A 72089-nucleotide genomic window follows, 5' to 3' on the forward strand; every position below is an offset into this window, starting at 1 on the left:
TGCGGATCACCTGTCTAGATTGAGGTATGATGATGGTAAAGTGTCTACACCGATCAATGATTCATTTCCGGATGATCACTTACTTGCACTTGCCAGTCAGTCACCATGGTTCGCAGATTTTTCTAACTACATTGTAGGGGGTATTCTTCCGGGCGATCTTACATATCAACAGAAGAAGAAATTCCTACATGATGTTCGGTTCTATTTTTGGGATGACCCTTATTTGTTTCGTGAGACTGCTGAAGGGTTGTACAAGCGTTGTGTTTCGGAATGGGAAGTCTAAGGTATTATCAGTAGGTGTCATTCTTCACCTTATGGTGGTCACCATGGACCGGCAAGACAAACGCTAAGTTGTCACAATGTGGTTTTTACTGGCCTACTATGTTCAAGGATGCACGGGATTTTATTATGGCTTGTGATGCGTGCCAGAGGGCTGACACTATTTCGAGGAGGTATGAGATGCCACAGAACGGGATCCTTGAGGTTAAGGTTTTCGATGTATGGGGAATCGACTACATGGGACCATTCCCATCGTCCAAGGGTAACTTGTATATCCTTTTTGTTGTAGATTATGTGTCCAAGTGGGTGGAAGCCGTTGCCTCACCTACTAATGATGCTAAGACGGTCATTTCCCTGTTCAAGAAGGTCATTTTTCCTAGATTCGGGGTTCCGCGCGCTTTGATTGGTGATGGAGGGTCACACCTCCATGAGAAGCATCTGGATGCGCTCCTGCGCAAGTATGGGGTTTATCACCGCACCGGGCTAGCCTACCACCCTCAGACGAGTGGTCAAGTTGAGGTCTCCAACCGGGAGATCAAATCTATCCTTGAGAAGGTGGTGGCGAAGTCTAGGAAGGATTGGAGCGATAAGCTAGATGATACTCTATGGGCATACAGAACCGCCTTTAAGACACCTATTGGTACCTCCCCGTATCGGTTGGTGTATGGCAAGGCGTGTCACTTACCAGTAGAAATGGAGTACAAGGCTTATTGGGCAATCAAACAGCTCAACATGGATGCAAAGTTAGCCGGTGAGAAGCGGTTACTTCAATTGGGTGAGCTCGATGAATTCCGACTACAAGCTTATGATAGTGCTCGGATTTATAAGGAAAAGACGAAGAATTGGCACGACAATCACATTTTTCATAGAGAGTTCGCGGTGGGCGACAAGGTTCTACTATTCAACTCTAGGCTTAAGTTATTTCCTGGAAAACTTAAGTCTAGGTGGTTTGAGCCGTTCACCGTGACTATGGTAAGCAAGTTTGGGTCTGTTGAAGTAGAGAATGACAATGGCGAACGATTTAAAGTCAACGGGCAACGTCTGAAGTTGTACCATGATGGGGCTGCTGTAGGAGTGGTTGAGGTCCATCACCTCGATCCCTCCGCCTCATAAACTGCATATTCAAGGTAACAAGGTCGAGCGGGACCTAGAAATAAACCAGCGCTTTGCGGGAGGCAACCCGTATTTAATTGCTTTCGGTAGTTTAGTTTCATTTCGTGTGTTTTGTAGCTTTTCCTTTTCTTGTGAGTGGTGAGGAGAGAGTATTTTTACGGTTTTCGGGTGTTTGATGATGTACAGGTTTAGCTCCTAAGCGCGAAAAGATAGAAAAATTCGTGAGGAGAAAAGTCGCAAATGGCCCGCCAGGCGAAGGCCGCCCGACCGGGCGCGAGGAGAAACAAAGAAAATTTTTGCTCTCCGCCCGTCGGGCAATCCTACGCCCGACGGGCGGCCAGATTAAGGCCAGTTTCAAGGAATCGCCCGCCGCCCGGCGGGCGGGAGTTGCCCGACCAGGCGCGTGCGGAAAGAAGCAGAAATGTCGCCCTCCGCCCGACGGACGGACCTGTGCCCGTCGGGCGGCTTACGAGTCGCAGGCCCGTCGGGCGGGCGATGGCCCGGCGGGCGAGGGAAGAAAAAATCAGATTAAACCAACGGGCTTTCCTCTTTTCTCTTCACTTCACCTCTCACTCATCTTCTTCATTCTCTCACAAACTCCATTAACCTTCAAACCCTAACAACTTGAAATCTCCATATCTCCCTCATCTCTTACTCAAATTCATAAATCCACACACCAAAATCATCCTCATCACACCCTCTTCAACCTCCACCAAGTAATTTTCACCCTTTCTCACTCCCCACAAAAACCCTAATTTTCACCAAAATCTCAAAAACTCAAAACTCTTCAACAATGGGTTCTAGGCCAAAGAGGACTTGCACATGAGCAACAAGGAGACAAGAGGAGGCTTCCACAAGCCGTCCACCACCACCACCTCAGTTTGCACCGGATTCGGCTTTCCCGAACATGATTCTTGCTAGTGAGGAACAACAAACGCGCCTTGCACACTTCAAGTTTCGGAAGGTAGTCCCTACTCGATTTATTTGTCAGAAAAATTTGAATGATATGGGTATTGAGAGGGATGTTAGGAGATTATTTCATGGGGTGGGCATGAAACATATGTTTTCCATGGTTAGGTTGACATTCAGGGATCTTACTCTTGAATTTCTTAGCTCATTCAATGTTAAAAAGAATGGTTACAAGGATGTCACTAGATTTCTTTTCGATTGTTGAATAATGATTATGATATTTCTATAAAGGACTTTGGTGTTATTTTTGGTTTGTCTGTGGAGTATAATAGGTTTCCCGGAGAGGGGCATCTCAATAGTTCTGTGTGGGGGAAGTTGACTGGGGATTTCAACCCTAGTAGCATGCAACATTTGCACGCCTCTAGTGTGCAACACCCCGTCCCTTTTGTTTGGTTTCGTTTTATGGCTTTTACTATTTTTGGGAGGGACCAAAAGGAGAATGTGAGGAGCACAAAATTGGAGGTGCTCGGAAGGTATTTGTTGGATAATAATGAAGGTTATAGGATGAATTTGGCACATCACTTGGCCATGCAGTTGCTTACTACTGCCACCCACCGCTACTCGACCGATATTGCTTTAGGGGGTCTGGTCACCCACATTGCCATAGCGGTGGCGAACTTTGCCGAGAGTGCCCATGCTGCAGTCCGGGGTAATAATTTGTTGGATATCGCGTACTTTGGGAGCCTTTACAGGGTGCACTCTGAGTACGGGGAACTTCTTCCCGGTCAGATGTCATGGATGTTCCAGAGGAACGCTCTCTTTACTCTCCCGGACACTACCGGGCTCACCAGTTTTGTGAGGGGTCAGCCCCATTATATATATGTAGGTGAGCAGGCACCACCCTTACCCCAGCCCCAGCCACAACCCGAGGCCGCGCCTTGTACCTATTTCCGTAAGGGTGGGCGCAGAGAGAGGGAGGTGGGACAGAGAGGTAGTCCGGCTCCACAGGGGGAGCAAGGGTCTTTAGAGGAGTTGAGGGCCATTCATGAGAGGTTGGGTCGCCTTGAGCTGGGTTTCCATGAGTTCGCGACTGATCACCAGAGGACCATGTTCCCATTCTATGATCAGTATGTCAGGCAGGGCTACATTGCTCCAGATGCTCAGCACCCTTCTTGGTTTACCTATCCCACGGAGGGATACGGAGCTCCCGGTTCTATGGGCACCTTCACACCTACCCACTACGGTGGGTATGGAGCGGGTACCAGCGGCTATGGTGGTCAAGGTGGTGATGGTGCAGATGAGGGTGATGGCCAAGGCCATCAGTGATGCGGTTGATGATGATGATGGTTCGGTACCCCTTGAGCCAATGAGGACGTTGCCTGATTTGGTTTGGGGGGGTTTCACATTACCTGTACATATTAGGTATGTTTTTCCTTTTATTTCAGCATTTACTTATTGTTGTGTGTTTATTGCTTTCTAGAGTAGTTTATTGCTTTGAAAAAAAAATACAAAAATACGTTCCAATGAATACAATATCATGCTTCCCTGTGCCCCTTGATCGAAAGTTGTTTTGATTCTTGGTATTTGGTGATGAGCAATGTAAATGTGTTAGCCATGATTTGATATCCGACTGCTTTGATGCCTTAACATGAGTCAACTCTGACTAACTATTTGTGGACTTGATGCTCGGCTAGTTGATTTGGTTAGGAATGTGTGATAGCTTCCTGGTGTGTCATTGATTTTGAGTATTGATTTGCAACTATTAGTAGTGTTTTATGACTCATATACATGCACATTGTGGAGGACGAAGGCATTTTTTCTATTTCGGTAGCCTTCAGATGAAATTAGATACACTTGTTCCCTTCTTTTCTACCCATGTTGTTGCTTGTGCCCTTTATTCGGTGACTAGCCACATTACAAGCCCGCGAAAACCCCATTGGTTACTAGTCCCAAGCCTAGCTTGGGGAAGCTAATAGTAGTGAGGTGAGGGAGTTGTAGTGTGCTACATTTTGAGCACAAAGTGATTGTTGAAAATGGAGTTCGTCTTATCATGTTTGTTGTTGAAAATAAGTTGAAAATGAAAGAGATGAAAGAACAAAACAAATGAGAAGGTTTCTGAAAGAAAAGAAAAAAAAAGAGAAAAAAATCTATTACTCTCAGAAAAAGTTCAAAGTGTTGTTTCAATCAAGTTTTGCAATTTCGTATCCTTATGAGTGATTGTTTTCTCTTTAATTGTGAAAAAGGCAAGAAAGTATGGTGTTGGTGTTCGTTGTTTCATCATGTGTTGAGCGAGAGAGTTGTGGTCATTATTTTGTTTGATCGTGGTTGTATTTAGGATTCATGCTCCCCAAAGCCAAGGCTTTAAGCTCACATTTTACCCAAATTTACCGCACCCTTACCTAAGCCTAACATTACAAGCTTTGAAGACCTTCCGACCTTTGTGCATAGAGTCGTACTTATGTGAAAACAGTTGTTTGTCAATGCAAGTTATGACATGACACATTCTGAGTCGACTATTAGGTTGAGTGTATGTTTTTCTGGACACACGAGTGTTGTGAGTTTGGGAGGGCATTGTTCACTTATATGTTGGGAGGAGAACGAACGGGTACATCTTTTATCTGCCACATAAATGAGTGACGAGTGTGTGAGCACTACTCTTGAATTCCATTGTGCATTTGTGGTGCGCTTTGCGTGACGATTGTTAAGGTGGATTAGCGATTGGATGGACTTGATTGGTTAAAATTGATGCATGCTCGTTGGATTTTGCCTTGGATTATGTTTTCATTTTGAAATATGTTGGGGGTGAAGTTGGTCTTGTGTTCATCGATGATTTCCTTGCTTAGGGACAAGCAAGGATCTAGCTTGGGGGAGTTTGATATGCATGTTTTATATAGTATTCTACACCCGTCCCTTAGTACTTTTTATGTGTTAAATGGGCTCTTAGGAGCCATTTTTAGTACTAATCTGTGTATTTGAGTGTGCCTTGAGTTTCAGGACTACTTAGTGAGAAATTGGTCTTTTTAGACCCGTTTCATGATGATTTAGGCCACTACACGATCCCGAGGGGATTCGGGACGACTATTGTCGACTTACGGGAGCCTTAGATGTTCATGATTGGGCCCCGGAAGTTAGACTCGGTGTTGCGGACGAAGGGCGGTTCATTTATCCTTCCGCCCGGTTGATCTCCCCTCGCCCACCGGGCGAGCAAGCAGAAGGAACCAACAGTCTGCAGGCGCCCACCATCAGCAGCAACATCAAAATTGTAATCTCGCCCGACGGGCGAGAGGCGCCCGACCGGGCGCGTGCAGATGGTTTCAGCTTAGTCTCCCTCCGCCCGGCGGGCAGACCTGCGCCCGTCGGGCGGATTTCGAGCTGGTCGCCCGTCGGGCGGTTGGCTACCCGACCGGGCGACGACAACCCTGGGCGCTTTTTCGCTGATTTTCTTCCGGGTTTTCCTTATGTTTATGGGCAAACTATAAATACTAGGCTTAGTTATTTTAGTTGTACATCTTATTTTAGTATTGAAACCCTTAGTTTTATTTTTCTTAGTTAATTTTCTCTCTAGATTTATGCAAACACTTAGTTTTCAATTTCAATAAAAATTCAAGCTTTCTATTTCTCTTGTTCTTCAATTAAGGTATTGTTCTTTATTTCAATTCTTTGTTTAGCTTTAATTATGTTTTCAATCATGTTAATTGCTTTGTTTATTGTTAATATGCTTGAGTAGTCTATTTTCTAGGGTTTGGGGATCCATGAATGATATGAAGGGATATTGAATAATTGTGATTGTTGGCATTGTAATTAATTCTTATTGATTGGTTTATTCCACTATACAATTAGATTTGCGCAGGTTTAATTGTGGTAGTTATGCAATATCAAATTAAGATTCGAGAGATGCAATTTGATGTTTAGGCTCGTGTCAATAAGTGAAATTAGAGTTAATACGTAGCGAGAGCCCGTTAATTCTAAGTCTATGATTAGTATCGATTCGAGAGAGCATGCTAGCCTAATTAATTACTTTGTTGTTTATCGTGATTGTTCATTGTCCTGGATTGTTATTTGTTGGTGAACCTATGCCCTAGATTCCTTAATATATTGATTCATATTCGTTTAATATTCGTTCGTAGTCTTAGTATACAAATCATCAACCAACTCTTGTTCCCAATAGTCTAGATTAATTAATTGATAGTAGAAAGAACGCATGTTTCCCTGTGGATTCGATCCTGACTTCCCTTGCTACCTAGTTAGTGGATTTAGGTTATTTTTGATTAGGTGATACGACTTAAGCCTGTCAAATTTTGGCGCCGTTGCCGGGGAAACGGTTTTATTTTCTGTTGTTGATTGCTTATCCTAGATTATTGTTTGTTAATACTCAAGGAACTCACGTTCCTTGAGACCGGATCTCACATTGTTTTGTAGTCTTTGTCTATGCCCAGGACCGTAGGTACTAGTAATCTTACTCCATTCGATCCTGAGCCCGAAAGAACCTTTCGTAGACGAAGAACTTTCATTGCACAGTGTGGGAATTACTCTGATTCTGATCATAATATTGGCGATCTTTTTCCTTTAGATACAGATTCAGTTTCAGAGATAGAGATGGGTGACGAAACTCCACTACCGCCACCTACCCCACGGCTTACAGACTATTCTAAGCCAAGTCTGTCCGTGCTACCAAAGGCAATCATGCCTTCTATTGTAGCTGAGACCTTCAAGATTGAGCCTGCATTGATTAACATGATTGAGAGACGCCAGTACGGTGGGGAACCGGGTGAAGATCCGAATCTTCATATACAGTCCTTCATCCAATATTGTTCCACCATCAAGCAAAAGGGATTGACTCCGAAGCAGACTATGGAGATACTTTTCCCGTTCTCTTTGAGTGGGAAAGCTAAGTTGTGGATTAATGGGTTGAATCGGGCGGCTTTGAAAATCACTAATTGGGAGTCCTTGGCTCTTGATTTTTATGTTAAATATTTTCCACCTGAGAAAACGGCTCGTCTGAGGGGTCAGATATTAGGTATCTCACAACAAGCAGATGAGAGTTTGTTCGAGGTCTGGGAGAGATTCAAGGAATTGCAGAGAGAGTGCCCGCACTATGGTTTGGATGATTGGTTCTTAATTTAGTAGTTTTATAATGGTCTGGGTAATGAGTCTAGGTGTTTGTTAGATTCAGCTGCCAGTGGGAGATTCATGCAACTTGAGGTGCCTAGAGATATGGAGGTGATTGAGGAGATAGCCATTCACAATGCCCAGTATGGGAATCCTAGAGGTTTATCTAATAGGGGTGGTAAGCATGATTTAAATTCTATTGAACAATTAACTACCCAATTGACTGCTTTACACTATAAGTTTGATAATATGCAAGCAGTCAATGCTCAATCTGCCCAACCTGTTAGTGTAGCTGCTATGAGTGCCCAACCTGCTACTGTTTGTGAAAGTTGTGGAATGTCTGGTCATTATGCACAGGAATGTAGGTGCTCTGTTGAACAATGCAACGCATTTCAATCCTACAAACAAAATAACCCATTCTCCAACTCTTACAATGAGGGCTACAAAAACAACCCTCTACTATCCTACAGGAGCAACAATATCCAGAACCCTCACCAAGTCCAACATCCACCACAACAACCATACCAACCCCCACATCAACAATCCTACCAACCACGGAACAACTACAACCAACAGTCTAGTGGACCACCTAGGTTCCCTAGACAACACACCTCACCTCCACCACCACAACCTCAAGCCACACAGCCTGACCCTATGCTAGTAGAGATGAGAAACATGATGCTACAAATGCAAAAATCTCTAAGTGAAAAGGAAGCAAAGATCGATGCTTTTACTGCTCACAACAAGATCATTGATACACAGTTGGCACAGATGGCTACTACTATTGCAGGGAGGCCACCAGGCCAATTTCCTTCACAGCCCGAAAATAGGGAAACTGCAAATGCAATTACATTGAGGAGTGGTAGGGGTTATGATGGTCCTTCTATGCCAGTTGAGGTTGATTCTGGGGTGTCAGCTAGTGGTCTGGTTAGTGAGGAAGTCCCAGAGATAGTCATGGATGGTAAGGAAGCTGAAAAGGTAGTCAATGAAAATGAGGCTACAACTGAGGTTAAGAAGGGGACAGATATTCAAGTACCACCCATTGTACTCCCCTTCCCAAACCGGCAACTCAAGAATAAGCTAGACAAGCAGTTTGGCAGATTCTTGGAAGTGGTAAAAAATTTGCAGGTAACGGTTCCTTTTACTGAATTAATTTTACAGGTTCCTGCTTATGCTAAATTCATGAAAGATATTTTGACCAGGAAACGTGCTTTTTGTGAGGTAGAGACTGTAGCTTTCACTGAGGAATGTAGTGCCTATTTGCAAAACAAGTCTCCACCTAAACTTAAAGACCCCGGGAGTTTTTCCATCCCTTGTAACATTGGCACTGTATTTATTGATAAAGCTTTATGTGATTTAGGTGCTAGTGTGTCTGTCATGCCTTTGTCTGTCTGTACTAAACTGAATATGGGTGAGCTTAAGGTTACTAATATCACTCTGCAAATGGCCGACCGTTCTGTCAAATACCCCTTAGGTGTTTTAGAGGACGTCCCTGTTAGAGTAGGTAAATTCTATATACCTATAGACTTTGTGGTACTAGACATGCAAGAGGATTCTCAAATTCTCATTATCTTAGGTAGACCATTCCTTCACACGGCAGGGGCAGTCATTAATGTTAAAAGTGGAAAATTGACTTTGTCTGTTGGGGATGATGATAAGGTGACTTTTAATCTGAACAGTGCCTTAAAAAGCCCCATGCTAGAGGAAGAACAATGATATCGGGTTAATATGGTTGATTATATTACGCGTGATAACGTCTCCCAAGTTCTCGAAAGAGATCCTTTGGAGGCAGTGCTTTGTTGTGAGTATTCTGCAGGTGATAGCAGTTCTTGGAGTGCAGAAGTGGATGCTCTAGAGTTGGCTCTTGTTGGTGAAGGGTCCGAACCAGAGAGCACCAAATTGAAGAGGTTAGTTCGGCCGGTTTTTCCTGTTAAAGAGGTAAAGAAACCCGAACTTAAGCCTCTTCCTGCTAACCTTAAATATGCGTTTTTATATGATGAACAATTGTGCCCTGTTATCGTCAGTACTGCACTTGATGCGAACCAGTTATCCCAGCTTCTTATTGTGTTGAAAAAGCACATAAAGGCCATTGGGTACAGTATTGATGATTTAAAGGGTATAAGCCCTGACTTTTGTATGCATAGGATACATCTAGATAAAAATCATAAACCATGCATCCAACCCCAGCGTCGTTTGAACCCTGTCATGCAAGATGTAGTAAAAGCTGAAGTTATGAAATTGCTTGATGCGGGTATTGTTTATGCTGTGTCTGATTCTAAGTGGGTGAGTCCTGTTCAGGTAGTGCCTAAGAAAGGGGGGACAACTGTGGTTAGAAATGAAAAAAATGAGTTGATACCAACTAGAGTAGTCACAGGTTGGCGCGTGTGCATTGATTATAGGCGTCTGAATGTTGCTACTAAAAAGGACCACTTTCCCCTTCCCTTCATTGATCAAATGTTAGAAAGGCTAGCCTGTCACAAGTTTTTCTATTATCTGGATGGCTATTCTGGTTTCTTTCAAATTCCCATACATCCAGATGACCAGGAAAAGACCACCTTCACCTGTCCCTATGGTACCTTTGGATATCGTAGGATGCCCTTTGGTCTGTGTAATGCACCCGCTACTTTTCAACGTTGCATGATGAGCATCTTTTCTGAGTTTATTGAGTCTATCATGGAAGTGTTTATGGATGATTTTAGTGTCTATGGTACTTCTTTTGATTCTTGCTTGCTAAATCTGACTAAAGTGCTGAAAAGATGTGAAGAGTGTAATTTAGTCCTAAATTGGGAAAAGTGTCATTTCATGGTTACTGAAGGGGTGATCATGGGACATTTAATATCTGATAAGGGCATTCAGGTGGATCGAGCTAAGGTCCAAGTGATTGAACAATTGCCCCCTCCAGTTAATGTGAAGGGTGTTAGAAGTTTTCTTGGTCATGCGGGATTTTATCGCCGCTTTATCAAGGATTTTTCTAAAATTGTTAAACCACTACCTAGCTCCTCCTCAAGGATGCCCCGTTTGTGTTTACTGATGCTTTCTTGAGGCCTTTGACAATATTAAACAGGCACTGATTTCGGCTCCCATCATTCGTTCTCCCGAATGGGACCTTCCGTTCGAGATAATGTGTGATGCAAGTGATTATGCAGTTGGGGCAGTATTGGGTCAGAGAAAGGAAAAGGTTTTGCATGCCATCTACTATGCAAGTAAGACCTTAGATGAAGCTCAAGTTAATTATGCTACTACTAAGAAGGAGCTTCTAGCCATAGTCTATGCCTTGGACAAGTTTCGCACCTATCTGATTGGGTCCAAGGTGATAGTCTATACTGACCATGCGGCTCTTAAGTACCTGCTCTCAAAGAAAGAAGCCAAGCCCAGGCTTATTCAATGGATACTACTGCTGCAGGAGTTTGATCTGGAGATTCGCGATAAAAAAGGGGCTGAGAATGTTGTTGCGGATCACCTGTCTAGATTGAGGTATGATGATGGTAAAGTGTCTACACCGATCGATGATTCATTTCCGGATGATCACTTACTTGCACTTGCCAGCCAGTCACCATGGTTCGCAGATTTTTCTAACTACATTGTAGGGGGTATTCTTCCGGGCGATCTTACATATCAACAGAAGAAGAAATTCCTACATGATGTTCGGTTCTATTTTTGGGATGACCCTTATTTGTTTCGTGAGACTGCTGAAGGGTTGTACAAGCGTTGTGCTTCGGAATGGGAATTCTAAGGTATTATCAGTAGGTGTCATTCTTCACCTTATGGTGGTCACCATGGACCGGCAAGGCAAACGCTAAGTTGTCACAATGTGGTTTTTACTAGCCTACTGTGTTCAAGGATGCACGGGATTTTATTATGGCTTGTGATGCGTGCCAGAGGGCCGACACTATTTCGAGGAGGTATGAGATGCCACAGAACGGGATCCTTGAGGTTAAGGTTTTCGATGTATGGGGAATCGACTACATGGGACCATTCCCATCGTCCAAGGGTAACTTGTATATCCTTGTTGTTGTAGATTATGTGTCCAAGTGGGTGGAAGCCGTTGCCTCACCTACTAATGATGCTAAGACGGTCATTTCCCTGTTCAAGAAGGTCATTTTTCCTAGATTCGGGGTTCCGCGCGCTTTGATTAGTGATGGAGGGTCACACTTCCATGAGAAGCATCTGGATGCGCTCCTGCGCAAGTATGGGGTTTATCACCGCACCGGGCTAGCCTACCACCCTCAGACGAGTGGTCAAGTTGAGGTCTCCAACCGGGAGATCAAATCTATCCTTGAGAAGGTGGTGGCAAAGTCTAGGAAGGATTGGAGCGATAAGCTAGATGATACTCTATGGGCATACAGAACCGCCTTTAAGACACCTATTGGTACCTCCCCGTATCGGTTGGTGTATGGCAAGGCGTGTCACTTACCAGTAGAAATGGAGTACAAGGCTTATTGGGCAATCAAACAGCTCAACATGGATGTAAAGTTAGCCGGTGAGAAGCGGTTACTTCAATTGGGTGAGCTCGATGAATTCCGACTACAAGCTTATGATAGTGCTCGGATTTATAAGGAAAAGACCAAAAAGTGGCACGACAATCACATTTTGCATAGAGAGTTCGCGGTGGGCGACAAGGTTCTACTATTCAACTCTAGGCTTAAGTTATTTCCTGGAAAACATAAGTCTAGGTGGTTTGAGCCGTTCACCGTGACTATGGTAAGCAAGTTTGGGTCTGTTGAAGTAGAGAATGACAATGGCGAACGATTTAAAGTCAACGGGCAACGTCTGAAGTTGTACCTGTTAGGTTATGATACATATGACATTACATAGATCATGCGGAAACAACCATTAATCCAGGACAACATATTATTTACACATAATCATATAGCATAATTTAGATGCATACTCTTTGTTGCGTGCCCTCCCTAGCTGCGCCCGAACCGAACAAGAACAAGTCTTTAGGACTCCAAGTGTCGTCCCTCCGTAGATAGTCCACAGCACGTCCGGATCCGCCTTAAGATTGACCAACTAGAATCGCCCTTAAGGTACTAGAAAATTTCGGCAATTTGAGCAAGATGTGTGTTTGAATTTTCTCTCAAAAACTCACTTTGAATACTTTGAAAACTTGTTATAAATTGTGAGCCCTAGCCTCATATTTATAGGGGTATGGAAAGGGAATCGAAATCCTATTCAGATACAAATTAATTAAACCTAGAATCCTACAAGAACTCTAATTTAATTAATTTATCAAATAGAATTAGGAATTTAATCATTAACCGAACTCTGCATGTTTTAGGAAACGTGCACGAACACAAACACTTGCACACACACGCACGGCTGCCACGATGGGCCCCATGCGTGCGCGCGAGCAGCAGCCCACACAGCGCCCGCGCGCGCTGCGCGCTGCGCGTGCTGTGCGCGCTGTGCGCGCTGCGCAGCCTGCTGGGCCTGGCCTTGCGCTGGGCCTGGCGTGGCTGTTTGTGCGGCGCGCTTGGCTTGCTGGGCGATGGCCTGGCTTCGTGCTGGGCCTCGTCCGGCAGGCCTCGTCCGATGCTTATTCGTACGATGCGCTTCTGATTAAATTTTCCGATTCCGGAATTCATTTCCGATACGAACAATATTTAACATTTCCGATTCCGGAATTAATTTCCGTTTCGAACAAATATTTAATATTTCCGTTTCCGGAATTATTTTCCGATTCCGGTAATATTTCCGATTCTGACAATATTTCCGTTTCCGGCAATATTTCCGATTCTGGTAATATTTCCATTTCCGATAATATTTTCCGATACGTACCATGTTTCCGTTTCCGGCAACATCTACGACTTGGATAATATTTATATTTCCGATACGATCCATATTTCCGTTTCCGGCAATATCATCGTTTCCGGAGTATTCATTTCTTGCCTGTGACGATCTTAGCTCCCACTGAAACCAAGATCCGTCGGTTCCGAATATTCATAGATGGAGTATTTAATGCCATTAAATACTTGATCCGTTTACGTACTATTTGTGTGACCCTACGGGTTCAGTCAAGAGTAAGCTGTGGATTAATATCATTAATTCCACTTGAACTGAAGCGGCCTCTAGCTAGGCATTCAGCTCACTTGATCTCACTGAATTATTAACTTGTTAATTAATACTGAACCGCATTTATTAGACTTAACATAGAATGCATACTTGGACCAAGGGCATTATTTCCTTCAGTCTCCCACTTGTCCTTAGGGACAAGTGTGCATTTCCTAATTCCTTTGTCGCTCGATGCTTGCTCTTGAACATAAGGTAAGAGTTGTCATCCTTATTACGTCCAGAGGTGTTCCTCGGTTTCAGAGTTCAACTGATCAAATAAACAGATAATCATAGCCTATGATTCATCCGAGCACGGCCATGCATTTCACAGTTTCTAGCTCTCCGAGTGGCCTTGTACAACTTTTAAGCATCTCATCCCGATTTATGGGAGGACAATCCCAATCTTGCGATCTTGAGATTAGACTTCGTTTGATAGGTGATTACCTGAGCGTTGCCTTTATAGCCTCCTTTTACGGTGCGACGGTTGGTCAACGTCAAAGCAACCAGTTCTCAAACAAGTAATCTCAAATCACTTAGGTATTGAGGATTTAGTGTCTAATAATTTAATGAAATTTACTTATGACAGACTTTCATCTCTTACAGTAAAGTTTCATAGGTCTTGTCCGATACTAGTCTTCCCAAAGTAAGTATCTATGCAAATGATTATGACATTGCCATGTCCACATAGTTCAAGAAACAGAACTACTAGTCATCTTGCATTCTAATCGTCTAACGTTTTCTATGCGTCCAATTTTATAGAAAACTCCGATTAGGGACCATTTTCAACCTTTGACATTCAAGTTCACTTGATAGACATTTCTTAGTCACAGGACTGGTCCTGACAGTCTATCTTGAATATATCGTCAAATTGAAGGGACTCATCATTTAATAAACCACAAATTAAATGGAAAAATGAATTCATTTCATTTATTGTGAATGATTAACCAATAATGTTTTACAAAGATTTAAACTCTAAAATTTTAAAACATTAAACAGAGACATCAAAGCCATTCTCCAATATGCTTGATTCCCATAGCTGCAGGGTGCGAGTTGTGCTTCGCCTGCGGCAGAGGTTTAGTTAATGGATCTGATATGTTGTCATCAGTTCCAATTTTGCTTATCTCGACTTCTTTTCTTTCAACGAACTCTCGTAGAAGGTGAAATCTACGAAGTACATGCTTGACTCTCTGGTGGTGTCTAGGCTCTTTTGCCTGTGCAATAGCTCCGTTATTATCACAATACAGGGCTATTGGTCCTTTAATGGAGGGGACTACACCAAGTTCTCCTATGAACTTCCTTAGCCATATAGCTTCCTTTGCTGCTTCATGTGCAGCAATGTACTCCGCTTCAGTTGTAGAATCCGCAATGGTGCTTTGCTTAGCACTTTTCCAGCTTACTGCTCCTCCGTTGAGGCAGAAGACAAACCTAGACTGTGATCTAAAATCATCTTTGTCGGTTTGGAAACTTGCGTCCGTATAGCCTTTAACAATTAATTCATCATCTCCACCATAGACCAGGAAGTCATCTTTGTGCCTTTTCAGGTACTTCAGAATATTCTTGGCAGCAGTCCAATGTGCCTCTCCTGGGTCTGACTGGTATCTGCTCGTAGCACTGAGTGCGTACGCAACATCCGGGCGTGTACATATCATAGCATACATTATTGAACCAATCAATGATGCATATGGAATCCCATTCATTCGTCTACGCTCATCAAGTGTTTTTGGGCACTGAGTCTTGCTTAGAGTCATTCCATGAGACATGGGTAGGTAGCCTCGCTTGGAGTCCGCCATCTTGAACCTATCAAGCACCTTATTGATATAAGTGCTTTGACTAAGTCCAATCATCTTTTTAGATCTATCTCTGTAAATCTTGATGCCCAATATGTACTGTGCTTCTCCTAGATCCTTCATCGAAAAACATTTCCCAAGCCAAATCTTGACAGAGTTCAACATAGGAATGTCATTTCCGATAAGCAATATGTCGTCGACATATAATACTAGGAAAGCAATTTTGCTCCCACTGACCTTCTTGTATACACAAGATTCGTCTGCGTTCTTGATGAAACCAAAGTCACTGACTGCTTCATCAAAACGTATATTCCAGCTCCTGGATGCCTGCTTCAATCCGTAGATTGACTTCTTTAGCTTGCATACCTTTTTAGCATTCTTTGGATCCTCAAAACCTTCAGGCTGTGTCATAAACACAGTTTCTGTTAAAACGCCGTTTAAGAAAGCAGTTTTGACATCCATCTGCCATATTTCGTAATCGTAATATGCAGCGATTGCTAACATTATTCGAATAGACTTTAGCATTGCAACTGGTGAAAAGGTTTCATCGTAATCCACACCGTGGACTTGCCTGTAACCTTTTGCGACCAATCTAGCTTTGAAAACTTCAAGTTTCCCATCCTTGTCCTTTTTCAGTTTGAAAACCCATTTGCTTCCAATGGCTTGGTAGCCATCTGGCAAATCGACCAAATCCCATACTTGGTTTTCAGACATGGAGTCTAATTCAGATTGCATGGCTTCTTGCCACTGCTTGGAGCTAGGGCTCGTCATAGCTTGCTTGTAAGTCGCAGGTTCATCACTTTCAAGTAATAGAACGTCATAGCTCTCGTTCGTCAAAATACCTAAGTACCTTTCCGGTTGAGATCTATATCTTTGCGATCTACGCGGGGTAACATTTCTAGATTGACCATGATTCTCACCAGATTCTTCTAAAGATCTCTGAGTTTCATCCTGAATGTCATCTTGAGCATTCTCTAGAGTTTGTTGTTCGACTCGAATTTCTTCGAGGTCTACTTTTCTCCCACTTGTCATTTTGGAAATGTGATCCTTCTCCAAAAAGACACCATCTCGAGCAACAAACACTTTGTTCTCAGATGTATTGTAGAAGTAATACCCCTTTGTTTCCTTTGGATAGCCCACAAGGATACATTTGTCAGATTTTGGATGAAGTTTGTCTGAAATTAATCGTTTGACGTATATTTCACATCCCCAAATCTTAAGAAAAGACACATTTGGAGGCTTTCCAAACCATAATTCGTATGGAGTCTTTTCGACAGCTTTAGACGGAGCTCTATTTATAGTGAGTGCAGCTGTATTTAGTGCATGTCCCCAAAATTCTAATGGAAGTTCGGCCTGACCCATCATTGACCTGACCATGTCTAGCAAGGTTCTGTTCCTCCGTTCTGACACACCGTTCCATTGTGGTGTTCCAGGAGGAGTCAATTCTGATAGAATTCCACATTCTTTCAGATGGTCATCAAATTCATAGCTCAGATATTCACCGCCTCTATCAGACCGCAGTGCCTTAATCTTCTTGCCTAATTGATTCTCTACTTCACTCTGAAATTCCTTGAATTTGTCAAAGGATTCAGACTTATGCTTCATTAGGTAGACGTAACCATACCTACTGAAGTCATCAGTGAAAGTGATAAAGTAGCTGAAACCACCTCTAGCATTTGTACTCATTGGTCCACATACATCTGTATGGATTAAACCCAATAGTTCATTTGCTCTTTCTCCAACTTTAGAGAAAGGTTGCTTTGTCATTTTGCCAAGTAAACATGATTCGCATTTACCATAATCCTCTAAGTCAAATGGCTCTAGAATTCCTTCCTTTTGAAGTCTTTCTAAGCGTTTCAAGTTTATATGGCCTAATCGACAATGCCACAGATAGGTGAGATCTGAATCATCCTTTTTGGCCTTTTTGGTATTTATGTTATATACTTGTTTGTCGTGATCTAATAAATAAAGTCCATTGACTAATCTAGCAGATCCATAAAACATCTCTTTAAAATAAAACGAACAACTATTGTCTTTTATTATAAAGGAAAATCCCTTAGCATCTAAGCAAGAAACTGAAATGATGTTTTTAGTAAGACTTGGAACATGGAAACATTCTTCCAGTTCCAAAACTAGCCCGGAGGGCAACGACAAATAGTAAGTTCCTACGGCTAATGCAGCAATCCGTGCTCCATTTCCCACTCGTAGGTCGACTTCACCCTTGCTTAACTTTCTACTTCTTCTTTGTCCCTGTGGATTGGAACATAAGTGTGAGCCACAACCTGTATCTAATACCCAAGAAGTTGAATTAGCAAGTATACAGTCTATAACGAAAATACCTGAAGATGGAACGACTGTTCCGTTCTTCTGATCTTCCTTTAGCTTCAAGCAATCTCTCTTCCAATGCCCCTTCTTCTTGCAGTAGAAGCATTCGGATTCAGAAGTGGGTTGACTGACCTTTCTCTTTGCAGATTTGGCGCCAGTTTGCTTAGTTGGGCTGGCCTTGTTGCCACCTTTCTTAGCATTCCTCTTCTTTCCAGATTTCTTGAACTTGCCCCCACGCACCATAAGCACATCCTGCTTATCACTTTTGAGCGTCTTTTCAGCGGTCTTCAGCATACCGTGAAGCTCAGTGAGCGTTTTGTCCAGACTATTCATACTGTAGTTCAGTTTGAACTGATCATACCCGCTATGAAGAGAATGGAGGATGGTGTCTATAGCCATTTCCTGAGAAAATTGCTGATCCAGCCGACTCATATTCTCAATGAGTCCAATCATTTTGAGAACATGTGGACTTACGGGCTCGCCTTTCTTAAGCTTGGTCTCAAGAATTTGCCTATGAGTCTCGAATCTTTCGACTCGAGCCAGATCTTGGAACATGTTCTTCAACTCACTGATGATTGTGAAAGCATCTGAGTTGATGAATGTTTTCTGCAGATCCGCACTCATGGTGGCGAGCATTAGACATTTCACATCCTTGTTGGCATCAATCCAACGATTGAGGGCTGCCTGAGTGACCCCGTCGCCTGCAGCTTCGGGCATCGCCTCATCTAGGACATACTCCTTTTCTTCCTGCATAAGAACTATTTGCAAGTTCCTTTGCCAGTCAAGGAAGTTTTTCCCGTTCAACTTCTCCTTTTCGAGAATTGATCGAATGTTGAATGAATTGTTGTTTGCCATATTAAAAACTACAATTGAAAAGAATAAACAAATAAATAACCATTCACAGTTTCTCTTAATAAACTTAAATTCTAGCATACATGCATAATTCAATGTTTATTAAGCATTTTATTCAAATTATGTGTTCCGGCAGGTGTGAATAAAATGATTCCAAGATCCTAAAATCATTGAAGAACTAAGCACAGTTTGTCGACTTAATCCTAGAACATCTTAGGTAAGCAAAAGCCTTTTGCTAATAGTCTAGAAACTATTCTTGGTTGATAGGTACGTCTAAGAACTTATTAGGTAAACCTATCGAATTTGCCACGACATAAAAGGACTCCTTACTTATATCGTTGAGTTTCACCAAAACTAACATGTACTCACAATTATTTGTGTACCTTGCCCCTTTAGGACCAATAAGTAACACCTCGCTGAGCGAAAACTATTACTAGATTGATGTAAAGGATATCCAAGCAAGTGTATATTTTGGCATGGCACCTTTTAACTCAATTTTTAAGTTTGGAACTTAAGGCTCTTACTATGTTGGTTAGATTTTAAGTGAACTAAAATCCTTAATCATGCAACATAATCAAGCTTTTGATCTCATGCATTTTAAGACATATTTAAAGGCAATAAATAACTTAAAACATGCATAAGATATTTGTGATCTAGTATGGCCCGACTTCATCTTGAAGCTTTGACTTCAAAGTCCGTCTTGAAAATCTCCGTGGGAGGCACTATTTTCTTCAAATAGGATAAGCTATAACTAATTACAACTATTTGATGGTTCGCAGACCATATTTGAATTGAAAAATAACTTTGGTACTTTAGACCAATTACATTCAAATTAATGGTACGCAGACCATATTTTCTATCCTATTTGGGCCATACTAGTCACTTCATAACCTGCAAAACAGTACATATACAATATATACCATTCACCCATTCATTATCATGAATGGCCCACATAGCTGGTTAGTAAAACACATTATGCATCACGTAAACATTTGCAGCAATTAATCAAGGGCACCAATAATCTACCAATTATTCAGTCCTTATTAATTCTAATCAAGTTGTTTTAACCTTAAGGATTTGTAGACCTAATCAAGAGTTTATGACTAAAAAGCGCTCCCACTTAAACCAATAAATTTATATGCTTTACTAATTTTAAACATAAAAATGTATTTCTAGTCTAACCGGAAACATACAAATTTAATTAAAATTTAAAGCTCATATAAATTTATAATTGAATCCAAAAAGTTTAATTTAATTTCAGTCGTATTTAAATTAATTCATGATTTTAATTTTAGTAAAATAATTAGAATAAATAAAATTTATTATAATTACAATATTCAAAATTAAAATCCAAGAAAATAATTTAAATTATTAATTTTAAAATTAATTAAAATTACGTGAACTGGAATTTTCAAATTAAACATTCAAAACGATCTTTAATCGTAACGCAAACACCCTATGCGTTGCACGCCCATGGGCCGCACGCACACAGCCATTGCTGGCCATGTGCGCGCAGCCCATGTGCTCGTCGCATAGCTGCTGCATCCCCATCGCAAGCCTCCGCACGCATTGGTGCTCGCTGCGCGCGCCAGCGCTCATCGCACGCGAGCTATCGCTCGCAGTGCGCGCGCGACATCGCTCGCTGGGCGCGCGAGCCATCGCTCGCTGGGCGCGCGACATCGCTCGCTGGGCGCGCGAGCCATCGCTCGCTGGGCGCGCGACATCGCTCGCTGGGCGCGCGAGCCATCGCTCGCTGGGCGCAGCGCTCGTGGCACGCGAGCTTGCGCTCGCTGCGCGCGAGGCTGCACGGTCTTATGCGAGGCAGCGCGCGTTGTGGCGCAGCTCGCTTGCTGCCCACACGCGACTGCCTTGGCTCGCCCTTCGCCCATGCCCATTCGTCTATTGCTCGTGGCACACGACACAAGGCAGGGCTGCTGCCTTGTGCTCGTGTACTACGCCCTTGCTCATTGCATTCGTGCCGCACGGGCGACGAGCTCCCTTGCTCGTCGTCGCATGCCCGCATTATACAACACCCCTTAAGGGTAACACGAAGCGTCCATTGCTTTGTGCGTGCAAGTTTTATGAACGAATCGCAAAAAAAATTTAAATTTTATAAAATTAATGACAAATTAATAAATATTATTAATTTCATAATTTTAGGGCGAAAAATCGAAAATTTATTATCCAATTGATTTCCGATTGTTATGGATTCAAGTCTAGGTCATAAAAATTTAAAATTTATCATAAATTTACAATTTTTATGGTGGTTTTTAATCATAGGTTTCTAATTAAATTACAATTAATTATGAAAATCAAATTAATTCTAAATTATTCTAATTTTCAACAAATTAATCATAATTACAAATTAGATTGCATAATTAACAAGACTAGGCATTCAAACTTGTTAAACATATGCAGTAGGTCAATCAAAAATTCAAGATTTATCAACAAGAATCGCAAATATTTAATTTAACATCTTAAATTTACGAAATTTTGCATTCGAAAAACTAAAACCTTCGAAAAGTCATAGTTAGGCTTCGAATTTGAGAATTCTGGGTTCGGCAGAAAAATACTAATTTTGTCAAAATTTTAGAATGCCTTTTACATGCGGAATTGACACAAAAATCACTCAATTCGGATGAGTAACGAAGAAACTGCCGAAAAACTGCGTACGTATAATTAAATAAACGCAATTTGCAATTAATTAACAATTACGAAAATTAATCACCCCTTTTAATTCTTGCAAATTTGTAATATTTAACCATGTTCATGCAATTTAGATTATGAAAATAATAAGGGGCTCGTGATACCACTGTTAGGTTATGATACATATGACATTACATAGATCATGCGAAAACAACCATTAACCCAGGACAACATATTATTTACACATAATCATATAGCATAATTTAGATGCATACTCTTTGTTGCGTGCCCTCCCTAGCTGCGCCTGAACCGAACAAGAACAAGTCTTTAGGACTCCAAGTGCCGTCCCTCCGTAGATAGTCCACAGCACGTCCGGATCCGCCTTAAGATTGACCAACTAGAATCGCCCTTAAGGTACTAGAAAATTTCGGCAATTTGAGCAAGATGTGTGTTTGAATTTTCTCTCAAAAACTCACTTTGAATACTTTGAAAACTTGTTATAAATTGTGAGCCCTAGCCTCATATTTATAGGGGTATGGAAAGGGAATCGAAATCCTATTCAGATACAAATTAATTAAACCTAGAATCCTACAAGAACTCTAATTTAATTAATTTATCAAATAGAATTAGGAATTTAATCATTAACCGAACTCTGCATGTTTTAGGAAACGTGCACGAACACAAACACTTGCACACACACGCACGGCTGCCACGATGGGCCCCATGCGTGCGCGCGAGCAGCAGCCCACACAGCGCCCGCGCGCGCTGCGCGCTGCGCGTGCTGTGCGCGCTGTGCGCGCTGCGCAGCCTGCTGGGCCTGGCCTTGCGCTGGGCCTGGCGTGGCTGTTTGTGCGGCGCGCTTGGCTTGCTGGGCGATGGCCTGGCTTCGTGCTGGGCCTCGTCCGGCAGGCCTCGTCCGATGCTTATTCGTACGATGCGCTTCCGATTAAATTTTCCGATTCCGGAATTCATTTCCGATACGAACAATATTTAACATTTTCGATTCCGGAATTAATTTCCGTTTCGAACAAATATTTAATATTTCCGTTTCCGGAATTATTTTCCGATTCCGGTAATATTTCCGATTCTGACAATATTTCCGTTTCCGGCAATATTTCCGATTCTGGTAATATTTCCATTTCCGATAATATTTTCCGATACGTACCATGTTTCCGTTTCCGGCAACATCTACGACTTGGATAATATTTATATTTCCGATACGATCCATATTTCCGTTTCCGGCAATATCATCGTTTCCGGAGTATTCATTTCTTGCCTGTGACGATCTTAGCTCCCACTGAAACCAAGATCCGTCGGTTCCGAATATTCATAGATGGAGTATTTAATGCCATTAAATACTTGATCCGTTTACGTACTATTTGTGTGACCCTACGGGTTCAGTCAAGAGTAAGCTGTGGATTAATATCATTAATTCCACTTGAACTGAAGCGGCCTCTAGCTAGGCATTCAGCTCACTTGATCTCACTGAATTATTAACTTGTTAATTAATACTGAACCGCATTTATTAGACTTAACATAGAATGCATACTTGGACCAAGGGCATTATTTCCTTCAGTACCATGATGGGGCTGCTGTAGGAGTGGTTGAGGTCCATCACCTCAATCCCTCCGCCTCATAAACTGCATATTCAAGGTAACAAGGTCGAGCGGGACCTAGAAATAAACCAGCGCTTTGCGGGAGGCAACCCGTATTTAATTGCTTTCGGTAGTTTAGTTTCATTTCGTGTGTTTTGTAGCTTTTCCTTTGCTTGTGAGTGGTGAGGAGAGAGTATTTTTACGGTTTTCGGGTGTTTGATGATGTACAGGTTTAGCTCCTAAGCGCGAAAAGATAGAAAAATTCGTGAGGAGAAAAGTCGCAAATGGCCCGCCGGGCGAAGGCCGCCCGACCGGGCGCGAGGAGAAACAAAGAAAAATTCTGCTCTCCGCCCGTCGGGCAATCCTGCGCCCGACGGGCGGCCAGATTAAGGCCAATTTCAAGGAATCGTCCGCCGCCCGGCGGGCGGGAGTTGCCCGACCGGGCGCGTGCTGAAAGAAGCAGAAATGTCGCCCTCCGCCCGACGGGCGGACCTGTGCCCGTCGGGCGGCTTACGAGCCGCAGGCCCGTCGGGCGGGCGATAGCCCGGCGGGCGAGGGGAGAAAAAATCAGATTAAACCAACGGGCTTTCCTCTTTTCTCTTCACTTCACCTCTCACTGATCTTCTTCATTCTCTCACAAACTCCATTAACCTTCAAACCCTAACAACTTGAAATCTCCATATCTCCCTCATCTCTCACTCAAATTCATCAATCCACACACCAAAATCATCCTCATCACACCCTCTTCAACCTCCACCAAGTAATTTTCACCCTTTCTCACTCCCCACAAAAACCCTAATTTTCACCAAAATCTCAAAAACTCAAAACTCTTCAACAATGGGTTCTAGGCCAAAGAGGACTTGCACGGGAGCAACAAGGAGACAAGAGGAGGCTTCCACAAGCCGTCCACCACCACCACCTCAGTTTGCACCGGATTCGGCTTTCCCGAACATGATTCTTGCTAGTGAGAAACAACAAACTCGCCTTGCACACCTCAAGCTTCGGAAGGTAGTCCCTACTCGATTTATTGTCAGAAAAATTTGAATGATATGGGTATTGAGAGGGATGTTAGGAGATTATTTCATGGGGTGGGCATGAAACATATGTTTTCCATGGTTAGGTTGACATTCAGGGATCTTACTCTTGAATTTCTTAGCTCATTCAATGTTAAAAAGAATGGATACAAGGATGTCACTAGAGTTTCTTTTCGATTGTTGAATAATGATTATGATATTTCTATAAAGGACTTTGGTGTTATTTTTGGTTTGTCTGTGGAGTATAATAGGTTTCCCGGAGAGGGGCATCTCAATAGTTCTGTGTGGGGGAAGTTGACTGGGGATTTCAACCCTAGTAGCATGCAACATTTGCACGCCTCTAGCGTGCAACACCCCGTCCCTTTTGTTTGGTTTCGTTTTATGGCTTTTACTATTTTTGGGAGGGACCAAAAGGAGAATGTGAGGAGCACAGAATCGGAGGTGCTCGGAGGGTATTTGTTGGATAATAATGAAGGTTACAGGATGAATTTGGCACATCACTTGGCCATGCAGTTGCTTACTACTGCCACCCACCGCTACTCGACCGATATTGCTTTAGGGGGTCTGGTCACCCACATTGCCATAGCGGTGGCGAACTTTGCCGAGAGTGCCCATGCTGCAGTCTGGGGTAATAATTTGTTGGATATCGCGTACTTTGGGAGCCTTTACAGGGTGCACTCTGAGTACGGGGAACTTCTTCCCGGTCAGATGTCATGGATGTTCCAGAGGAACGCTCTCTTTACTCTCCCAGACACTACCGGGCTCACCAGTTTTGTGAGGGGTCAACCCCATTATATATATGTAGGTGAGCAGCCACCACCCTTACCCCAGCCCCAGCCCCAGCCACAGCCCGAGGCCGCGCCTCGTACCTATTTTCGTAGGGGTGGGCGCAGAGAGAGGGAGGCGGGACAGAGAGGTAGTCCGGCTCCACAGGGGGAGCAAGGGTCTTCAGAGGAGTTGAGGGCCATTCATGAGAGGTTGGGTCGACTTGAGCTGGGTTTCCATGAGTTCGCGACTGATCACCAGAGGACCATGTTCCCATTCTATGATCAGTATGCCAGGCAGGGCTACATTGTTCCAGATGCTCAGCACCCTTCTTGGTTTACCTATCCCACGGAGGGATACGGAGCTCCCGGTTCTATGGGCACCTTCACACCTACCCACTACGGTTGGTATGGAGCGGGTACCAGCGGCTATGGTGGTCAAGGTGGTGATGGTGCAGATGAGGATGATGGCCAAGGCCATCAGTGATGAGGTTGATGATGATGATGGTTCGGTACCACTTGAGCCAATGAGGACATTGTCTAATTTGGTTTGGGGGGGTTTCACATTACCTGTACATATTAGGTGTGTTTTTCCTTTTATTTCAGCATTTACTTATTGTTGTGTGTTTATTTTGGTGTGTTTATTGCTTTCTAGAGTAGTTTATTGCTTTGAAAAAAAAATAAAAAAAATACAAAAATACGTTCCAATGAATACAATATCATGCTTCCCTATGCCCCTTGGTCGAAAGTTGTTTTGATTCTTGGTATTTGATGATGAGCAATGTAAATGTGTTACCCATGATTTAATATCCGACTACTTTGATGCCTTAACATGAGTCAACTCTGACTAACTATTTGTGGACTTGGTGCTCGGCTAGTTGATTTGGTTAGGAATGTGTGATAGCTTCCTGGTGTGTCATTGATTTTGAGTATTGATTTGCAACTATTAGTAGTGTCTTATGACTCATATACATGCACATTGTGGAGGACGAAGGCATTTTTTCTATTTCGGTAGCCTTTAGATGAAATTAGATACACTTGTTCCCTCCTTTTCTACCCATGTTGTTGCTTGTGCCCTTTATTCGGTGACTAGCCACATTACAAGCCCGCGAAAACCCCATTAGTTACTAGTCCCAAGCCTAGCTTGGGGAAGCTAATAGTAGTGAGGTGAGGGAGTTGTAGTGTGCTACATTTTGAGCACAAAGTGATTGTTGAAAAAGGAGTTCGTCTTATCATGTTTGTTGTTGAAAATAAGTTGAAAATGAAAGAGATGAAAGAACAAAACAAATGAGAAGGTTTCTGAAAGAAAAGGAAAAAAAAGAGTTTGAAAAAAAAACAGAGAAAAAAATCTATTACTCTCAAAAAAAGTTCAAAGTGTTGTTTCAATCAAGTTTTGCAATTTCGTATCCTTATGAGTGATTGTTTTTTCTTTAATTGTGAAAAAGGCAAGAAAGTATGGTGTTGGTGTTCGTTGTTTCATCATGTGTTGAGCGGGAGAGTTGTGGTCATTATTTTGTTTGATCGTGGTTGTATTTAGGATTCATGCTCCCCAAAGCCAAGGCTTTAAGCTCACATTTTACCCAAATTTACCGCACCCTTACCTAAGCCTAACATTACAAGCTTTGAAGACCTTCCGACCTTTGTGCATAGAGTCGTACTTATGTGAAAACAGTTGTTTGTCAATGCAAGTTATGACATGACACATTCTGAGTCGACTATTAGGTTGAGCGTATGTTTTTCTACACACACGAGTGTTGTGAGTTTGGGAGGGCATTGTTCCCTTATATGTTGGGAGGAGAGCGAACGGGTACATCTTTTATCCGCCACATAAATGAGTGAGAAGTGTGTGAGCACTAGTCTTGAATTCCATTGTGCATTTGTGGTTCGCTTTGCGTGACGATTGTTAAGGTGGATTAGCGGTTGGATGGACTTGATTGGTTAACATTGATGCATGCTCGTTGGATTTTGCCTTGGATTATGTTTTCATTTTGAAATATGTTGGGGGTGAAGTTGGTCTTGTGTTCATCGATGATTTCCTTGCTTAGGGACAAGCAAGGATCTAGCTTGGGGGAGTTTGATATGCATGTTTTATATAGTATTCTACACCCGTCCCTTAGTACTTTTTATGTGTTAAATGGGCTCTTAGGAGCCATTTTTAGTACTAATCTGTGTATTTGAGTGTGCCTTGAGTTTCAGGACTACTTAGTGAGAAATTGGTCTTTTTAGACCCGTTTCATGATGATTTAGGCCACTACACGATCCCGAGGGGATTCGGGACGACTATTGTCGACTTACGGGAGCCTTAGATGTTCATGATTGGGCCCCGGAAGTTAGACTCGGTGTTGCGGACGAAGGGCGGTTCATTTATCCTTCCGCCCGGTTGATCTCCCCTCGCCCACCGGGCGAGCAAGCAGAAGGAACCAACAGTCAGCAGGCGCCCGACGGGCGGGTCTTCGCCCGGTGCCCACCAGGCGCCCACTATCAGCAGCAACATCAAAATTGTAATCTCTCCAGACGGGCGAGAGGCGCCCGACCGGGCGCGTGCAGATGGTTTCAGCTTAGTATCCCTCCGCCCGGCGGGCAGACCTGCGCCCGTCGGGCGGATTTCGAGCTGGTCGCCCGTGGGCGGTTGGCTGCCCGACCGGGCGACGACAACCCTGGGCGCTTTTCGCGGATTTTCTTCTGGTTTTTCCTTATGTTTATGGGCAAACTATAAATACTAGGCTTAGTTATTTTAGTTGGACATCTTATTTTAGTATTGAAACCCTTAGTTTTATTTTTCGTAGTTAATTTTCTCTCTAGATTTATGCAAACACTTAGTTTTCAATTTCAATAAAAATTCAAGCTTTCTATTTCTCTTGTTCTTCAATTAAGGTATTGTTCTTTATTTCAATTCTTTGTTTAACTTTAATTATGTTTTCAATCATGCTAATTGCTTTGTTTATTGTTAATATGTTTGAGTAGTCTATTTTCTAGGGTTTGAGGATCCATGAATGATATGAAGGGATATTGAATAATTGTGATTGTTGGCATTGTAATTAATTCCTATTGATTGGTTTATTCCACTATACAATTAGATTTGCGCAGGTTTAATTGTGGTAGTTATGCAATATCAAATTAAGATTCGAGAGATGCAATTTGATGTTTAGGCTCGTGTCAATAGGTGGAATTAGAGTTAATACGTAGCGAGAGCCCGTTAATTCTAAGTCTATGATTAGAAGAGCATGCTAGCCTAATTAATTACTTTGTTGTTTATCGTGATTGTTCATTGTCCTGGATTGTTATTTGTTGGTGAACCTATGCCCTAGATTCCTTAATATATTGATTCATACTCGTTTAATATTCGTTCGTAGTCTTAGTATACAAATCATCAACCAACTCTTGTTCCCAATAGTCTAGATTAATTAATTGATAGTAGAAAGAACGCCTGTTTCCCTGTGGATTCGATCCTGACTTCCCTTGCTACCTAGTTAGTGGATTTAGGTTGTTTTTGATTAGGTGATATGACTTAAGCCTGTCACGTACCAATCAACCAAGAGTAGTTTCTAGACTATTAGCAAATGATTTGTTTATCTAAAATATTTTAGGATTGAGACAAGCCAAAATATGCTTAATTCTTTAATGATTTTGAGGATCTTGGATTCGTTTAATTCACACCTACCGGAATATTAAATTTTGAATAAAATGCTTAGTAATTTTATATTATGCATGTTTGCTTGAATTTAAATTATTAAGAGCATGTATGAATGTTTTTTTTATTCTTTTCAATTTTAGTTTTCATTATGGCAAACAATCAAAACTTTGAAGCCAAGGGAGTGGCATGTTGTCGTAAAATAATTTGAGTGCATCCCAAAAAACATCTTTATATATTTCTTCTTTTGTCGGGTAATAGATACTCGTGAATCCGAAATTATTGTTAGTTGGTTTGTGAAAGACAGTTAGATGTGCACATCTGTCAGTGACTGTCTTGCTAGTGATTTTAATATTATCTTCATTCCAAAGGATCCACATTCCCCTGCAATGATTAGAAGGATCAATTATAAGGTGTTTTAGGAATTTGAGTGCTTTCACAATTGTTTTATCATTTAATTGTATTACTAGTCATAGTTTTTAGAATGAATATCAGGTTTGAAGTGATTTTTTAAATTTACAAGTTCGGCTAAAGCTTGGTCACATTTACCACCTTGAATATTCCACGAGAAGACTTTCATATGAAAACCTTGATAAATATAAATATGCGCGTAGATCTAATGATCGGATTTGTTTTGAAAGATGTAAGCATGGAGTTTTTGAAAAGAATAGACTAATAGAGCAAAGTGGATTTATGAATCCAGTTCCGGTAAGGATTGACATCCTTAGGCAATTCATATGCAGAAATTGATTTCCGTTCGAAGAAGGACAAATGTCCTTAGATAATTCACAAGCGGAGTTTAAAATCCAAATTCTAAACCAATTATGAATCTTGTGTCGTAAAAAAGACCAGTTCAGTTTATGATAATTAAACCAATCCGACAGGCAAAAAAGAAAATAACATGCGGATTTAAATCCGATTTTGATAAGGAATGAAATCCTTAGGCAATTCATATCCAGATATTGATATCCCATTTCGAGAAGGACTAAGGTCCTTAGACAAAATAATAGCGGATTCTAAGATCTGATTCCGTACCAAATTAATATTCCAGTGTATTAAAAGAGTCCAGTTATGTTTATAATTACATAACTAACCATGAATGAAACGAAAATTACACAAATGGGCAATTAAAATGAAAAGGCCATAGATTTATGCATGTACTTGATAATGTTGAGGTGTAATGCTAATGTTGAGGTGTAATGCTTCTTAGGCAGGATAAAAACATTCCAAAATTGAATCAAGTTAGAGCATTAATACAAAGATTATAGAGATAATCATGTCAAAATTCTGGATAGATAGAGTAATAATTAGACAGAACGCTATGAGTGTAGACACATATTCCAATTTTGCCTCCGGTTCAAATCAAGAGTTGTAATTAAAACAAAGTCAATGTTAAGGATATTAAAAACCCACATGATGTCAATTGTTACTAGCAAATGAGCTAGAGTTTTATCGAATAAGAAATCAATACTAGCGCAAGAACAAATATTATTGATGGGGAAATTAGGATTGACATTTGAGTAAGACCTCCAACATTGAGTGCTAACATAATAACTTTCAAGTATCCAAATAATAAAAGTTCCATAATAGTGCATGTCAAACACACGATCACAACAAGAAAATTATATCACACGGTAATCAGACAATAGTTTCACATTTGAATATAGAAGAAACACATTTGAAACAAGAAAGTAATCAACAATTAAGCAGCTTACGAGTAACCAATATAGCCAAAAAAAAAATCATATATTCCAATAAATAGGGAAACATGGAACTTCCTGAAACATAATAGATTTGGCTAAATAAGAAAAGTGACCTAGCCAATAATATGAATATAATGCTTGACATTTGTAAGGAGGTGGGTAGACCAGACACATAACACAAAAGAAGGGAAGGGGATAAACATGAAAACATACATATAAAATATACTCCGTAACAAAAATTAGGTATAACTAGGGAATATCATGAGAGCAACAAACATGGGAAAATCGAGCAAGAAATTGGAACAAGGGGTATAATTAGAAACAAATATAAGAACTTGAAGACCAAGTATACAAAAATACCTAAAATTTAGGGGGATTTTAATCGACTCACGCGTTAGCTAAAAACGCCCGCGTATTTATGGTAAAAGGACCATTTTGTCATTTAAAAGAAATCAGCCCCTCTCTTCCCACTTCACCTCTTCCAAACCTCACCTCTTGATCGAGGGGTAAACTAGGTCGTTACTAGTCTCTCCTAATCAAACAAATTACCTAAACTAACCACTAAACACAAGTAAAGCAGCAAGTAAGGGTCGAAATCCACAAGGACGGGTGCGCTAATTTATGCTAATCAAACAACAAGCTAGGTCGGAATAGGGTTGCAAAAGTCAACTAATGCAAACCGTAGTTCCCGGCAACGACGTCATTTTGATCGAGGTAGAAACTAGGTCGTTACTAGTATCTCCTAATCAAACAAATTACCTAAACTAACCACTAAACACAAGTAAAGCGGTAAGCAAGGGTCGGAATCCACAAGGACTAAGGTGCGCTAATTTATGCTAATCGAACAACAAGCTAGGTCGAAACGAGGTTTTGGAAATTCACTAATCGAATAAAACTAATTAAACTAAACTAAGAAATCAAAAGTAAACGAGATTAGGGAATGGGTCAAAAAACAACAAATCATGGAATGGACATAAAAGAGCTAAAAACGGGGAAGATTCACAAGCACTACATGATAAGAGTTGAATTCACAAATAGCTCCAACTATCTCCCGACATGCTAGCAATTTCCCTAAGCAACAAGGATGAACTCTCGTTCTACCCTATCATACCCGGGGTAAATCAAAGTCCCAATTCAACCAAATAGTCAAGTTTAGGTCTTTAATCCCTTTCCAACCCAACTAAACTACTCCAAGCAATCATGAAACACTTAATTGATCAAGTTAAATGCAACATATATTGGAAATGCTTAAACATGTAATAATTTAATCATGAAAATCCCTAATTTCCAATAACAAACAACCAAACCAATCAATGTTGAGTTTTCACCCAAACCCTAATCCATAAACTACTCCATAATCCTAAAAATATGAAATTTAACGAAATTAACAACTAAAAACATGATTCTAAACATTAACAATAACTAATCTAAACATGGATAATTAAACTAAACATGAACAATTAAACTAAATAAAACAAAATAAATCAAGCAATAAATGAAAACAATAAATAAGGAGAGAGAGTAAGAAATTGCTCATTGATGAATTGGTTGATCCTTCAATACAAGTTGTCACCCTTGAATTTCAAAAGTCCCAAATTTTCATTGATTTTTCCCTCACTTTCTCTCCCCAAAAACTAACTAAAACCCTAAAAATTAGAGACTAAGGCAAAAATATGTACATAGTAATCAAAATTCTACCCCTAAATCCTATTTATACTATCTAATTAAAAGAAAGAAAGAAAGAAAGGAAAAAGAAAAGAAAAAGAAATTGTAAAACTAAAGAAGAGAAAAAGAAAAAGAAAAAGAAAAAGAAAAAGAGAAGGAAAAAAAATCTAAAACTCAAGTAAAACTAATTAAAACAAGATAATAAAAAGGAAAAAAAAAATAAATTTCCTCCAAAAATTAAGAGGAGTCAGACCCTTCAATCCCCCTTGTTTACCTAAGCCCCGTAGCTCCCTCAGAGCACCACCATTGGTAAGTCACTACCCTACTTACTCACAATCATACATGATCTTATCTCCCTTCCACATCATCATCCACATCACTTTCCACTATCTTGAGTCACTATTATGAGTCACCTCATTTATTTTTCTTCAATGGTGAGGTTGCCCACCACTCTCTCACCTAATTTTATCAATACCCCACCATTTATTCTCTCTCTTATGTATTACTAATTATTTTTAGTTATTGAGCTTACATAATTAATTAATAAAACTAATGACATCGTTAATTATTAATTTTTTAATTAAAGCATTTTATTATGTAAGCTATTTAATTTATTTATTTTGAATTCGAAATGAAAATTAAAATAACATAAAATTTAGATCACATAATTTATAAAACAACAAAATGCATAAACATTTAAAATACAATCTACATTAACAACGACTATGGTCTTCTTAATCTTTTCATTCGTTGCCAAAACGACCCCATATATGCTCAACCAAGTCATTTTTTAATGCAATATGGGTCTCCCTATCACGAACATTATTTTTGTTCGCCATATAACCACTTAAATTGAGCCTATCCAATCGTCCATTTCTCACGGTAAATGGTTGGTTGTTGTTACCGTTTGATGATCCAACTACATTTTGAGATTGATCATTGATAAATTCCGATGCATCGTAATGCAAATATCCATCTCGCTCATCTTCGACAATCATATTGTGCATGATAATACATGCCATTACGATTTTCCATAAAATTTCAGTCGACCAAGCTAGACCTGGTTGGCGTATTATTGCAAATCGAGCTTGTAACACTCCAAAGGCACGTTCAACGTCCTTTCGGTAACTCTCTTGCTTCTTGGTAAAAAATTTGTGCTTACCGGTTTGTGGATGTTTGATTGCTGGGATAAATGTTGCCCATTTTGGATAGATACCGTCGGTAAGATAATATCCCATATTGTATGTATTTCCGTTGACATTGAAGCTAACATCTGAAGCTCTACCCTCACAAATATCAGAGAACACCGGCGACCGCTGGAGGACATTTATATCATTACAAGAACCTGGTGTACCAAAGAAAGCATGCCATATCCACAAGTCTTGTGAAGCAACAGCCTCTAAGATTATAGTCGCTGTTTTACTTCTCCCTTGATACATTCCTTTCCATGCACGTGGACAATTTTTCCACTCCCAGTGCATGCAATCAATGCTTCCCATCATGCCAGGAAATCCACGAATATGACTTTCCCGGAGGAGTCGCTCAGTATCCGTAGTATTCGCCCTCCTCAAGTACTCCGGTCCAAATACAGAGACGACCCCTTCAACAAAGTGAGAGAGACATTCCCTTGCAGTACTTGACGCGAGTTTAAGATATTCGTCAACTGCATCGGCTGATGTACCGTATGCTAACATTCGAATTGCTGCAGTGCATTTTTGGAGGGGGGATGCACCTAGCCTTCCGGTGGCATCTGGCCTTTGTTGAAAGTAAACATTACTTTCTCTTAACTGGTTAACAATGCGTGTGAACACATTTTTACGCATGCGAAATCGTCGGCGAAACATATCGTCTGTGTACAATGGTCGGGGACTAAAGTAGTCGTTATATAGCCGTATATCAGCATCTTCTCGATCTCTTGGTACATACCACCTTTGGTACGTAGGTTCAGGAGTAAAGGGGACCTGATAAGTAGAGGTTACCAGGGGAACAACAGATGTATTGATCGCTTCCTCGATCAATTCATCTTCTTTTCGCCTTTCAGTAATTGATTCATGCCACTCTACAAAGTCGTTCACCATGTAGTCAAATAACCCTGAACTAGATGAACTAGAAGAATTTGAATCGGAGTTCATTTGTTATATTTTTTGTTGCGAGGAGGAGAATATTTTGTTGCAGAAATGATACTTATATTTGTGTGTTGAACTATGAAGTAAAACCCCCTTATATAGACCTTGTGAAATAATTCAAAGCAAATAACTATTGTTTATGATGTACGGCACAAAAGTATAACAAATGTGATTTTTGATAAGGTTTACAGATTTTCTTCATTGATAAATCAATAAATGGGGAACCAACTCCAAAAGATTAGATTTCTGATAAGGTTTGTAGATTTCTTTTGTGTGACAATTCAATGTATAGGCACACATAACTGTAAAAGATGATAATTTTCTGACAATTCAATGTATCAAATGTGACAATTCAATATATCAAATGTGACAGTTCAATGTAGCATGCAGTAAATTTTGCAGGTGTATAGAATATTTCTCATTGTGGAGTTAGTATTAATGATATTACTATTTGCAAGAAATAATTTTTAAAGTTAAGATAAATAGAGAAATTATAATAAAAACATGAACTTCATTACATTAAGAAATAACAATAAAAATTACAAAGGAAATTTAAAACAATAAAGGTAACATTACATCAATTAAAACTAATATAGATAGTTTGGCTAACTTAATTCATGTCTAAACTAGCCTAAAAGATGTGCAAATTCTTGCTTTAATTTCAGATAACTTTCTTTTTCGTCTTCAGATAGATTTGGTTTTGCAAGAAGGACACTGAATAACTTGAACCTCTTTTCCCCCTCTTTTTTCCGAGCTTTGATGGCATCTCGTTCCTTTTGATACTCGAGCATATGTTCCACTACATCAATACGCCTCTTGTCAACATCTTTGTGTTTTCCTTTTATCACATTCATCTCTGACAGGGCTTGAGTAAAAGACTCTAAATTTTGAATTTCATAACTACCAACATTTTGAATACCAGAACTAGCAACAGATTTACCTTTCCTTTTTGTTTTTTTCACCCCATCAGGACGCCGACGACGAGTACGAGTTATTGGACCTTCATCAGTTGGAGTATCAGGTTCTGATCTTTTCGAACTGCCACCACCACTAGAAGGTACTTCTAGGTCTATTGGTCTCCATTTGTCTAAGTCTCTCAACATCTCCCAACAACCAATTAAACCAAAGCATGCACCATTACACGTCCCTCTATAAATTTCATGAGCTTCAGTCATCTCATCATGAGTGTTGGTGCCACTCTTATATCTTTTTATTGCCTCACCATAACAACCAACCCATGTACTCACGTCTCTATTTATTCTTCCCCACCGACTTTTCATAGATTTCAAACTTCTAGGGCGCATGGTGGATGGATTATCTTCTCTAGCTTGATCATACAAGGCCATAATGTTTCTCCACATTATAGCCAAACTTTGATCTGTTGCCGTCTCTGGATCTTCAACTACACATTCTATCCAAGCCGAGATGAGTGCATCATCTTCTTTTGCACCCCATTTTTCTCTCGACACAATGGTGTTGCTTTCATACGGAGTTTCAACAACATCATCATCAGCATCATCATTAGCACCATCAACATCATCACCAGCTTGTTGTGAACCCCTTGGATCTTCGGGTGGGGTTAGGTTACTGCTTCTTTCTCCCCCGGGAGTTGTTGGACTGTTTTGAATTATTTGGTTTACACCATATTGTTGTGACATTGGGAACATAAAACCGGATGGATAATTTTGGGGAATTTGTGGAAAATTTTGATTTGGAAATTGATTTGGGAATTGTTGTGGGAAATTTGGGTTTGAAAATTGATTTGGGAATTGTTGTACAAATTGTTGGTTTGGATGCATTGGTTGGTTAGGCATGTTATAAAATAACATCCTTTGAGCATTTGGATTAGTAAGGTTATTTGGATCAAAAGGAAAATTAATTTGGAAATTTGGAGAATTGGAAGATCGGTAATTTGGATTATTTTGAGAGGAACCACTTTCGTAATTAGGATTATTAAGATCCATAATTACGAAATATTTTTATATGTGAATGCTATGTAAATTTGATTTAACAATGATAAAGAGAGGGTAAAATTTAAAGGATGCAAAACTATATCAATATTAGGCTCTATTTATAGATAAAATAACAAGAATCCCGTTGGTGTAATTATTTTTTTGAAAAAAATTTAAATAAGTTATCAAATGGAACGTTATAAAATTATTGGGTGAAAAAAATAGACGTTGTATTGTGTGAATATTGTTTCAGCAATGTGTACGTTGAAATGAAATAAATCCAACAAAAAGATGCTTGCAATGGACACTTGGCACATTCTGGTTGGACCGCGAACAGCGCTGACACGCGTCAGAATTTTCAGTAACTTTTTTTTTTTAAAAAAAAAATTACAGCGATTAACGGCTAGGATTTAACATGGATGTAATGTGGGTCCCGCGCATCAGGTTCCCCTTCAGAGGTGGCATCCCCTTGCTATGGTCAACTTGTGAGTCACCCTCCTCAATGGTAAGCTAACTCACAACTAGGAGAGAAGGTGTTGTGAGTTAGAAGCAACTCACCATTGATGGTGCTCTCAGGCCCACGAAAACCACACTCCAATCCCTTCGTCGTTTTTCTTTCAATTCAAATGGAGGGATGCTCCTCTCCTTTGCAGCTCCATCATCCTCCACATCATGAACGCCCATCTTCATCAATGGCCATTACCGCCGTCCGATCAACATCATCGGCCCATCATCATCGACATATCATCAAATCGCAGCCTTTCATCAACATTTCAAATCACAACCGTCGGAATTCATTAATTCCGTACAAGAAATTCGCGCTCAAATGTTCGGTCAAACCCGACAAAGGTCCGGGCGAACTCCATTGCTGTCTGGGCGAACTCTGTTCACGTTTGAGCGAACCTCTAACAATCAGGAACTCTAAATATTCGGTTCAGTCGAACTCCGTTACGGGTTCGGTCGAACCCGAATTGCTCTGTTTTCTTTGTTCTTTGTGTGATTTTTGCTGCGGGTTTGGGGGTAATTGGTGACGGTTGTTGAGGTGGTGTTGCAATGGAGCCATGAGATAATAGAGGCTTTGTTGTTACTGTGAGGGAGAAGGAGGTGGTGGAGGATAGAGTAATGTGGGAGTGTAGGATAAGGAGGGTGTGCATAGGTGGAGTAATGTGGGCAGCAGTTGGGCTTCTGTGTTGGTGAAAGGTGGACCAGGTTGGTGGTGGGAGGTGAGATGTTGAGGGCTATAGTGGTGAGAGGGGGAAAGATGCAGGTGGTGTGGTGTAGGATATGAAATAGGGTGGTGTAGGATAAGATGGAGAAGGTGATGGAGAGTAGTTGTTGTTCTTTGAGCCGTTGACTTTTCTTGACCGGCCTTTAAGCTTATATTTTGATTCTCGAACAACATGTACCTACACAAAATAAAAAAGGAAAATAGGAGAGAAACAAGAATAGGAAAGTAAAAATAAGTAAATAAAATAAATAATAATAATGACTAAATATAAAGAAAAAGAAAAGGAAATGGAAATAGAAATAGAAATAGAAATAAAAACGGAAAATTCATAACGAAAACTAAATAATTAAACTATAAAAGTTATTGAAACGAAGAAAAAGAAATAAGTTAAGAAAATAAGACCTAAAAACTAATAAAAATAGCCAATTACACTAAACTAAGCTATAAATAATTAAAACGGAAAATTAAGGAAAATAAAGATTAAAACACCAAAAATATAATAAAACCGACTCAATTAATGCCTAAATTACTACCCTATGAGTGACATACCTCTCGGTCTCTATATTTTCGACCACCATCGACCAACATAACACCTTTAAAAACTAACATATACATACATATACCTTTGCTCGAAGAGAAAATTAGATATACAAACCATTGATTAAGGAAATCCAGGAACAAAAAGGCCACCAATAACAACATTGTAAATGGTTAAATTAAATAAAAATATTTTTTTAAAAAAAAAATTGGGTTTGGCCCACAAGAATCGCGACAGGAACCATGGCCAGCCACACAAAAATTGCTGCTGAGCCATGGTGGCCGCCGCAATTATCATGCGGTTGGCCATGGTTCCAGCTGCGATTCTTGTGCGGCACCGCACATGAATTGCGGATGAAGGAGTTGGGAAGATGGAGCTCGCCGGAAATGGAGGTCCCTATTAGCTACAGCTGCTCAGTTTAAATGGAGCTCGCCGGAAATGGAGGTGATCGCAGAAGTTAGCAAGATGGTGAAGGAGAAGGGAAGATGGCAGGAGAAGGAGAAGAAGAGAAGATGGTGCTACTGGAGAAGGGGTGAAAATTTAAGGAGTAGGGTAGATTTTATAAGGGTAAATATGGCATTCTATGTAAATAACAAAGACGATTTTACACAAAATTTAAAGTAAAAAACGAGAAGAGTTTGGCTTGTATGATACGAGAGGGAGTGCCGACGAATAAGAAGTAATGGTACTTAATTAGACTTTGTTCTGTTCGACTTATTTTGACCTATTTCAGACAAAGTACATACAGATAAGTTCAGACAACTTCAGTTAAGTTCAGCTTAGTTCAGATAAGTACAGTTAAGTTCAGATAATATAAGTTCAGAAAAAAAAAATTGAGATATTTTCACACACATTAGTTTATTTCAGACAATTTTTTTTTCATATAATATAATTTCAAATAAGTTCAGTTAAATTCAAATAAATTCACATAAGTTAGAGACAAAATAAGTCGAATAGAAATGAGCTTAATCCATTTACAAGGTGTCCAAAAATAAGAAACACTGGACGCATCGTGCACAGAAAAATGTCGTGAAACAGAGACGAGAACAAGGTAGGAGTGAAAAAAAACACTCACTTTAGTATTTCACCGCCTATCTCAAAGGCCAAAGGCACTCCTCCACCATCTCTCACTCTCTCTTTCCTCACCTATTCGCCTGCTGCCATGTCCATCCCTCGGGAATTGTACCCTTCCGAAGAGGACCTTCCCTACGAAGAAGAAATCCTCCGCAACCCCTTCAGTCTCCGTCTATGGTGGCGCTACCTAGTGGCGAGAACCGCCTCTCCTTTCAAGAAGCGTGCAGTCATCTACGAAAGAGCCCTAAAAGCTTTGCCTGGAAGCTACAAACTCTGGTATGCCTATCTTCGTGAACGCCTTGAACTTGTTCGCAATCTTCCAATTACGCATTCTCAGTATGAAACCCTAAATAATACTTTTGAACGTGCTTTAGTAACGATGCATAAAATGCCAAGAGTTTGGATTATGTATTTGTTAACCCTAACTCAGCAGAAATTGGTTACTCGTACTCGTCGGACGTTCGATCGGGCGCTTTGTGCTTTGCCTGTTACTCAGCATGATCGAATTTGGGAACCCTATTTGATTTTTGTCAGTCAGAAGGGGATTCCGATCGAGACATCACTTAGGGTTTACAGGAGGTATTTGAAGTACGACCCGTCTCACATTGAGGATTTTATTGAGTTTTTGATTAATTCGGAGCGGTGGCAAGAGGGTTCGGAGAGATTAGCTGGGGTGTTGAATGATGATCAGTTCTTTTCTATTAAGGGGAAGACGAAGCACCGGCTTTGGCTTGAGTTGTGTGATTTGTTGACCAAGCATGCTACTGAGGTTTCTGGGTTGAATGTGGATGCGATAATTAGGGGCGGGATTAGGAAGTTTACAGATGAGGTGGGGAGGTTGTGGACTTCATTGGCGGATTATTATATCAGGAGGAAGTTGCCGGAGAAGGCTAGGGATGTGTTTGAGGAGGGTATGACGACAGTGGTGACTGTTAGGGATTTTAGTGTGGTTTTTGATGCATACTCGCAGTTTGAGGAGAGTATGTTGGCATATAAGATGGAGAGCTTGGATTTGAGTGATGAAGAGGGAGAGGATGGTGGGGATGGTGAAGAGGAGGATGACAAGGATATCAGAGGGGATGTTGAGCACTCTGTGGGGAAGTTTGAGAAGAAGATCTTGAAGTGTTTTTGGCTGCACGATGATAATGATGTAGATTTGCGGCTGGCTAGGTTGGAGCATTTGATGGATAGACGGCCAGAACTGGCCAATAGTGTTCTTCTTCGACAAAACCCACATAATGTGGAGCAATGGCATCGGAGAGTGAAGCTCTTTGAGGGTAACCCAACTAGGCAGATATTGACCTACACTGAGGCAGTCAGGACTGTAGACCCCATGAAGGCAGTAGGAAAGCCTCACACTTTGTGGGTAGCTTTTGCTAAGCTTTATGAGAATCACAAAGATCTTGCTAATGCTAGGGTTATCTTTGACAAAGCTGTGCAAGTCAATTATAAGGCAGTGGATCATCTTGCTAGCATTTGGTGTGAATGGGCTGAAATGGAGTTGAGGCACAAAAACTTTAAGGGAGCACTAGACTTGATGCGGCGTGCAACTGCAGTGCCCTCTGTTGAAGTTAAGCGTAGAGGTAATTACTTTTCTTTTTCTACACGTGGTAGTTTATTTTGTCCTTTTTGCCATTGCAACTTGCAGCTGGTGCAAATGATCCACTAACTTGGTTATATGGTTATTGTACTTGCCTTTTGCAAATTTTCTTGAAATGAGAAGAATTATGTGACGGGGACATTCTGATGTGGTGTGTAAAAGAAAGCATTGCTAAGATGCTAACTAGAAATGTATATGAGAGCTAGATTAAGTCACATTAATCTTTGATTGAAATGCTGTAATAGAAAATTTGGCTAAATATCTTTGCGGATAAAATTGATTTGTACTATATCTTATGGCGGCAAAGTAGTGTTTACACTTTACACATTTGTATGAATATTTTTTTGGGGGGGGGGGGGGGGGGGGGTGTGCTAAGTTCACGGAGGAGAATGAGCTGATAGCTGAATGAATTTTTTCATATTCAAGGAAAATTGGGTTTTTCCTGATCAGGGTTACCTGACTCTTGGTTCGCTTCGGTATGGGGTTCGCGAGTTGGTAGGTTTTAGGTTCACAACAGGGATTTGGAACTTCTTTTTTCGGATCTTTTTTAAAATTGTTCAAAATATCAGATATTATAAATTTTTTGTTTTAGTACTCGTACTCAAATAACATGTATTTCCTTCTCAAATAGAAGCCCCAACATATCTTTTTTCTTCTCTCGACTTCCCTGTCCTTCAATAACTAAAACTAGGGTTTTCGATTCGGCATGACAATACCAGAGATTTGGTTCGCGTACCACAACGAATTGGGTCTCCGGATAACCTGATTCGGTAACGGCGAACCGATTTGAGATTCGCAGAGATACCCGCGAATCTGGTAACGCTGTCTCTGATATTTAAATAGGTGAATAATGATGTTTGTTTTTTTCTTGGCCTATAGGATTTGCGGGGGTTACCCGCGAATCTGGTAACGCTGTCCCTGATACTTAAATAGGTGAGTTCTGATATTTATTTTTTGTTGACCTATGGGATTGTGAGCTAACTTGTACTTTTCTTTTTCAGTTGCTGCGGAGGGTTACGAGCCTGTGCAGATGAAGCTACACAAATCGTTGAAGTTATGGACATTCTATGTAGATTTGGAGGAAAGCCTTGATACTTTGGAGAGCACCCGTGCAGTGTATGAGAGCATATTAGATCTTAGAATTGCAACTCCCCAAATTATTATAAACTATGCAATGCTTCTGGAGGTATGATCTTCCCTAAATAATTCAATGACACCTTGAGTTGTTATAGTGTTCAAATTTTGATATCTTATTTTTGTGCTACAGGAGCATAAATATTTTGAAGATGCATTTAGGGTGTATGAAAGAGGCGTGAAGATCTTCAAATACCCTCATGTAAAGGAGATATGGGTTACATATTTATCCAAGTTTGTTAAGAGATATGGGAAGAGTAAGCTGGAACGAGCCAGAGAGCTCTTTGAAAATGCTGTTGAAACGGTATGTCCATGTTATTAATTCAGCACCGATTGACATTTGTTATTGAAGTGTGTTCCCTGAGCAGCTAAATTTTATATCTCTCACATTTTTATATCTCTCACATTTTTTTAATAAATGATTCTTTTGGAATACCATGAATTTTCTATTCCAAAGGCCTAGATATATTTTATCTCTTTAAGTGATTGAAATAGCCTTTGCCTAGATACATTACAGTTTGATGGTTCTCCCTCTTCTATCCGTGCTTCTAGCTCAAAACAGAAATGAGATAGATCTTGATTTTTTTTGTTTACATTTTGAAAAGAAAACATTTTAAATAAAGGGCTAGGTTCAGACTCCTATTTCTGTTTCCTAGTTTATATCCATGATGAGAAGTTCATTTGTCCATTTGTTCAGCTCTACGCTTATCTTTCGTGTTCGTTCTCATAACTTATTCATTCACTGAAACTTGATGTGTCTGACATTTTGATTTATTTCAGGCTCCCGGGGAATGTGTAAAGCCTTTATACCTGCAATATGCTAAGTTGGAGGAGGACTATGGTTTAGCAAAGCGTGCAATGAAGGTTTATGACCAAGCTACTAAAGCTGTTCCAGCTAATGAGAAGTTGAGCATGTACGAGATCTACATAGCTCGTGCAGCAGAAATGTTTGGTGTGCCAAAAACCAGGGAGATATATGAGCAGGCAATTCAATCTGGGCTTCCTGACAAAGATGTGATGGCCATGTGCTTGAAGTATGCTGAGCTTGAGAAGAGCCTCGGAGAGATTGACCGTTCGCGTACAGTTTATATATATGCCTCCCAGTTTGCAGATCCAAGATCTTTTTCAGATTTCTGGAATCAGTGGCATGAATTTGAGGTCCAACATGGAAATGAAGACACCTTCAGAGAAATGCTCCGCATCAAACGTACTGTTGTTTCTAGTTACAGCCAGGTATGTTCATCTTATTCCCCACTTTCTATGATGTTAAGATTTACTATGTAATTATTACTGGTAGACATGGTAGTAATGGTCTCTATTGTTGTCAGTTCTCTCATATTATGGTCTATATATATTTATGCCTAAGCTTTGAAAACGTAGATATTGTCTGGTATCTACCTGTTTAGTGTTTTTCATCTCATTATTCTGGTTGATAGTCTTTCTTGATCTGATACTGCTAGGTAGTTTGCGTCTTCAATTTTTTAGTGAATTTCTAAACATTGCCTTAAACAGAATTTCTTTCGGTTTTTTCATGAAATACCTATGAGTTTTGGCGTAATTCACCAAATGCCTTTGAACTTTCAATAATACATAAAATACCCCTAAAACAACATAATACCCCAGATACTATACCTGTCAAAAATCGACCCGACCCGAAAACCGACCCGAACCTGACCCGAAAATACTGGTCCTGAACAAGATTTTGTGACCCGTAACCCGATTTTATCCGAACCCGAGAAACCCGAAAAGTAATGGGTCAAAACCCAACTGAACCCGTTTTGGACCCGACCGATTGAAAATTATTATATTTATAGTAATAAATGAGATTATGAGAAAATTTAAGTATAATAAACACGTTGTTTTTATTATTGTTGTGTATAATATGATTTTAATTTGAATTATACGTCATTTTATGGTTTAATTTTACTAAATATAAACTTGTGTAGAAAATTTTGTTAATTTGTGCCCATATTTTGTATATTTATCACCTAAATAAATGAAAATATAATGCGCGTTTTAAAATCTCTCAACCCGTTGGGTCGACCCGAACCCGAAAGTTCTGGGTCTTGAACAAGCATTTGTAAACCCGAACCCGAAAGTGACCGACCCGATTAAACCCGAACCCGGAAATAATTTTTTTACAACCCGACCCGACTGACCCGTTTGACAGGTCTACCAGATACCCTTACTTTTAACGTGCTGTTAGTGATTCCGCTAGCCCAAATTTCAAATTCACCAAATACCCCTATTTTTAAACTTATTTCACTAAATACCCTTGTTTAAAGTACCCATTTTGATGCTCAACGGCTAGTTTTTGTGTTTGAAAAAGTAGCTGTTGGTTATTCTTTGCATATAAATGCCCATGTTTTGCATGGTGAAAAAGAAAATACAATCATTCAATGGCAAACTTAATAATTTAACATCATGAAACAATATTCACACTCGTACTCTTCTTTTCTTTCTTAATGCTGGTTATATTTACAAAAATATCGATCATCAATCAGGACCATAAGATTCAACAAAAAAGGTCTATTGCCATTATTTTGTGTGGACAATAGACAAAAAACAAATAAATAGTAGAAAACTGAATAAAAGGCAGCGACCCATCTGAATTTCATGTGATCAATCCAAATAAAAAGACTCGGGTTCCCAACCCAGTTGGGTATAAGGTGGTTCATGCTGGCACCGCGGCTAGCCTACTTGATCTCGAGGATCCACCCCAAAGGAGAGGGGCATTTACTAACAACCAAATATGGAGTATGATTTTATTTAATTATGATGAGAAAATACAAGATCTTTATACATGGAACCAATCATTAGCTCCCAATTCCCAACTATGAGGCGAATGGATTAGGATGCATAAATCAGTTTCCTAATACTCCCTCCTTCCCAGATTAGTTGTTACACTTTCCTTTTTCGTCAGTCCCAGATTAGTTGTTACACTTTTAAATTAGGAATGACTCCACAATTATTATATTGTCTCTCTCTTCCCACTAAATGTATTTTTGTCCCCACACCCTCTCTCATTCAATTAAAAAAATACCCCACTAACTCCTATCACATCTACTTTTTCAATAAAATAACAATTGATAACCAAACAACCACTTATCACCTAAAACTTTGTGCAAAGGTAAGTGTAACAACTAATATGGGACGGAGGGAGTAACTGTTCCTAATGTATCATTACTTGAGCGCAGTTAGCTGCATGCATGAATCTTTAACAACTGAGTACTAGAAGAAACTTAGGACTCCTACGGATAAATGAACCTTAGTCTATAGGTTTGAATAGATTTTTTCAGCAAGATCGATCGATGGTTGTCACTGTCAGATCGGTTATCTAAGGTGTTGTATTGTTTGGGATGCCTGCTAAGACTTCTCTTTATCCCAAGAGACAACTCGTGACAAAAATCTTAAGAAATTAACACAATAATTGCTCAACCACATGAAACATGCAAAACAGGGGTATTTATATGCAAAGAATAACCAACGACTACTTTTTCAAATACAAAAACTAGCCGTTGAACATCAACGTGGGTACTTTAAACATATGGGTATTTGGTGAATTAAGTTTCCTAATAGGGGTATTTAGTGAAATAAGTTTAAAAATAGGGGTATTTGGTGAATTTGAAATTTGGGCTAACGGAGCACTAACAGCACGTAAAAAGTATGGGTATTTGGGTATTAAGTTTTGTTTTAGGGGTATTTTATGTATTATGAAAGTCACGGGCATTTGGTGGATTATGCCAGGGGTATTTTATGAAAAAACCGAATTTCTTATAATGCACTTACGTCGTTACCAGTTTTATATGTCATTTTGCAAGTTCAATGCTTCTTCACGGCTTTGTCCTTATTTGTGAGCCTCGCTAATTGTAAGTAGTATTGGGTGTCATATGATAGACTGATAGTACAAAAAGCTCAAAAGGTAGAACTTTGTTTCCTGTCAGGGGTTTAAAAGACTTCAGAAAACATGACTTCGCCAGGTCTAGCCATTGATCAACAGTTTCAAGTCTTTTAAGTGCTCTTGTGATTGTTTTAGTTTTATGGGTGCATCAGGAACATATTTTCTGTTGTTTAAGTGAATGTTTCAGATCAAATTAAATTTTTGGAGAGATAACCAAGCATTATGATATGCACTAATTTCCCCCCGGAACCCCATATCACGTTCTTATGCTGCGTTCTTTGGAACTTTGATAGGTTCTTTGAACAAGATACAGGTTGATTGATTATAACGCATTTATACCTCGCTTCCCCACTGGCTACTGAAATTTAAGAAATGTCTAGACCATGGCCATGAGTTATGTAGCATACGCACAGAATTTTACTTGATAAGTGTAAAAAAATAAGAAATTGTTGTTTAGAAGACCTACAAAACACCCCACTTCTCACTGAGAAGTGACACCGCTGGGTACTGGTTACAGAAATGTCTGGAGTCTTTACCATGGACAAAGATTTCTTTTGCTCAGCCGACCATTTATCCCCCCCGCCCCCCTCCCCCACACATGGAAACAATCACATCATTAGCTTAGGGCCTCCCTCTATCCTTCCCTGGTAGATTTTGCCTTTCAGTGATTTAGTGATTGCTGGTGTTTTTCTGTTTCTTTTTGGAAGGGGGGGGGGGGGGGGGGGGGAGGGGGAGAAACTGTGATTGATGGAAAATAGAAGTACTATAAGCTTTTAATAAATAGCAATTTGGTCATTAATTAGAAAATTTGTGCTTTAACTTTGAGTCTTTGATGATGCAGCAGAACTTTACATATCTGCTCTTAGTTGCATCCTTGTTTCACTTGGTGCTATATCTGATGGTCAGTAGTTGTGTAAAAATTATCATTTCTTAGATGGAATTCTAACAACTGTATTTCCCACAGACACATTTCATCCTTCCTGAATTAATGATGCAAAAAGATGAGAAGATAAGCCTTGATACGGCTGTGGATGTACTAAAACAAGCTGGGGTTGGTGAAGATGAAATGGCTGCTCTTGAAAGGCGGTTGGCTCCTGCAGATAACGATGTTCCAGCTAAGGATAAAGCCAGAACTGTTGGGTTTGTGAGTGCCGGGGTTGAATCTCAAGCTGATACTGGCAGAAGAAATGTTAACCAGGAGGAGATTGAACTGCCAGAAGAGAGTGATGATGACGAAGATGACGATGTTGAAAAGGTTGAGATTGCTCAAAAGGATGTGCCAAGTGCTGTTTTTGGTGGCTTGGCTAAGAAGCGGGAAGACCCTGAGAAACCTGAAGATGGTGACGAGGCCAAAGAGGCTGATAGTCGTCTTGGTGCTCTTGAAAGATTGAAGCGTAGAAAGAAAGATTAGCGACTTCCTTGTAAGGTCTGGTAAAAGCTAGTTAGATATTACGAGTATCTCAGGTTACACTTCGGTACCTTCACTTTGTAAGCTTTTTGTAGCATACTTCTTGTTGTAGATTAAATATTTGATCAGCTGATCTCGTTTTTTTAAGGTCTGTTTTAAACAGGACAAATTTTTGTAACGATTGTTCATAAAGAGTTATTCAAATGTGAATCAAGCCCACTAACAATTACTACTAGTTCGGATGTTTTGACTTTTGAATCTAACTTTGCTCTTTCCGTTTAATAATGTTTTACTCACTGTATTATTTGCAAACTTCAATGCACATCTTGTTTCATTAATATCTCAAATTATGTAATGGTGAAAATTATAAAAACTTGATATTTCAAAAATACAAGTTGAGACAAGATCTTACTTGATAATGTTTTTTCTTATACGAAGTATATAAGTTACAAAATACAGTTCAATTTTGTTTACATTAAATAGTGAGGTAGTATTGACTTTGTTGATTCCAGTGGTGTGTCCCACTTGATGATTTGATAAGCTTTTTTATGAAAAGAAAACTTTGGGCTAAGATTGTGTTTTTTGGACTAATTTTGACTTATTTCACACAAAATAAGTCGAATAGAACGTATCGTAAATGATATTAACGAACAATACTTGAACTTTTATTTTTAGCCATAACGGTAATACAAACAAGGTAAAATTGTCAAAACATATCTTGTTTTTAGTTGAGTTAATGAACTACCACCTTTTTTAGTACCTCAATTTAACAAAAAAGAACAACTTAACTCAACTTTCCGTTGTTAAGACATGTGTTTAACTAACCTCTCATGTATACAGTAAGAGAAATTCATATTTTCACTTGTTCATCTTCTCCATCACCCTCTGAAGCTTCTCCATCCTCATTCATGGTTATCCTAATTATTGGTTAATCATTAGATTAATGAGAGAGTTAGATTACAAAAACCAACACATCCTCATTTTTTTAACAAAACGACCGAATAACATTATGTAGTGGACACACTTAAGAAAGACAAATGATACAACAAATAAAGTGGCGTTTGATCCAAAAAATGCAACCATCTTGAACAAGTACAACTAATAGCATTGTGAACTACAGATTAGTATCTTATTGGTTGTGGATTGCTCAAGAATGAAGAACACGTAAAGAAAGGTTCACATGGGGGGGTTTGATTTTGGGAAGATTGAATTTTTGAAGGCGTATGGCGTTTTCATAGGAAGCGTACAACACGGGCAAAAAAATGATGAGAGAGCCTAGTGAACGACTGGAATTTTGACTTTTTAGCCGAAAAGTTGACATAATGTATTGTTTTTAATACTCTTGTTAAATTAAGGTACTTCTATCAGTTGACAATCTTCATTAACGCATATGATAGATGCTAATTGTATTTGAAAAGTTACCCTCCCTCCCTCTTCATCCTCATCTCTCAAAACCTAACCCTCCATCAACGAATTTCGAAGGGGCTTCAATCGGTTTATACCGGTGAAAGCCCTAAATTTTAATTGTGTTTATTTTTCTTGATTTGTTTTGTTTTGTTTTTAGATCTATAATAATGCTTTATCCTTGTCTGAGGAATGTTTCTCCCTCGAAAACATGAATTGTTCTCCTCTTCTTGCGAGAGACTTTTCTTTTTTATATGTGATTGCAATGGATATAAATTCCGAATACGTTCACATGAATCAAATGCAAATCATCCTTGTACAACAACAAATCGTTAGATTATCTCTTCGAAAAAGCTGTGTATTTTAGCAATATGTGCGGGAGATGTGCCACATTACAAGATCTCCTCGACGATCGTAGTTACTATGAATGAAATATTTGTTTGATTCAATTTGCTATGTATTTGTTGAAGTCAGATTTTCCTTTGTAGATGTAGTATGACTTTTTATTGAAGAACTAACTTTATTGTAAAAAAAAGGATACTAATTGACAAATAAAAAACCCAATAAGGTACTGGCCGGTTTACAAAGTCGATTAAAAAAGGTACTTTTAACAATTTTGCCTATAAATTACAAATGGGGGAAAGAACATTCAAAATTAAGACTTACCGTACACATGCCCTCAGCTTTAACCATTGGACCAAGACCTAATTGGCAAACATAAACTGTTGAGACCCTCAACAAAATTTATATCTGAGTACTATATCTTTTTGAAACGTCTACCTTTAGCTTGGAGTAGATCTCTAACTTTACATCTGAGTACTATTTCAACTTTTTTTTATTTGCTGATTAAACTAATTGAGCGATTCTTCTCTAGGTTTATTGATGTAGAACTAGCTGGAGCGTTCATACCCATCATGGAGTGAATTGATTAATACGTAGACGGATATCCCTTCTTGTATTGGAGAACCTAGGAGACTCAAGCATTCAAACAATGATAATATTTTGTTCACATGATTCATGAGTGGCTCTCCAACTCTAAGTCTAGATCGAAGGATCTGTGCATTCGTTTCATGGACTTCTATCCTGAAACATTTGTTCTGAGGATCAATCTTTATATCTTTCATTGATTCAATAAATTTATAGACATATTGATCTCTTTCGTCAATCTTTCCTCGTCAGTTATCCCTCGGATGCTTGATTAGCATAAACAGTTCATAGCTTAACCTTTTGCACCAATCATCAGGGGTGTTGCTCATCATGAGACTCACAACTTCTAATATCCCTTTCCCGGGTGACATGTCTCACCTAATAGCTAGGAATAGGAATTAAGAGTGCATACTCAGTGCCATTGAGCCTTAGCACCTCAATAACCTTCCTCTCCCATTCAAGAAATCTTGTTAGGTTCATTTCTAAACCCTTGAGGATGTGTTGATTGTTTTCAAGCATATTTATAACTACAATTGAAAGAATAAACAATATATAACCATTCATGCATGCTCTTAATTATTACTCCCTCCATTCCTTTTTGTTGTTCCCATTTCCTTTTTTAGCATTTCTTTTTGTTGTTCCCCTACTGAATCTTTACTATTTTTGGCCATAGTTTTTTTTACCAATTTATCCTAAGATTCCCCATTATTTACCAAAAAACCCTAAGATTCTACCCATTCCCACCCACTTTTACCCCACCAACCTTATTTAATTATTTAACCTAACCCCACCCCCCTCCCTTTATAAGCTGTCTCTATCTCCCTTTCACTCTCATCCCTCATTCTGATTTCTCTCTCTCACCTCTTCGGATCTCTCTCTCTCTCTTATTTCACACTCTCACTCACTCTCTCTCTCTCTCTCTCTTAAAATCCCTCCCCTGTTCTTGAGAAAACCCTAGGGTTTCCGCCTCTGTTCTGGGTTTTCCTCTCCAACTCTCTCAAATCTGAAACGTTTACGCATAAATTCTTTCATAAAAATTACTCGGAATCATATTCCGAGCAGATCCCCTCTGTTTTTGTCCCTTTTTTGGTCCCTAATCGTCGCTGATTGTGTTGTTTATCTCGGTTTTTCTGGTACGCGATGGGTTCTTCTTTGTCTAGAACTCGAGGTGATTCTGGGGTGGGAACTTCCGGTCAAAGAATCCCCGATCCCAACTGTGATTGGGGATCCAAGTGCAACTGTCCCAACAACGAGCATTCCTACTCCGGCGAGTATAAAAACAATCTTTATATGGCCCAAAAAAAAAATACGAGTACTCGAAACTATTTGAAAGAATGGTTTGAGAAGAGGGAAGTGGAGCCAGGGGAGGACGTTGAGTCAAAACATGACGATCGGAAACCCACACCCTCAGATTTGCGTTTTTTCGGTGAAGGAGATTCCGATGAGGTATTACTTTTGATTTTTTGCGATTTATTTAGGGTTTTTATGTCGGTGTTATTAAAAATTTAATTCTGATTGTTTGCATGTCTAAAAATGTGGGATTTGATAAATTTTGGAATTATTTGGAGTATTGTTCATTGTACTCGGATTATTTATTGGATATGTTGCTCTGATTTCCCATTGCATGTGTTAAAAATGCAGATCTGATATTATTTCGAATTTGTTGGGAATTTTTTGGAGATTTGTTGAATAATTCGGTCTTTTTTTGTTGGAATAAATCAGTCTTTTTTGGTTTGGAGATTTGTTGGAATAAATCGGTCTTTTTTTGTTATTTTGTGCTCTATTTTCTCATTGCATGTGGTAAAAATTGAGTTATGAAATTATTTGGATATATTTGGAAATTATTTGAATTAAATCGGAATAGTCATGTGATTTGTTGCTCTGTTTTCCCGTTGCATGTGGTAAAAATTGGGATTTGGATGTATTTGGAAATTTATTTGGAATTTTACAATATTTGTTGGATTATAATGGAATTTTTTTGTGGTTTGCTCTCATTTATCTCATTGCATGTGGTAACCATGGTGATCTGAAATTATTTGGAACTTTATTTTGAGTTGTTGGATTAAATCGGATTAATTTTTGATTGATAATGGTGTGAAATATTGATTTGATTTTAATTCATGGTCCCCTGTTATTATATTATGGCACTAATCATGTTGTATGTCCCCTATTGATTGCAAGGAACCAAGTGGGTCTGATTCATTTGATCTGGTGTATGTTGGAGAGTGTGAAAATGAGAATGGTGATGCTGTTGGGTCTCCCGGGCAATAATCATCTGGTTATCCCTCCTCAAAGAAAGTTGAAAAGGGAAAAAATCGGCTTCAGCATCTGATGATGCTTAGATAAGTCTGTCTCCTTTCTTCCTTTTAAATTTTATTAAATGCTGGCTAGCTGTGGAGTCATAAGGTGGATGCCAACAACTGTGATCTGTTGTTGGCCAGGGGTGTTGTTGTTTGGATGATGATGTTGTGGTTTGTTGTATGGATGTTGATGTTAGATAATGATGTTGGTATAATGATATTGATAATGTTGATTGGATGATGGTGTTGTCATATGGTTTTAATAAATGTGTTGTGATGAGTCTGATGTTTGGATTATGATGTTGGGATATTTTTATAATGCTGTGGAATGTTGTCTGTGTGATGAACATGTTTTGATGGCTTAATGTCCCCTGTTTTATGGTATGTTTTATGTATGATGAATATGTTGCTTTGGTGAGTATGAGATTTGATCAATATAACTATGTTTTGGATTAGTAAAGGCATGAAATGAATATAATTTGGGGATAGGGTTTGAGTTATTTAAGTCCTCTCAATGTGGCCTTGTGTTGAATGCTTAATGTCCAAGTATGTCCCTTTAGGATAAAGTAATGTCCCTTTATTGATTGTGATCGATGATGAGTCTTTTTAATGCTGAGGAACAAGTCTTATTAACCACAAATGCTCGTGCTGCCATTAGTATCAGTAATGATATTTCTCGGGCACTAAGTGTTTGTGGTTTGGATTTGTGTCAATGATGCTTGGGGACATTCTGAGATCTTATGTCATGTTAGATATGTTGTGTTAGTGATCTGTGATGTATGTGTTGATAACCTGAGATATATGTTTCTAAACATGTCCTTCATCACCTTTTACAAAAGGGAATGCAGATCACTTCACATCTTGAGTGATCATGTATCCCCTTTTGTAAAAGGGTGATGAGGTTGTTAATCATTTAGAAACAAATTGGTCAATGATGTAAATCAACTTAACTGAGATTCAAACCTTGTGCCTTCTTGCCTTGTGCATTGTTGCCTTGTTCATTGCTTCCTTGTTATTGCTGCTTTGTTCTTGTGTCCCTGTTTAGTTATGAAATGGTTGTGTAACTCAAATATTACATCTTTTGGCACATCGGCATCCAAGTGGGAAGATTTTCCTTCTGAAAATGATGTGATATGCATTCTTTCCATTTGGATGCCGATGTGTTTAGAGATGTGATGTGATAAAGTTATGTACTTATGCCTTGTGATCTGTGATGAGTCTTCATTTTATGAGTGTCAAACCCAATGTTTTTCAATCAAACTCATGCACCATTAGCATCCATGATGTTTTTCAGGAGCTAAGTTTAATTGGAAAGGGTTTGACTCAATGATTTTTGGGGACATTCTGAGATATTTATGATTCTTTAAGAACACTTTGTTTATGTGAGGCATATTCCATGTGTTATCAATGATGAAATGTTGTTTTAGTCAAATTTTACTTCTTTTGACGCATCGGTTTCTAAGTGGGAACAATTTCCATCTGAAAATGATGTGATATTATTATTTATTTCCATTTAGAAGCCGATGTGTTTAGAGTTGTGATTTTATATGTCCTGAGTTTCTTGGGCCCTTAGTATCCTCTGTCAAATGGAGTTAGTTTCCTTAACCTTTTAAAATTGGGTTAGTAATTTGCTCCATTTGGGAGTAGGATATTAATGTCATAAGATTCAATGATGAAAACAACTTAAAACTGAGAATAACAACAATGCTTAAATTATGTCCCCTTGATCATTCATGTTGTAATTCACTACCTTGCCTCTGCTGCCTTGTTCTTGCCTTGTCTTTCTTGTGTTATCAATGATGAAATGGTTGTTTATTTCCTGAGTTTCTTAGGCCCTTAATATCCTTTGCTTAGTGGAGCCAGTTTCCTTAACATTTTAAAAGTGTGTTAGTAATTTGCTCCGTTAGGCAAGAGGATATTAATGTCATAAGATTCAATGATGAAAAACAACTTATAACTGAGAATAACAACTAGATTGACTTGTCATTATGTTTGCATGTCCCCTTGCCTCTGCTGCCTTGTTCTTGCCTTGCCTCTGATAATCTGTTTTAGTTTTGCCAATTCTGCCTTGTTCTTGTTTTGCCACTTCTGCCTTGTTCTTGCCTTGCCACTGCTGCCTTGTTCTTGTTTTGCCACTGCTGCCTTATTCTTGCTTTGCCTCTGCTGCCTTGTTGTCCCCTTTCCTCTGCTGCCTTGTTCTTGTTTTGCCTCTACTGCCTTGTTCTTGTTTTGCCACTTCTGCCTTGTTCTTGTTTTGCCACTTCTGCCTTGTTTATGCCATTTTTCTGCTGCCTTATTAATCTTGAAAGTGTTTATATTCATGTGAATAATAGTGATTAATCATAGTGTTTATTGCCTATGCTTATAAATCTCAGCATGTGAATAATAGTGATGTGAATAAGAATGATTAAAACAAACTTTAATAAACTAAAATATGAGATTCATTCATTGATGCTTCCAAAAGATATGCTTACAAAATGTTTTGCCTACATGTTATGCTTGCCTTTAAGCTTACAAAAGTGACACATTGGTTGTACTTGTCAATTTCAAAACATGTCCCCAAAACACAAAAAGTTATCTACTTGTTTTCTCTTTACTTCACTGGTTTGCTTTCCATTCATCATAGAGTTGCATGCATTCATTAACTGCCCATATAGGTGCCTTGACTTGCTATGGCAGTCTGCCTTCATCTTCTAGAATCTTCTTCTTGTTGTGTGGAAGTTGGTAATCATTGTTGCCTTTGTGTTTTAGAATCTCATTAGAAACAAACTGTAATGTCATCCACACATTAGACAATGTCTTAGGATGCAACTCATTAAAAGAATCATACACTGCTCCACTTAAGTCCTCCACAGTTTTAGGCATTTTCTTGTGCATAAGTGATTGTATTGACCTGAAAAATCCCAAGTCCAAGATGTTGCAATCTGGACTGTTCGCTGGCTGTTGAGTCAACACAAAAGGGAACCCATCTTGTTTGTAGTGTAGTTGTCATTCGGGATCATCTTGCATTATATGTGCCTTTGCATTATCTTGAATAATATAGATGACCTTTTCCCCTTCATGTGGTGGCCACTTAGCTTGATTGCTGGAAGTAGCTTGTTGATCATCATTGCCCTTGTTTCAATTTGATTTACAGACTTCACTGGCTTTGTTTCAATGGTCCCCTTTACTATGTTTTTTGATGTCCTCTTGGCTGCAATTGCATTTGTGAATGGAAATATGCCTATTTTACCATCCAATTCACATTCACCATTTTCACCCCACCTTGGTATGGCTACTGCTGCCATGAACATGAATTTTGGTATCTTGGTTCTTGAACTTGCACTTCTGTGTGGATAGGGTTCATTGTTTGCAAGATAAACTCTCTGATTTTTTTGTGTCAAATAAAACCACTTCTCATCAATATGAATGAAGTCATACATGCTGTAATATGTTGGTTCTTGTGGTATAGTGTAATCCATTATCAGTCTGAGTGCCCACCTCATCCTTGCCATTTTGTATGCTTCTGAAATGCCTGGATGCAAGGGACTTGAGTGTGGCTTAATAATTTTCCTCTTGATGAGCCTCCATACTGTTGTTGGTCCCAAATTGAGCATTCTTGCAAGATCTACGATGCATGTTCTGTCCCCCATGCCTATTTGTGCAATTGAGTCATAGGAGACTTGAACCTTTTTCCTTCCACATCTGTGATATTGGCTTTGTACAATATATGAGTTCATTGTTGCCTACTGTTTCTTTGCTTTGTCCCATATTTTTCCTATGGTTCTTCTGGTGTAACCATATTCTTTGACTGCATCCCTTATTGCCCCATACAACAGAGTTTCTGAATCTGGAATCTTTCTATTTAGTAGGAACACCAATATTTCTAGCCTCAATTCATTATTTATTCTTGGAGTCCTAGGCTTGTGATGATCTGTTGTGTGTGTTGCTATTTGATGATGATGAGGTGATGCAATTTCTGATGGTGGTGGAAAGTTCAAATCAAAAATCAATGGTACCTGTAGACACCTACTTTTGTCCCCATTCCCGAAAGGGAAGGTTCGATGATGAGAACGTAAATCTCCACTTGACAACGCATCTCCTATAAAATAACGAATCTTATTACCCCTTTTCATTTCACCCGAAACCTGCTATTTATGGAAACCTGCTAAAAATAGTAACTGTCGTAATGGGTAGTTGTTAAAAGTGGCAAGTCATAAAAGATAGAAACCTGTCAGAATTAGGTGTTGCACTCCAACATAAATCCTAAATGAGATAGAAATTGCGAGAGAATCCTATTCCTAATACGATTCGAAAGTAAGAGTCACGTATTAATTAAAATCCTAACGAGCCTAGAGTTCGTAACGGGCCCAGACGCATCCCGTCACAAGGTTAATACGCACTAAAGGACTCAATTAAATCTCAAATACTCCGGATTCTAGGAATCCGAATCTGACTAAGGAAAACAGCCCAGACCCTATTTTCAACGCCTGGCTCTGGGCGCCGAAATCTTCGGCGCCCAGGCCTGGGCGCTGAAAATACCTAGTACGTGTTTTTTTCCTAATTCCTCGTGGATTAGAGTTCTGCAATTCTATCTTTCCACGAACTCTTTCCTATAAATAGGGCCTTAAGTTCGACGTGAAAAGAACACAACACACAATTATATTCTGAGTATTGACTCTAAACCCCTAAGCCTAAGCCTCACGCTGCAAAACTGATCACGCGTTCTGTCGCAATCGATCCATAAATCGAACAGAACGTATCCCGTCCCATAATTCGAGATTCGTTAAATAAAAGGAGAAATAGCAAAGTCAAAGTGGTTAGTTTTCTGAGAACCGTGACGCACCTCTCAAGGGTGCGTCGTAATGTGTCCCTTTTCCATGGTTTAATTGCTTTCCTCGCCCTTTTATGAACTGTTAAACTAACTAAAATCTGATTGTTCGATCACGCTTAATAAATATGATAGTTTTGGGAAATTGGATTATCATGCTAGGTCCCTTAAAACAATCTAAATCAGATAATCGCGTTCGATCTAGTACTATATGTTGCATATTGTTAAAATCAACTCAGATTAGTTTAATAGTTAACGCATGTCCCTTCAATTATTTATGCTGAGCTAGTAAGGATATCCTGCCTCTGGAGTTATCGAAGAGCGAGTACTCCTCTCGGTAGTTACAGTCCCCCGAACCCTCAATCTCTACCCTGCGGGTGTACGTTGAGCGATCCCCACCACCAGGGATCACAAGGGAACCTACGGCCGTCGTGGCCAAACATAATTGCACTCCCTTTATGTCACGATAACCGGGTTTTGTCAGTTTTTCTCATTGTCGTTAAAAACTGAATGGCGACTCCTATATTACTAGTGAATTGGGTGTAAACTCACAGGAAATCCAATTACACTTGATTTGACAAAAAGAAGCGTCACACCCACGAGGGACGAGGTCACGCATTAGCCTCGTGCTCTTTCGACCCCCTCACAGTGGCGACTCCACTGGGGATAGTGAAGGAAATACTCGTGCTTGTAGATAATCAAAATAGCCGAAGGGTGAAACGATCCTACCCCGCGTTTATTTCCCAATCAAGTTGGGACGACCTGAAAATCAACATATTAATGTGAACGGGCAGAACCGCATAACGAATCTCGGCTCCCTTGGTGTTTCATCTCGGGAGTTGGGACTAAGGATACCCATCGCCAACCGGGGGGTGCATACGCTTCGAATGTTGTCCACTCGGCACTTTCGCTAGTAGTACACCCGTCCCATACCCAATCGCTCGCCCATTAGGTGCCTCTCGCCTGCATGCCCCCTTGGCTTGCACTTGCGGGTTGGCCTCTTGAGCGAAATTCGTCTGTTGAAGACACTACCTCGACCGGGGCATGTGTTGGATCTACGATAGAAGCGGTACCAAGACAGGCGCAAATAACTACCCATAGAAGCCTATCATAAACTACATGACATGCTATTTATTGCCTCATGATGGAATGTTAGTTATGTGTAGCGAAATATATGATTGTGTGTGACAAACTATCCTAGAAAAACCAACGACTTTAAAAATTTCCCAAACATTCATAAACCAATTTGCCAAAGAGTTATACCGAAATACGTGTTCCGTAAACCCGGACGATCGCCACAAAAATAAGCGACGCTCGGGATGGCCTGTAACGAATCCCACAATCGCTGCACAACGCGTAAAGGACGTTATTAAGCAAGCACGCAAAATCGAAGTCGCATAAACAAAAGTAGACGCAAACAGAAAACGAGAACCAGCCAGGGACGCATTTTCAACGCCCCTGGCTGGGCGCCTGAATTTCACACGCCCAACGCTGGGCGCTGAAGTTGTTGTTTGGCCTTCTGGTCAGGCGCAGCAGCCTCGGTGCCCGCGAAAAAGAAAACACGTAGCAAAAAAAACTTTTCGTAAAAATTGCTGCAAGGGCGTGTGAAAAGGCACTCGATTCTAAAAGCGACTAAAAAATAAAAATAAATAACTCTTTGTGTCGTTGTTAGGCCTCCTACGGCGACAATGCTCGGCACCAAAACCGAGCGTGCTAATTAAACGACCTTGAATGTCACATGGGCGAAGTATTCAAAAAATATAATGTTCGATAAAGTCTTCAAGAGAAAAATAAATGTTCAAATAAAAAATAAATAAATCCGAGTCTAGACTAGGCTATGCCAAAGTACAATCCCAATCCTAAGTCTTAGTTGTCTTATCCATAGAATCGGTCCTAATGCTTGGGGTCGTTCTGCAAGTTAAAAGGTTAAACATATTGAGTCTCCCTTCCTAACATTTAAATCAATAAGCACCCATATGTAATTGTCATCCCTTGCTAAGAATCCACGGCCTCAATACTCTCTCCCACCAATAAAAAGAATATATTATAGTATTTGCAAATGGAAACAGTCACATTCCGGAAATCATTCCCCCATAGTCGCACAACCCCCAAAGTGAACCTAAGGTGTCAATACCATGGGCAAGAAAAATTAATGGCCTCAAGGCTTATGATCACATTGGGTCACGACTATCATAGTCCTCTCGAGCCACTCGCTCCTTTAAATACTCCTAAGTACAGACTAAAAGATTTTCCATGAATGCAACATGACCAACCATGAAAATACCCAAGTCGGCATACCATAAGGCTACCATTGGGGTAAAGCAATACACGCTAAGAGGGAAGCCGCACTAATGATTCTAGTCTTGCAAAAATAAAAATTCGATCTCCCCAATTAACTACCTTGCCAACATTAAGCAAAATGGCGCATGACAAATGAACACCCAAGGGTTAAAATCTAAAGTGTCAACCAACGAAAGTTATGGTCCAATTAGCCTAAGTCTGAGAGTCGCTTGGTCAAGTATTATAGGCTTACGCCACGTCATTATTTTGAGTCTAGGCCACCTCCTTGTATTCATACACGGGTTATAATCAGAAAGATTAATGAAAGTTCGAGTCTAAATCACAACTTCCAATTAAATCCCAGAAACTGAAGTCTGAAAAGAAACAAAAAAATTATTTTCGATGTAATTCTTTCGTTAAATTTCAATAAGGTAAAAACAACATTTTTGTATCTACGCTATTTGCACATTTTAAGAAACGACTAAATACGCTTGCAAAGTAAGACAATTTAAAGGTCCACCCTAGGCCTACTAAAATTAAAGGTCCACCCTAGGCCTACTAAAATTAAAGGTCCACTATACGCCTACCAAATGAGGTTCACTCAGTCTCGCCTCGTGACTCAAAAACCACAACCATCTACCTTTTAGCCCAAATAAAAAATTTGAAGGATTTATGTTGGGGAGAAATCCCAAGCAAAAAGAAAAAATAGAAAGAGAAAAGGGAGAGCGAAAAGAGCAAGCCATGAAATACTTAAAAAGAAAGAGAAAAGGGAGAGCGAAAAGAGCGAGCCAGGAAATACTTAGCCCGTACCTCCCAAAGTGATAAATTTATCCAAATAAACGAAGGAAGAGAATTGAGTCAACCAATCCAAATCATAAAGTTCTACGATGTCTACCCTTTCCAAACCTTATGTTCTTAGACGCCTTCGCTCTGGGGCCCCTGTTCAGCTCATTTAACCCATCCATGTTCTCATTGCCATAACCCAAGAAACCATTACCTCGACTCTTGTTCTTGAACTTGTTGTCAACTTCAAACCACGCACGGCCAATGACACGTGCGTCATATTCGTTATTTCCAAAACCTGCTCTTACACCACCGTTAGCATAATGACCATATAACTTGTTTGAATACATCCTGTTGATATACCCTTGAGCCGTCCCCATGCTACTCATTGGCCTTGGTTGATATAAACTCAGGACACTAGCTTAAGGCTGCAAATTGTGAGTCCTAGCAGATATAATCCTCATGCTTGACCAATACCTATACAAATTATCCTATCTCATTCAACCCATCTTTCAAGCCGTCTTGAGTCACAAATAAAAAAAAGAGACAAATGAAAAGTACATTATACGCTCAACGTAAAAATAAAAAAATCAAAAAAATGTGAATAATAAAAAAAGAAACTTTGCAAAGCGCCTCTAAAGTTAGTCTAAAAAGAAAAAGAAGCATTTAGCGCACCAAAAAAGATCCGCCCAGAATTCATTATCAGCGCCCAGAGCTGGGCGCCGAAATCTTTAGCGCCCCAGCCTGGGCGCTGATTCTCTCTGCTTGCTAAAATTTGTCCAGAAGTGCTCGTCATTTTATCCGCACATACACGGAACAATAAAGAACACTTGGGGGGTACAGCACATATTCAGATATACGTACCACCAAAGAAATACATGTACTCAATCAAAAAAAATATAAAACAAATTTTCGGCTTACGGCAAAGCAGCAGATTAAAATAATAATGAACTTCACTTATTTCACCCTATTTCAAACATTACGATTCCACTCGAACGTACTTGTTTAAAATTGGCATTCTAAGAAACCATTTTCTAGGCTAAGAACTACGCAAGACCTGATTCCAAATTAAATCTATTTAAGGCGGATACGTAGGCAATCCATGATTCGGTCCAACCAATTTGCAAAAATGTTAAAGCCTATAGAATGACAAGAATAAGAAATAGAGTCCCTTATTGAAATTTAATTACTTGCAGCCCAAGTCGAAAGAAAAATTTAAGTCAAAGGAAGAATCCAAGTTATCAAGATACCAAAACGAGCACACATCGAAAAAATAATAAGGGCACGTACCCTTGCCAGAAGGAGCACTCACACTCCTAGGCACTTAGCCAAGACTCAAAAAAATCGCTTTGCCTCAATTGAATGGGGGCTAGCGCAAGCGTCCATGACCTCTAAAGTACTCGACTTGACCCTCCCTAAAGCGAACTAACTCACTTAAAGACTTTCTCGTTCGCTTAAAGACCTTCTTTCACCACTAGACACAGTCATGATCGCCAACAAGTAGTAAAGGCAGTAAGCTTGCAATGAAAAAGATTGTTCTACGGCGTCGCCCCATCGTTCCCTCGACCTCAGGGCACCCGTTCATGGTAATTCAAATGCTTGCGAATCCCCTTTGAAAAAAATCAGACATTGTCAAGAGGACTTGGAACTTAACCAAGGCTCACCCCACTCAGACATGTAACACGGGAATCTAAAATCGAAATCTAAAAGCATCATTAATGGGAAGACATAATAGCAACTGGGGGCTTAAAAATCGAAGTGAAAGAGCTAGGGAAAGAACTAAGTATACCTTGACCTTTTGTATGGACATACACCAAGTAAATCTAAGTCAATTTGACAACGGTTTATATTCCCGCAATTCTGGAAAAGATGGCCCTAAAAGCCTAAAGCATATGCCAAACGGGCACAAGTAATATCTTGACGTCTGCACCCTGGCTTCCAGCAAATCCTTAGACAGCATTCCAAAAATCGTAACAGTATTTTGATTCACTCATGTAATCTTGTAGGAACCCTTCTATAAGTCAACCTACTTAGGACACCTCAGATTGTACACAGTAGGACTCGGATTTTAAATAATTTTCAAATGATTTTTAAAGACTTCTTCGAACATAATAAAGTGTCGTTGGTTTAAGCTTCGTATGCGTCTATCTCAACGTTGCAAGTGAGTCAAAAAGATTTTTAAATATGATTATGGGTAAAGAAAGGCACCTAGCTTTTGGTCAAGGCACACTTCGACATGTGACTACCTTGACCATGGCAATGTCGCATAATACGACATTTACAAGAGAAGTAGCAGGTCACTACTCGAACGTACCTCGCACTAAACGAGTCTGGTTCAAACTATTCATGATCCATGCACTACTACAAAAATAGGAATAAGAAACGTTGACTATAGAGCGGTCAAGTGTGTTATGCGTTTTACAGGATTATATAGAGCGCTTATCTATGATGACAGTTTCATGATGAAAAGAATAGAGAGCGGTTAAGTGACTTAACTACTCCATATATATTTACCCTAATCTAATATACATATATAAAGGAGGCATATTTGCTGAAAGATTAGAGCGCCACCTAGGATTACTAATGGTTTCGGCCAATGAAAAATAAGATTTCTAATTTCTTTTTGAATTAAAAAATCAAATGCCACGTAGATATTTTAATTAATTAATTATTAATATATACAACTCTATCGAAAATCAAACACTCTAATAATTAAAAAATAACCGATTGCCACGTAGATAATTAATTAGGTGTCACGTAGATATTTTAATTAATTAATTAATTACTAATATATACAACTCCATCTAAAATCAAACACTCCAATAATTAAAAAATAAATCTAAAATAAAATTTATCCAAAATCAAACAATAATCTAAAGTAAAATAAATAAAATTCAATTTAAAATCAAACATTAATCAAATATTAGAGCGCCACGTAGAAAAATCTAATGGTTTCGGCCAATTGAGGCATATTTGCTAAAATATTAGAGCGCCACCTAGGATTACTAATGGTTTCGGCCAATGAAAAATAAGATTTCTAATTTCTTTTTGAATTAAAAAAGTAAAATGCCACGTAGATAATTAATTAGGTACCACGTAGATATTTTAATTAATTAATTATTAATATATACAACTCCGTCGAAAATCAAACACTCTAATAATTAAAAAATAATCGATTGCCACGTAGATAATTAATTAGGTGTCACGTAGATATTTTAATTACTTAATTAACTACTAATATATAGAACTCCATCTAAAATCAAACACTCTAATAATTAAAAAAAAAATCTAAAATAAAATTCATCCAAAATCAAACAATAATCTAAAATAAAATAAATAAATTCAATTTAAAATGAAACATTAATTCAATATTAGAGCGCCACGTAGAAAAATCTAATGGTTTCGGCCTATAAAAAATAAGATTTCAAAATTAATTTTGAATTAAAAAAGTGGAGTGCCACGTAAAGAAATGATTAAGTGTCACGTAGACATTTTTTATTAATTAATTATTAATATTATGTATACACAATTTCATCAAAAAAAAACACTCTCATAATTAAAAAAAATCTAAAATGAAATTCAATGCAAAATCAGAAAATAATCTAATCTAATATATAAAAGTGGTATACATAGTATTTTTATTTAAACATAACAATTTAATAGAATTCGTGCATCGCACGGGCTTAAATCTCATATATAAAGGAGGCATATTTGTTGAAAGATTAGAGCGCCAGCTAGGATTACTAATGGTTTCGACCAATGAAAAATAAGATTTCTAATTTCTTTTTGAATTAAAAAATCAAGTGCCACGTAGATATTTTAATTAATTAATTATTAATATATACAACTCCGTCGAAAATCAAACACTCTAATAATTAAAAAATAATCGATTGCCACATAGATAATTAATTAGTTGCCACGTAGATATTTTAATTAATTAATTAATTACTAATATATAGAACTCCATCTAAAATCAAACACTCTAATAATTAAAAAATGATTCTAAAATAAAATAAATACAATATCAAACAATAATCTAAAATAAAAGAAATAAAATTCAATTTAAAATCAAACATTAATCCAATATTAGAGCGCCACGTAGAAAAATCTAATGGTTTCGGCCAATGAAAAATAAGATTTAAAAATTAATATTGAATTAAAAAAGTCGAGTGCCACGTAAAGAAATGATTAAGTGTCACGTAGATATTTTTATTAATTAATTATTAATATTACGCATATACAATTTCATCAAAAAACAAACACTCTCATAATAAAAAAAACGAAAATGAAATTCAATGCAAAATCAAAAAAACTAATCTAATATAATATACTAAAGTGGTATATACATAGGATTTTTATTTAAACATAACAATTTAATAGAATCCGTGCATCGCACGGGTTAAAATCTAGTAAAAAAATAATTAAAGCTATTATATACATGGAACGAATTAGTACATACAAAGCGTTAAAGAAATAAGCGTACTATATTCCCATTAAAAAGAAAGAACTTCCCGTAAAAAAGAAAAAAAAAAAAAAGAACTTAACCCTACCAAATTGACGGCATCCTGATTCATCAAACTCGAAATATGTCTAGCGCAAAACCCAAAAACCTAACCACTAATCCACTATATTCTTTTCTATTACTCACAAACTACTCACCATGGCTGGTTGATCTCCCGCAGAACCCAAACCCTAAACTTCGCACCACCGCCGGTCTAAAGGTTGTACCGCAACCACCGCTGCTACTTTTCATCCTCCGTTGAACGTCAACGCTCCAACACTCCGAGTTTCGAGGTTAGTATCCTTAATTTTGTTCTACTTATTTATCCTTTCAATATTCTTAATTATCAAATTGTAATGCGTATTGGAAGAGAGTTTCGATGAATTTTAGGTCTAATCAATTATTATTACCACTTGATGAATAAAAATTAAAATAGAATTATACTTAATTCATTATTATTGTCGAAAAATCTGATGAATTTAGTCCAATTAAACTGATTTTTTTGGGGGGTTAATTTGGTTATTGTTTGTTGACGTTTTGTTTCTGGGTGTTTAATTTTTAGTTTTGGTGTGTATCCCTATTGATTTGGCGTTTGTTTCTGATTATTATGTGAAAATTTGATTTTTTTTCCCCCAACAATCAAGTTTCAGCATTTGTTGCAAAAGTTATCACTTTTGTTTATGCCTGAAAATTTTCAGTGATTAGTTGTGTAACACCCCAACCTCTAATTCATTTAATAAAGCATAATTAGCAGCGGAATTAACCTAATTCGGTCGGGACATTACCTGCCGTAACTCCCTCTTGGGAATTACAAGGCAACCATCAATCATAAGCTATTTAAACTCCAAAATTAACATAATACTTGTTTTGTATTCCCAAGGTAAAAGTACATAACTTACTACGAGTCTTTAATTAAACTATCAAAACGTTAAGCGTAACTAGGTGAATATTATTAAAGTGAAATCCTTGCCACTACTCGTTTCCATCGTTCCCAGCAGTACCTAAAACAGAAAACAAAAACGGTGAGCCGAAGACTCAGTAACGAACTATTCTAGCAACGTAAATTCATTTCAATTCATTTTATTTAATAACACAGGGAGAATAGAATAATGTAAAGCATTTTATAAAGTCCTTTATTTAATTCATTCATAACTTTAGGGTGCACATGCTAGTCGTGGCAAGTATGACATGGTGGAACGTCTTCCACGATGGACCGCTGTCCATAAAACATGGGGCCTTGGCCCGAAAAACATGAGAGCCTTGGCTCAATGGGCGGATGCCCCATGGGTACATGCATGACCGAGAATCGTAACCTGTGAACATATACTGCCAAACGGACTAGGAATTTCACTTTCATTTATCATGTTTCGTTTAATTTTACATTTTAGCCTTTTTACTTCAGTAGAAGTAACATAATTCCTTTAGATCATGAGATCATGATAAAACATCATTTAGATCCTGGGATCCATAAAATATCATTTCTTTCCTGGCATCATAGAGACATCATTTCATTCATGGTTTCTTATAAAGATCGTTTTATAAGAATTTCAATCAATCATATTATAATAAATAATTCAATCAAATCACATTTCATTTCCCGCAATTCATAAAACATGTCAAAGCATTCAATTCATAAATAAATCATAACATTGTATTTTCATAAACGCATTTATAAGGGAATTGCGGGTACTAGCAATAGCCGTTACCTCACTTCCACGATTTTGGCTAAGGATTTTCGCTGGTTCGTTCGTCCTGAGCTCCGAGTCCAATTTCTTTAAAAATAGTAAATAATTGAATTAGTATTAGATCGATAAATAATTTAAAATTAATATTTTATAAATCATAAATTTTATAAGTAATGAATTTATAAATAACGAATTTTAATAAATTATAATTTCGAATTTTAACGAAAATGTTATTATTAATTAAATTTTCAATCGAAATACATATATATTTGATAAATCGATTTTCATGAAAATCTTATTTAAATTCCGTTTTTGTTAACTCAAGCTAGTAATTTATTTTAGTAAAATCGATATTCGATAATTTAACCTGAAAAATAATAACAATTTATTAGTAAATAATTATATGATAAAAATTTATTAAAACATGAAAATTAATAATTTAGAGATTCTGAAATTTAATAATAGGAAATCTGAAATAGTTATTCAATTTTTAACTCACCAAAGGCCCAAAGTAAAATAGCCCAACTCAAATACGAGTTTGAGACTTTGAGGTGAATAAGAATCAATGTTTCACTTAGAAACATGATTCTCGGTTTTCTGGGAAGGGAAATAGAAACAGGGGAGGGGCGTGAAACAGGGAAGGCACGGAGGAGGAAGGGAGTTGGGGTGGCTGGGCTCGGTTGTCGGCGACGGGGAAACTCCAGCGTGGTTGGGCGGTTCTGACCGCGTGGCTGTGGCTCGCGGATAAGAGGAAGAAAAGGAGGGGTGTGCGAACAGGGGAGGGAGAACAGGGGAGTCGAAGAGAAAGGAGGCGGTGCACGGCGGAGCAGAGCACGAATAGGAGGGGAGATGGGGCTAGGTTTGGTGGCGCCAGAAATCTCCGGTGAAGGCGAAGGTGGTGGTGGCTGGTCTGCGGCGGTAGGACGACGAAAGAAGGGGGGAAAGTGCGAAGGAGGCGAGAGAACAGGGGAGTTTGGGGGTGGGGTTTTGCGGTGGTTCTGGGCGGCGTATCGCCGGAGATTGAGGATGGAGTTGGGTTTAGGAGGTGGTAATGTGTTTGTGGACTTGTGGTGTGGTGGCGTGGTGTCGGTGTTGGTGGTGCAGCGAAGAGAAAAGGGAGAGGCAGGGGAGACGATATGGGTGTGCGGTGGTGGCCGACGGTGATTGGGACGGTTCTGGGTCGTTGTTGCGGTGTTTAACGGTGGTTGAGGTGGCGGACAATGGTGGTTATGGTGGTGGTCGTTGGTCCGAATCAGAGAAATCAAAAGGGGAGTGAAATTGGTTGTTGTTTTGATTTTTGATATTGAATTTCAATTAGGAAATAGAAACTGAATTTGTATCCATGTAGAGTAAATGGGAAGGAATGAACATGGACTGAATTGTGGGAAAGAGAGGAATGAAGGAAAATGTTTCCTTTTGCTTTGTACGTGGCGAGCAAGGGAAGAGGAGAAGGAAGAAAATTTCTTCACTCATTTGTGCGTGGGAAGCAAGCAGAAAAAGAAAAAAAAAATGATTTTGGCTCTTTTAAGGGCAATTTCGTAATTTCACATTATTTGGCCAAAATTTCAGAAATTGTTGCTATTTTTGAAACTTACTAAAAATAGAAATGTTTAATTAAAATAATTCTTTATAAAATTTATCGTTAACGAAAAATAAATAAATCTTCGTTTATAAATTTATCGTTTAAAATAAATCGTAAAAACGATTAAAATAACGAAATTTGATTATTCATAATTATTTAAAACAAAATCAAGCTAATAAATATTTTTAATTTTAATAAAATCATGTTTAAAAATTTCGGGGTATTACATCCTTACCCCCTTAGAAAAAGTTTCGTCCTCGAAACTGGAGCTCAGTCGATCTTGCCATTCTTAAAATCATACGAGTCATATTTAATTGTTCTACTCGTCATTCACTAATCGAAAACATGCATGTCATAACCAATCATTTGATCTCACGCATAAGCATGGTTGATATATTACACATTCACAGAAAACATGGAGATTCGTACATCATATCGTTCTCTGGCAACTATTTGAAGATATTTCGCTTTCATTTGCTACTGGGCTTCTTTGTTTCAGAGATCTTGTCGTTGAGTTTCATTACTTCACTCGTTTAGATTTCGATATTCGATCTTTTCTTCTACGTTAAATAACTTCGTTGACCACGTTCGTTGCAGGGGTTTGAGTCCAATCACGTGACTAAAAATACATCGTTAGACATGTGGCGTTGCTACTTATCCTTTTTAGGAGAATGCTAAGCCCTCAAGCGTGCCTTTATTTGGAACAATCTTGCTCCCAGAAAACTTAGTTCATATTACCTGGTCCTATAGACATGTCATATGTTGATTTCCTAATCCCAATTCCATTGCATTCCTCAATCATTCATAATTCTTTTCGAATTTCTAACATTCATTGATATCATCAACCTTATTGACAGATTAATTCTTGATAACTTATTTTGGTAGAATCCTCAAGATCTTATCCATGTGTCAACTCAGATGGGTCTTTTATCATAACTCATGTTGGGTTCATAACATTTCTACTTAACTTCTTAGCTTCCTTACTAGAGGCATATCAATCATCTTTTAGTCCTTCAACATGCGTTTCTTTGATTTCACTTCAAAACAATGGTGTTCAACAATTTCCCACCTAAGTCAAATTCTTTCACAATGGAGGGCTCAGCCCAAATTACGTGACTATGTCTTTGAGCATAGCCTGGTTTAGATTTCTACATATACTCAAAATATACGGTATATACTTTAGCATAGATTAGTCTAGGTTGTTCACTCTAGATTGCCATTTCATAGCCTTCGAAACTACTTTCTTTCCAATTTGACATATTTCAAAACTTCATGAAATCCTGTATTTTCCTCAAATTTGTTTCCTCCATAATTCTTAAACTATACGTAGGCAGGTTTACTAAATGTATCAAAGCACAGGTCTTAATTGTGATTCGTCAAGATATCTCATACAATTGATAATCCCAAAATAATTTCAGCTAACTTTATGGTATTTGGTTTACAACCTCTACTATATTCTTAATAGCTCAACGAACCTTCAAAAATACTTTTACACCAATTCCATTGATACCAGAATATGACGCATAATGATAACTTACCTTAATCCTCAATAATACTCATACATTATCGTTTCTTGCACGTAAGATTGGGGTTCCCAAGGTAACATTTTCATGTTATCATTCTTAAAATGATTTCCGCAAATTAACTCTTCTCATCTCATTGAAAACTAAAATCTTGTTCTCTTATTAAAGGTCTATCATGGTTCCTTCTCGAAATATATTTGGGCACTTACTATAGGCAACTAAAATTTTCTCTCTCCCCTAGTTGTCTGATAACCTTTCATTTTCGACCCTTTTGTCTCTTAGTCATTGGAGTAATTTACTCTTATTCTCTCATACGCATCAATGTCAATCTTCTTCATAATCTCCAACCTATCATCCTTTCATTACATCATCTCAATATGCCTGAACTCTCAGGTTACTCAGTACTCACTATCATACACATGTCAACCTATTTGGTATAAACTCTAAACATGTATGACAAATAATAAATAAATGAAGGAATGCCAACGAATATCATACAAAATAATTAGAAAAGAGAATTACAAGGACCATTGGTAACATTTCTGCCTTTTTCATGTGGTTTTGCCAAAGAATCTTCTCCAATCATGGGTTCCTGAAGCATGCTAACAATGTCAATGGTTCTATGTTCGTTGTCAATAGACGATCTTTTAGTACGTGTAGCTGATGGTGATAGCTCAGAATAATCTCGAACCTAATGGTCATGACTTTCACAACGATCATTTGTTCCTATTGCAAATCCTTAATTTGTGCTTTCCTAATCTCATAATTCAAAGTTGGCCTCGCATTTAAGCAAACGTTTCCTTTATCCTTAAGGAACTTGACTTCCCTAACAAATATTTCCTTAGTCTCATCAATCAAAGTTGGTCTCGGTACTGACTTAACGCATTTAGACAAACATTTCCTTTATTCTTAACATCTTAACTTCTAGGTTTTACATATCATCTTGGTTGGCTCGTAGAAAGGTAGGATCGAATTTAGGTAAGATTTTGACTCAAGCATCTATAATAACATTAGCTTTTCTGGTAGGGTATTGTATATCAAGATCATAATTAAGGTAGTTCTATTCAGGGACTTGGAGTTGGCGAGAGAATCATCTATGACCTTCCTGTTCCATTTCGACACATCATATTCCATGTTTAGAAGTATTAATATAAATAACAAATCTCTTAGTTCCGGATGGAAGGCAAGGATATAGGAATTGTGATACGTCTATTAAGTTCTGAAATTGCAGATTTACAATCATCATTCCCCATAAATTTGATATTCTTTCTAACCCATCGGATTGTGGGTAAGGCAACCTTAGAGAAATCTTAGATAAATTTTCGATAACCTTCAGCTAAACCCATAAAATTTCATACTTCAGGGACATTGGTTGGTCTAGGGTATTCCACGATTGCTTTTACTTTCTCATGATCAACAGATACACCTTTCTCAGAAATAATATGACCTAAAAACGATATTTCCTTAAGCCAGAATTTACACTTTGACAACTTAGCATATAACTGGTTTTCAATCAACATATCTAACACTTTTCTCCGATGCTCCTCGTGTTCCTCATTACTCTTAGAATGTACCAAAATATCATCAATGGAAACAACTACAAACTCGTCAAGGTATGGTTTGAAAATGTGGTTCATTAAATCCATAAATACAGCTGATGCATTAGTTAACCCAAAAGGTATTACAACAAACTCATGGTGACCATAGTTGGTTCTAAAAGTTGTTCTTGGAATATCCTCAAGTTTATTATAAAGTCGATGGTATCGAAACCTCAAATCTATCTTTGAAAACACTTTTGTACCTCGAAGTTGGTCAAACAAATCATCAATGCGGAATAAAGGATATTTATTTTTGTCCAACTCTCTATAATCTATGCATAACCTCGATGTTTCATCATTTTTCCTCATAAATATGGCAGGGCTCCCAAAAGTGAATCACTCAGTTGAATATACCCCTATCCAAATAAATCATTTAATTGTTTCTTCAATTCTTTGCAACTCAGTTGGAGTCATTCTATAGGTGCTTTAAGAATAAGGGTGGGTCTTGTGATTACTTTAATGCTAAAATTTAATTCTCTCGGTCGAGGCATACTATGTTTCTTTTCTAGAAAACATTTGTCTATTCTCGGACGATAGTTGTATCGGTGATGGGTACGTGATCGACAACACTACAAGGATAACCAGAAAAACTCACCATCGGTCATCAGGGGTTTTCAAAGCAGAGACAGTTTGAATCATTGGTTTTCTTTACTAACATTTGGGACGAAATCCTATCCTCATTTGCCATTTTGGTCACACTATGCCCCCAAAAATTATTGTTAGCTTCACATTCAGTCAACTAATTCATTCCCAAATTACATCAGATCTAGATAGATCAAAGGATACTAAAATTCAACTTTCTCTAACATCATAAGACAATTTCTAATTCACAATCACTAGGAAAGAAAACACTCATAACTGCATCGATATGGCATAATCATTGTGAACAGATTGCTCGTTGCGAGCCTTAGGTTACATTATTCATAGCCTCGATAGACAACATTTAACAAGTTGAAGCAAATAAATCGTTGAAAATAAACCCGTTCATCCCGTTCCTACACTCACACTCATATTCATTTTAACTTAACAAAATTTTAAGAATGTCCCATTTTAAACTTATTCTTTAAAACTCTTTTACTTAAAGCCTAATGAATTCTATTTCGTGCGAAACCCGTAAGGTCTAGCACTTATGGTCCAGAACCTTGGCTCTGAATACCAAACTGTAACACCCCAACCTCTAATTCATTTAATAAAGCATAATTAGCAGCGGAATTAACCTAATTCGGTCGGGACATTACCTGCCGTAACTCCCTCTTGGGAATTACAAGGCAACCATCAATCATAAGCTATTTAAACTCCAAAATTAACATAATACTTGTTTTGTATTCCCAAGGTAAAAGTACATAACTTACTACGAGTCTTTAATTAAACTATCAAAACGTTAAGCGTAACTAGGTGAATATTATTAAAGTGAAATCCTTGCCACTACTCGTTTCCATCGTTCCCAGCAGTACCTAAAACAGAAAACAAAAACGGTGAGCCGAAGACTCAGTAACGAACTATTCTAGCAACGTAAATTCATTTCAATTCATTTTATTTAATAACACAGGGAGAATAGAATAATGTAAAGCATTTTATAAAGTCCTTTATTTAATTCATTCATAACTTTAGGGTGCACATGCTAGTCGTGGCAAGTATGACATGGTGGAACGTCTTCCACGATGGACCGCTGTCCATAAAACATGGGGCCTTGGCCCGAAAAACATGAGAGCCTTGGCTCAATGGGCGGATGCCCCATGGGTACATGCATGACCGAGAATCGTAACCTGTGAACATATACTGCCAAACGGACTAGGAATTTCACTTTCATTTATCATGTTTCGTTTAATTTTACATTTTAGCCTTTTTACTTCAGTAGAAGTAACATAATTCCTTTAGATCATGAGATCATGATAAAACATCATTTAGATCCTGGGATCCATAAAATATCATTTCTTTCCTGGCATCATAGAGACATCATTTCATTCATGGTTTCTTATAAAGATCGTTTTATAAGAATTTCAATCAATCATATTATAATAAATAATTCAATCAAATCACATTTCATTTCCCGCAATTCATAAAACATGTCAAAGCATTCAATTCATAAATAAATCATAACATTGTATTTTCATAAACGCATTTATAAGGGAATTGCGGGTACTAGCAATAGCCGTTACCTCACTTCCACGATTTTGGCTAAGGATTTTCGCTGGTTCGTTCGTCCTGAGCTCCGAGTCCAATTTCTTTAAAAATAGTAAATAATTGAATTAGTATTAGATCGATAAAT

The 72089-nt window shown here is 38.8% G+C and overlaps 4 protein-coding genes and 1 non-coding gene across 5 annotated transcripts; 1 reads left to right on the plus strand and 4 right to left on the minus strand.

Moving 5' to 3' along the window:
• Positions 1–7296: 7296 nt before the first annotated feature.
• Positions 7297–7403, minus strand: LOC130464565 (small nucleolar RNA R71). Its single transcript, XR_008924960.1, has one exon. It is a non-coding gene; the product is annotated as a small nucleolar RNA R71 (small nucleolar RNA).
• A 24806-nt stretch (positions 7404–32209) lies between these two features.
• LOC110785034 (uncharacterized) lies at positions 32210–33598 on the minus strand. Its single transcript, XM_056832542.1, has one exon. The coding sequence runs from the start codon at positions 33596–33598 to the stop codon at positions 32210–32212; it is 1389 nt and encodes a 462-aa protein (XP_056688520.1).
• Positions 33599–34218: 620 nt separating this feature from the next.
• LOC110785036 (glutathione S-transferase T2-like) lies at positions 34219–35556 on the minus strand. The gene has a single exon (XM_021989475.2). It carries the CDS (start codon positions 35554–35556, stop codon positions 34219–34221), a length of 1338 nt encoding a protein of 445 aa, XP_021845167.2.
• Positions 35557–38315: 2759 nt separating this feature from the next.
• Positions 38316–46662, plus strand: LOC110785053 (uncharacterized). The gene is made up of 5 exons (XM_021989498.2): positions 38316–39967; positions 40986–41170; positions 41252–41422; positions 41899–42351; positions 45984–46662. Exons 1-5 carry the CDS (start codon positions 38473–38475, stop codon positions 46428–46430), a joined length of 2751 nt encoding a protein of 916 aa, XP_021845190.1. The 5' UTR covers positions 38316–38472; the 3' UTR covers positions 46431–46662.
• A 7066-nt stretch (positions 46663–53728) lies between these two features.
• LOC110785037 (uncharacterized) lies at positions 53729–54777 on the minus strand. The gene is made up of 2 exons (XM_021989476.1): positions 54107–54777; positions 53729–53951 (listed from the first exon to the last, which is right to left on the minus strand). Exons 1-2 carry the CDS (start codon positions 54775–54777, stop codon positions 53729–53731), a joined length of 894 nt encoding a protein of 297 aa, XP_021845168.1.
• Positions 54778–72089: the final 17312 nt, after the last annotated feature.

This window comes from Spinacia oleracea, chromosome 6 (assembly GCF_020520425.1).
Source record: "Spinacia oleracea cultivar Varoflay chromosome 6, BTI_SOV_V1, whole genome shotgun sequence".
NCBI classification, from domain to species: Eukaryota; Viridiplantae; Streptophyta; class Magnoliopsida; order Caryophyllales; family Amaranthaceae; genus Spinacia; species Spinacia oleracea.

Coding starts and splice junctions, on each gene's coding strand:
- LOC110785034 (XM_056832542.1), bottom strand. CDS start 33,598: ATGAACTCCGATTCAAATTCTTCTAGTTCATCTAGTTCAGGGTTATTT.
- LOC110785036 (XM_021989475.2), bottom strand. CDS start 35,556: ATGGATCTTAATAATCCTAATTACGAAAGTGGTTCCTCTCAAAATAAT.
- LOC110785053 (XM_021989498.2), top strand. CDS start 38,473: ATGTCCATCCCTCGGGAATTGTACCCTTCCGAAGAGGACCTTCCCTAC. Junction 39,968..40,985: donor TGTTGAAGTTAAGCGTAGAG/GTAATTACTTTT, acceptor TTTCTTTTTCAG/TTGCTGCGGAGGGTTACGAG. Junction 41,171..41,251: donor ACTATGCAATGCTTCTGGAG/GTATGATCTTCC, acceptor TTTGTGCTACAG/GAGCATAAATATTTTGAAGA.
- LOC110785037 (XM_021989476.1), bottom strand. CDS start 54,777: ATGAACTCATATATTGTACAAAGCCAATATCACAGATGTGGAAGGAAA. Junction 53,952..54,106: donor CACCACATGAAGGGGAAAAG/GTCATCTATATT, acceptor GGGATTTTTCAG/GTCAATACAATCACTTATGC.